General features: G+C 43.6%; 1 protein-coding gene across 2 annotated transcripts; it reads left to right on the plus strand.

The window, feature by feature from the left end:
• Positions 1–16,508: 16,508 nt before the first annotated feature.
• Positions 16,509–48,512, plus strand: LOC140484537 (uncharacterized). 2 transcript variants are annotated; one of them, XM_072582911.1, is made up of 2 exons: positions 16,509–16,632; positions 45,786–48,512. In XM_072582911.1, the coding sequence occupies exon 2, from the start codon at positions 46,118–46,120 to the stop codon at positions 48,086–48,088; it is 1,971 nt and encodes a 656-aa protein (XP_072439012.1). In that variant the 5' UTR covers positions 16,509–16,632; positions 45,786–46,117; the 3' UTR covers positions 48,089–48,512. The 2 variants fall into 2 exon arrangements, with proteins under 2 accessions (XP_072439012.1, XP_072439011.1); XM_072582910.1 differs by lacking the exon at positions 16,509–16,632 and adding an exon at positions 39,918–40,679.
• Positions 48,513–72,089: the final 23,577 nt, after the last annotated feature.

A 72,089-nucleotide genomic window follows, 5' to 3' on the forward strand; every position in this document is an offset into this window, starting at 1 on the left:
CATGAATAAAGGAAATCTACTGCAGAGCTCACACACAGGGAATTCTTACCCTCAGTAAACTCACCCATCACATTACCCAACATATCAGCAAAAGCAGGCCTCACTGCGCATGCTTTAGCCAACAAAGTGACCCGCGGATGACTGATGTCAGCACCGGACCAATGAAAGGACGGTGGGCGGATCTGGAGGACCTAGCGGGATGTTGGTCCTCCAACCAATCAAAGTAAATGAAGGGCGGAGCTAAACTAAACCATGTGATCACCATCGCGCGCGGCGCAGAGTCGCCGTAATGAATGCTCGGCAAGTTTTGGAGAGAAAGGATACAGTAACGAGAGAAAAACTGTGTTGCTATGAGCGGAGAGGTTTTACAAACAAGTTGTGCACGTCGGAAAACACAAATTTGAACGTCTCAGTTTACAGTAAATTCGGAATGGCCTCAGCGCGGCTGCAGAGCTGAGTGAGCGCCGCCATCTTTATTCGGGACAACGCGCGGAGCCGCCATCTTTGTAGGGGGCAAGGTGCAGCAAGGCGCATGTGCAGCCTTTCTCTCGTATAGAGTCACTGGGATCACAGCAGCCAATACTGCTCTGATTCACCTCTGGGCTCCCTCACTTTGTCAATATCTAGCTTCCTCAGTATCGAAACATGGGTGTATTTTTGGTCTGTTTACTCCTGTATTCTTACTTTTATAGACCCTTTGTAAATGAGTTTTTCACTGCGGCCCAGCCCCTGACCATGTACTGCTCTATTATCAGATTACTTTTTTCTTGAATATTTTTGACAGTCAAGAATTCTTTTTTCCCAATACGCAAGTGTATTTTCCTTCCATTTCTGACGATCAAATTCTGCACCATTTTCATTCCCTGTAATCCATTTTGCACTCCCTGAAACACCAACTGTGTTTTTCCTTCCACAGATACCAGTGATTAATGCCAGAGCCCTGTTGCTTGTGAAGAGGGTGATGTTTGACTTTCTTGCACAGCTGCAGTTTGTGTGGTGAAGGTGCTCCTACAATGTGGTTGGGTAAGTGGCATTATAGATTATTCATTCAGCAACAGTGATGATTTGAGAATAATGTCCAAATCAACAATAGTTTGTATTTTTATTATCATGCTTATAATTTCGCAAAAATACTGTTGAGAACTTTAGACATAAGGCCAGAGATGGAGATATTAGGTCAGGTGACTAAAAGCATTGCCAAAAAGCAGGTTTTGAGGGATGTCTTAAAGGCAGACCTGTGAGGTTTTGGCTGCGAATTTCAGACCAAGCTGCTTCAGCAACTGTAGAAACAGCCACACAGTTGAAGTGATGAATTAACAAATGGTTGGGAGTCTCAAAGAAAATGGGTTGTCGAGGTCTCAAAGTGTGTGTGGTGCAGGGAGCTACGGATGATCACAGCCAGGAATTAAATCAAGTGTGAGAATTTTAAATTGAGGGATATTGGCTAGGTGCTGGCAGGTGAGACTAGATTGGGTTGGGGTATCTGGTCGGCATGGACAGGTTGGACCGAAGGGTCTGTTTCCTTGCTGTACATCTCTATGGCAGTATGCTGTTGATTATAATTAGGAGCCTTTTGATGAATCAACAAGCAGAGATTTAGACTTTCTTGAGATTACAGGGAGGTTGAATGTGGGAAGCTGGTCCTGAGTGTGAAAATGAAGTCTGGAGATAACACACAATGGATGAGAGTTTTAGTATATGAGCTGAGATGAGGGTGGAATCAGCTAGAATTAGTGGTCTTGGAATGGGACTGAGTTATCACACTCACCTCACCTCTGGGATTCAGCTGGTTGTCAGGTTGTGAATCAGGGCGGTAACACAATCGGGAGCTGAGTGGCCCTGGTGGAGCCTAAAATGAGTGTCGCTCAGCTGGCTGTTGCTGAGCAGCTGCTGTTTGGTAGCCCTGTTGATGACATCTTCCATCACTTTACTGCTGATGGAGTGTGGACTGATAGATGGAAATTGCCTGGGTTGGATTGCCCTGTGTTTTTGTGTTGAACATCCCTGGGCAATGTTCCACATTGTCGGTAGATGCCAGTGCTGGAGCGGTACTTGGATTGGTGGGTGGCAAGTTCTGGAGCACAAGCCATCAGTATTATTGCCAGAATATTTGCAGGGCCTTTGCACTACTTAACTATTTCTTGATGTTATTCAAACTGAATCGAACAGGCCTAAAACTCACATCTGTGATGTTGGAAACCACTGGAGAAGGCTGAGATGGATCATCACACTTTACACTTCTGGCTGCAGATTGCTGCAAATGCTGTCATCTTATCTGGTGCATGGATGTGTGAGGCCCCTCCATCAATAAGGGTGAGCATATCTAAGATGCTTCCTCCAGTGAGTTGTTTAATTGCCCATCACCGTTCACAACTGGGTGTGGCAGAACTGCAGAGCTCCGATCTGTTCCATTGGATGTCGGATCACTTAGCTCTGTTGCTTGCTGCTGATGCTGTTTGAAATGCAGATGGTCCTGTTTGATTGCTTCACCAGGTTGGCACTTCATTTTTAAGTCTGCCTGGTGCTGCTCATGGTATGCCCTCCTTTCCTGTCCATTGTGATGGTTGAGAGTGGGATTTACAAACCCATGAGATTACAGATTGTGCGAGAGTACAGTTCTGCTGCTGTTGATGTCCCACAGTGCCTCAGAGATACCCAGTTTGAGATCCTACATCTCTTCGAAGTCTATCCCATTTAGAACGGTGATAGTGTCACTCAACACAATGGAGGTTTTTCTCAACCTTAAGCTAAGACTTGTGTCTCCAAAAGGAATGTGTGATGTTCGCTCGTACCGATACTGTCATGGCCAGATGGATCTGCAGCTGGTCAGTTCATAACAATGAGATCAAGTATGTTTTTCTCTCTTGTTGGTTCCCTCACCACCCGCTGCAGACTCAGTTGAGCAGCTATATCCTTTTGGACCTGGCCAGCTCAGTCAGTAATTCTGTTGCAGAGCTAGTCTCGATTGTGGACATTGAAACCCTGTACCCAGAGTATGTTTGATACCATTTTATTGCCTCAGTGCTTCCTCCAAATGTTGTTCAACATGAAGGAGAAGTGATTCATCCTCCAAGGGAGGACGGGACGTGGCAATCAGCAGGAGCCATGAGACTTCCTGGACTCCAGAGCCAATGCTGTGTACTCCCAGGGCAAATCCTCCCTGTCTGTGCCACCACCTCTGCCTGGTCTGTCCTGCCGGTGGGACAGGACATATCCAGAGATTTCAGGAGAAAGTGAAGACTGCAGATGCTGGAGATCAGAGTCAAGAGTCTGGTGCTGGAAAAGCACAGCAGGTCAGGCTGATAACGGGCTTAGGCTTGAAACGTCGATTCTCCTGCTCCTCGGATGCTGCCTGACTGCTGTGTTTTTCCAGCACCACACTCTCGATATCTTGAGATGGTGATGGTCGTGTCTGGTCATTGTTTGTAAGGGATGATTCCGTGGGTATGACTATGTCAGGCTGTTCCTTGAGAAGTCTGTGAGACAGCTCTGCACATTTTGGCACCAAAAACCATATGTTCGTGAGGAGGACGTTGCACTATCGAGAGAGCTGATTCTGTGGTTGTAATTTCTGGTGCTTTGTTAGTTGCCAACTGGTCCATCCAGTTTCATTCCTGTGTTGAGACTTTGCAGTGATTAATACAGTGAGTAGCTGGCCGGGCCGCTATCAGGTTGGCAGGATTTTTTTCGCCATTGACAATGGTTTCATGGAGATCAGGAGATTCCTAATACGTTGTTTTTTTTCTTGAATTCAGATTCCACCATCTGCCAAGATGGGATTCTAACCAGGACTTCAGTCGTTTGTTTTAATATACTGGATAAAAGCTAAATACATCAGGTTTGTTCACTCATTTTAAATATCACTAATCCTGGTTTTGTTTCTTTGTCCATCGTCCTGTCTCCTCCATCCTCCCCTCCAACAATGAGTGAGGAGCACATGGAGTTTCTCTGTCACTAAGACTGAGATAATCCGATCTGCTGCTTCTCTCCCTCCCACTAGCTCACTGAGCCAAACTGACTCACGTGGTGTTCCTGGTTTTTGTCCTAAACCTACATCTTTCTCCAGTGTCTTATCAAGCCTTATCAGAGCTCACCTTGACCCTTTACCCTAATCTCACTAAACTCACTTTCCAATTCTCTTTCCTCCACTGCCGCCTCATCACTCCCCCTCGCCAATTCATAGATATTGTTCCTTGTTCTGTCTTTTGGTCTTTTTTTGGTTATGTCCTTCTCTTCCATTTTGTGAAAAACTGATATTTGACCTCCCCGTTGTTGGAAAATCCTGCTCCATCTCCACTCTCCCTTTCCTTTCTGAATTCCTTGCATTTGGTGTCCCTCAACAATCTATCCGTGGTCTCTCCTGTATCTCACGTACATAGTGCCAGGAGGTGATATCATCCAAAAACACTGTGTTAGGTTTCACATGTATACTGACGATGCCCAGCTCTCCCTCCCCATCATCCCTCTCCATTACTCCACTGTTACTCAGTTATCAAACTGTTTGTCACATTCCCACTACTCGATTAGCTGCAATTTCAGCCAATGACACATTGTCATGGTTAAACCCATTGCCTTACCTTTACCTTTCTGCTGAGCCCCTTCCTCTCACTGGGAACTCTGAAGCAGAACGACACTCTTCACAATATTGCTGTTATATCTGACCCCAAGGTGACCTTCTGATCAGACATCTACACAATCACAAACACCAGGAATTCCAATCTCTTAAAGTTGCTTTTCTCCACCTCACCCCAGCTCCATTGCTACTGAAAACCCTTACCCACGTCTGTGTTGCCTTAAACTTGAATCCAAAACAGAACCCTTGATTCCGTGACTCAGAATCTGGTTTCAGACTCCCCTCTCAGTATTTACCCTCAGACACATCCTCTCAGTATTTATCCTGTAAAACCCCTTAAGAATCCCATCTGTCTCAATGAGATCACCTCTCTTTCTCCAAAATCCAGTGAGTAGAGTTCCAAACTTTTCAGCCTTTATTTAAAAGATAATCCCTCCAAACCAGGGATCCTCTCATTGAATCTTCCCTGAAATGCCTCCAATAAAGTGAGACATTTCCTTATCTAAAGAGACCAAAACTGCTCTCATTCCTGCAGATATGGTGGTCTCACCAGCACTTCCACACAGTACTCTCAGGTATATACTCCAAACTCTAATACTGAAAACCTTTGAAACAAAACATTCGATTCCCCTTCCTGATTCCCTGATGTAACTGTGTGGTAGCTTTCTGTGTTTCCTGAACAATTACCCCGGTCCCTTTGTGGTGCAGCTTTCTACAGTTTCCACCATTTAAATAGTACTTTGTTCTTTTATTATCTCCTCCAAAATGAGCAATTTCCCATTTTTCCCAAGTTACACCACATCTGGCAACTTGTTGCCTCCTTCTCCTGTGCATCTCTCTCTTTTCACATTGGTCAGGATGGAGACAACTTGCCCATCGTTAGGCATTAGCCTTTCACACCCATGTCTTATTGATGAGGCAGAGCGGCAGCACAGAATGAAAGAAAAGAAAGTAATTCTTGTTCCACATATCTCACTGACCCTTGGATCATTTTCTCCAATGTGTCAAAGAACTGCTGTGTTCAGTCACATGAGATCTCAAGTTGGAATCTCCTAGAAACCCACAGATTTCCCCCTGAGTTGACTGCTGATGTCCTCAAGGGTAATATGTACAGTAATCCTGGGCCACAAGGAGGGGATGCTGTGAGTTTCTAACTTAAACTGATAGTGACAGATTTTATAAACTTGTATTACGGGATATTACAGGTGGACATTCAGATGGTAATCTCAGTAAATATTCTGCTAAACTCTAATTGAATTACTGAGTATATCAGGATCTGGATATTCGCATTGTGTGTGTGTGAGTATTGTGTTCCAGATCAATCCCATTTGCTGCTTAAAAATTCTCCTTTGAATCATCGCATTCTCTCAAAAGGTCTCCCCAAACCTTCAATGTGTCCTGTAATCCTTTTATGCTGACCTGATGAGTGTAAGGTTTATTATTCGAATGTGTAATTTTTGTTTAAGGATTTCTCAGAGAGGGAGCAGAATATTCTTAAAGGGGAGAATAGCCATTTTGAGGGGAGGCTGTTGTTTATTGTTATCAATGACATAGGAATAGAAGAGTTCACATTATTGGATCATTGGAATCTCTTGTGGGGTAGAATTGACCTCCATCAGAAGGATGGATTGTACTGGCACTGGAAGGGAACAGTTGCTAGTGCTATTCAGGAGGCATTAAACCAGTGAAGGAATGTGGGTAAACCCAGAGAGAGAGTGAGGGAAGAGCTCAGTCTGACGCTGGTACAGTTCAGACGTCAAACAGTCAAGGCAGACAAGGGCAAGGCACAGAATGAGAAGTTACACTGCATTTATTTCAATGCAGGAGGCCCGATCGGTCGGGCAGAGGAGCTCAGGGTATGGTTTTCAACATCGCACTGGGATATTATAGCAATTACAGAGGCATGACTTAATGATGGATAGGACCAGCAGCTTAATGTTCCAGTGTATAGATGCTATAACAAAGATAGAAAGGGGGCAACAGAGCAGGGGGGGGGAGGTATTTTTGATAAGGGATAACATTACAGCTGGGCTTCAAGAGGGTATTCCTGGGAGTACATCGAGGCAAGTTATACAGGTGGAACTGAGACATAAGAAAGGGATGATCTCCTTATTGGGATGGTATTATTGACCCCTACCCCCCACTTCCCCAATAGTCAGCAGGGAGTTGAGAAGCAAATTTACGAAGAGATCACTTATCTGTAAGAATAGTATGGTTGGGTACAAGACTTGACTTTCTTTGTTATTCATTCACAGGATGAGGGTGTCACTGGCTGGGCCCAAAGGGCAGTAAAGAGTCAACCACATTGCTGTAGGTCTGGAGTCACATGTAGGGATGGCAGATTCCTTCCCTGAAGGATATTAGCGAATCTGATGAGGTTTTTTTTCGCAATAATCAACAATGGATTCATGGTCTTTAATAGATTCTTAATTCCAAATTTTTATTGAATTCACATTCCACTGTCTGCCGTGACGGGATCCAAACCCTGGGCCCCAGAATGTTATCTGGGTGTCTGGGTTATCCATCTAGTGATAATCTCACTAGACCATTTGGCAGGGTGAGTGACTGAGATATCCGTGGAGCAGCTCATCAGCACCAAAGATCCCATGGTCTCTGTGGAAGATAGAAAGGGCTGGAGAGGGAGATATATCCCTGGTGGTGGGGTCTGACTGTAGGTAGCGGACATAGCAGAGGTTAATGGAGATTAGTGGGTGGCAGGTGAGGACCGGGGGATTATATTCTTATTGTGGTTGGAGGGTGGGGGGAAGGCAGAGGTACAGGAAGTGGGGGATATGCGTTGGAGTGCATTGTTGATCAAGTGGGAGGGAAATGCGGTCCTTGAAAGAGGAAACCTTTCTGGGATGTTCTGGAGTGGAATTGCTTCTCTTGGGAGCAGATATGGCAGGGACAGAGGAATTGGGAGTACAGGATCACGTTTTTACAGGAATATATTCGAAGGTAATCAGGAGAGCAAAAAGGGTACTTGAAATATCTCTAGGAAATAGTTTAAGGAGAATCCAAAGAGATTCTACAAATACATTGAGGATAAAATAATAACCAGACACAGAATAGGACCCCTTAAAAATTAACAAGGCCATCTGTGGAACAACAGGAGGTGGGAGAAATACCATGCTATTCTATTCTAGAGAGTTTGGAGAAATAAATAGTGATAACTTGAAAAGTGTCTATATTACAGAGGAGGAAGTCCTGGATGTCTTAAACAGTAGCAAGGTGGATAAATCCCTGGACCTGATCAGGTTATCCCAGAAATTTGTGAAAAGCTAGGAAGGTGGTGGCAGTGCCCCTCCCTGAGGTATTTATATCATTGTTTGTGACAGGTGAGGTGCTGGAAGATGGGTGCCATTATTTAAAAAAGGTGGTAAGGAAAGGCCAGGGAACAAGAGAACAGTCAACCTACCGTCAGTGGTAGGTAAGTTGTTGGAAGAGATTCTGAGGAACAGGATTTACATGTATTTGGAAAGACAAGGATTGATTAGGGCTCGTTAACATGGCTTTGTGTGTGGGAAATTCTCTCTCTCTAACTTGATTGAGTTTCTTTGAAGATGTGACAAAAATGATTGATGAAGGCAGACTGTGGACGTTGTCTATATGGACACTGAATGGTGTTCCACATAGCAGACTGGTTAGCAAGGTTAGATAACATGAAATGTTGGGAGAACTAGCCATTTGGATACAAAACTGGTTTGAGGGTAGGAGGCAGAGGGTGGTGATGGAGGGTTGCTTTGCAGACTGGAGGCCTGTGAGCAGCATTGTCCTGCAGGAATGGATATTGGGTCCTTAAATAAATGACTTGGATGTTCATATATGAGATATGGTCAGTGGGTTTACAGAAGACACCAAAATTGGAGGTGTAGTGGACAATGAAGTAGGTTAGTTCAGAATGCAACAGAATCTTGACCAGATGGGCCATTGGAGCGAGGAATGGCAGACTGGGTTCAATTTAGACAAATGTAAGCTGTTGGATTTTGGAAAGGCAAATCAGAGCAGGACTTGTACACTTAATGGTAAAGTCCTTGGGAATGTTGCTGAACAAAGAGACCATGGAGTGCAGGTTCATTGTTCCTTGAAAGTAGAGTCGCAGGTAGGCAGACTAGTGAAGGTGGTGTTTGGTATGCTTATATTTATTGGTCAATGCATTGAGTACAGAAGCTGGGACATCAAATTGTGGTTGGACAGGACATTGATTAAGCCATTTCAGGAATTATGTTTTAAGTTTGAAATTCCCTGTTCTGGAAAGGATGTTGTAAATCTTGAAAGAGTTCAGACAAGATTTACAAAGACTTTGCTCGGGTTGGAGGATTTGGGCTACAGGGAGAGGCTGAATAGGCCAGGGTTAATTTCCCTGGAGAGTCAAAGACTGAGAGGTGACTTCATGCAGATCTATAAAATCATGAAGGGCATGGATAAGGTGAGCAGCCAGGGTCTTTTCCCCCCAGTTAGGTGGGTTCAAAACAAGATCACATGGGCTTACGTTGAGAGGGCAAAGATTAAAAACGGATCGAAGGGGCAAAGTTTTCAAGCTGTGTGTGATGTATGTGTGGAATGAGCTGCCAGATGAAGTAGTGGAGGCTGATAAAGTCACAACATTTGAAAGGCATCTGATTGGGTACGTGAATAGGAAGAGTTTCCAATGATACGGACCAATAGCTGGCAAATGGGGCTCCATTTGTTGAGGATTCCTCGTTGTCATGGACAAATTGGACCAAAGGTCTGTTTCTGTGCTGTACATCTCTATGACACTAATAACTGAAAATAAGATGTGTTCCTCTTTTGTGGAGAGCTAGTAGAAGCACAGATAATTGTCCTTGGAGCTGAGAAGGTTAAGCAGTGATTTTGACCAGGTGCGAATTTGTTTCTAGGATCTCTAATCTGCAGAGAGGGGAATTGTTAACAATGTCACAATTTTAGTAACTATTTTCAGGTAATTGGCAAATAATGTGAAAATGTGAACATTATTTTATTCAGTGAGTTCTGAGTATCTGGAACGGTCTGAATGGCAGCTGGACACAGACTCAGTAGTCATTCATAAACAGATTTGGAATTTTACTTTTTAAGGGAAGATTTGGGGGTCTATGGGCAAATGGAAAGGGAATTGGGACTGATTTGCAGCATCTCCAGGGGGAGAGGGTACATCCCAAATGGGCTGAATAGCCCGAGCCCCTGTGCTCTGATGCTGCCCCATTGACTGTGAATGTTGAAGCTCATCCCAGGGCAGAGAGAGGGAGGATCCCACCACTCACCTCACAATGGGCCCCAATGATTGATGTCAGTGCAGGCCAATAGGGGACAGAGGGCAGTATTGGAGGACCAGGTCGTACCAGTTTGTCCTCCAAACAATCTGAGTGAATGAGGGCATCCTCAAGGCTGGAACTAAAGAAAGGCACATATCACAGAGATCTGAGAAACTGGAGGACATGAGATAGGGAGCGTTCTGTGGCTGGTGAGGAATTATATAAATAAGGAAGAGTTGTGAGTCTGGATGAAGTGACAGTGATCGGGAGAGTTGAGGATGGAGGAATTTAGAGTTAGTGAGGATTAGAGTCATAATGTTATACAGCAAGGAAACAGGCCCTGTGGTCCAACCAGTAAATGCCGACCATAATTCCAAACTGACCTAATTGTACCTGCCTCCGCTTGGTCCACATCCATCCAAATATTTAAGGTCTTTTAAATATTGTAATTGTATTCACAGCTACCACTTTCTCTGGAAGTTCATTCCACGTGTGTAATTTCTTTTTTAAGAACCCTAATGTCTTTCCCCTCAAATCTTTCTCATTTCTTCTCAAAATGAATGCACCGGAGTTTTGAATCCCCCTCTTCCCCCGGCCATTCACCTTATCTACACTCTTTCTGATTTTGCAAACCTCTAATAAGGTCACCCTTCAACCTTGTGCACGCCAGTGAAAAAGATTCCCAGCCTATCCAGCCTCTCCTTAGAACACAATCACTCCATTCATGGCAACATGCTGGTAAATCTCTTCTGAACCTGCTCCAATTTAATAATATCCTTCCTATAACAGCACAACCAGAACTGGACAGAGTATTCCAGAAGAGGCCTCCCCAACGTCCTGTACATCCTCAACATAACGTCCCAACTCCTGGACTCAAAGGTCTGAACAATAAAGGTTAGTGTGCTAAGCACCTTCTTAACCACCCTGTCTACATGTAACACAAATTTCAAAGACCTACAGCCCTCGGTCTCTTTGTTCCCATATCACTACTCAAGGCTCTACTTTTATTGAGTGTAAGTCCTGCCCTCATTTGTTTTGTCAGGATGTTATATTTTGCATTTATTCCAATCAAAAAAATTTTTGAGTATAAAGGCAGTAGGAGTATAATTAAGAGGGAAATCAGGAGGCAAAAAAGGGACGTGAGATAGCTTTGGCAAATAGGGTTAAGGATAATCCGAAGGGCTTTTGTAAATACATGAGGAACAAAAGGCTAACTAGGGAGAAAATAGAGACCCTCAAAGATCAGCAAGGCAGCTATTGTGTGGAGCTGCAGGTGATGGGTGAGATAGGAAATGAGTATTTTGCATTAGTGTTTACTGTGAAGAAGTACATGGGAGATATAGAATGTGGGGAAATAAATGGTGACATCTTGAAAAATGTCCATATTACAGAGGAGGAGGTGCTGGATGAGTGGCTAAGGAGCTGATGCAGGGGAAAAGGATTCACGTTTTTTGGATCGTTGTGATCTCCTCTGGAGTAGAGTTGGCCTGCATAAGAAGGATGGATTGTACATGAATTGGAAGGGAGGGAGACTTGCCAGTGATACTCGGGAGGCATTAAACCAGTGAGGGAGTGGGTGTAAACCCAAGAAGATAGTGAGAAAAGAGGTATGTCTGAGGCTGGTACAGTTCAGAAGTCAAATAGTCAAGGCAGGCAAGGGCAAGGCACAGAATGAAGTCGAACTGAGCAGTTGCACTGCATTTACTTCAATAGAAGACGCCTGACAGGGAAAGCAGATGAGCTCTGGGTATGGTTTTGAACATGGCACTGGGGTATTATAGCAATTACAGAGGCATCACTCAGGGATGGATAGGCCTGGCAGCTTAATGTTCCAGGGTATAGATGCTATAGCAAGGATAGAAAGGGGGATAAGAGAGGAGGGGGGAGTGGCATTTTTGATTCGAAATAGCATTATGTTTTTGCTTAGGGAGGATATTCCTGGGAGTCTGGTCAGTGAAGTTATTTAGGTGGAACTGGGAAATGAGAATGGGATGATCACCTTATTGGGGTTTTCTGCATGGATTTCATCTGGGCCCTCTGGTTTCCTCCCACAGTCCAAAGATGTGCAGGTTGGGTGGATTATCCAGGCTGAATTGCCCACAGTGTTCAGAGATGTGTAGGTTGAGTGGATTATCCAGGCTGAATTGCCCATAATGTTCAGGGATGTGTAGGTTGGGTGGCTCTGGGAAATGCAATGTTACAGGGGCAGGTTTAGAGGCTTTCAGGGTCAGTATCAATGTGATGGGCTGAATGACCTGTTTCCACACTGATGGGATTCTCTGATAATTCTATTTTTAAAATAGTTACAGAACATAATATACCAGATCTAAACGTTAAGGTTCTGAATTGGACAAAGGCCAATTTTGATGGCACAAGGCAAGAACTTTCATCTGGCCCCTCAAGCCTGATCTACCAATAAGATCAGGGCTGAGCTTTTCATGGCCTCAGCTCCACATTCCTGCTCTCTCACCATAACCCTTAATTCTTTTCCTGTTCACAAATCTACCTTTTGCCTTAAAGGCATTCAAGTTGATAACGTCAAATGCTGCACTCGGCAGGGAATTCCACAGATTCACAACCCTTTAGCTGAAGAAGCTCCTCCTGAACACAGTCCTAAATCTGCTCCCCCTTATTTTGAGGTAATACTCTGTAGTTTGACCCACCCCCAGTGGAAATAGCCTCCCTGCTTCTGTCTTATCTACTCCCTTCATAATTTTATTTTTTCCTCTCCAACCTCCCATTCTTCTAAATTACAATGACTATAGAACCAGTTTTCTCAATCTCTCCACATACACCAATCCTCTCAACTCCCAACTCAAACTAGTGAGAACCTCCTCTGTACTCCCTACAGTACCAGTACATCCTTGCTAATGTAAGGGGACCAAACCTGTACACAGTACTCCAGGTGTGGCCTCCCCAGCACCCTGTACAGCTGCAGCATAACCATCCCTCCAGCAATGAAGGACAATATTCCCTTCACTGCCATAATTACCTGCTGCACCTGCAAACCAACTTCCTGTGATTCATGCACAAGAACACCCAGCTCTCTCTGCACAGCAGAATGCTGCAAGTTTTCACCATTTCGTCATCCAGTTTTCTGTTCATACGACCAAAATGGATGACCTCACATTTCCCAACATTGAACTCCATCTGCCAGACCCTTACCCACTCACGTAACTGATCTGTATCCCTGTGCAGACTTACAGTGGCCTCTGCAGACATTGCTTTACCTCATCTTTGTATCAAATGTGAACTCTGACACCGTACACTTGGTCCTCAACTCCAAAACATTTGTGTAAATTGCAAACAGTTGTAGTGCCAACACTAATCCAAACACCCGTTCATCCCCATTCATTATTTTTTGCTGGTTAACCCATCCTGTATCAATGATAATTACCCATAATGCTGTGCATCTTTACCTTATTCAGCAGCCTTTTGTGTGGCAACTTATCGGATACCTTCTGGAAATCCAGGTACACCACATCCACCGAGTGTGCCTTGTCTAACGCACTCGTCGTATCCTCAAATAATTCCAGTAAATGCGTTCTACATGACCTGTCTTTCCTGAATCCATGCTGTGTCTGCTCAATGAGACAATTTCTACCCAGATATCTCACCACTACTTCCTTGAGAGATTCAAGCATTTTCTCCATTACAGAAGTTAAGCTAACGGGTCCTTTTGAAAAATAGTGGCACCACATTTGCAGCTTCCAGTCTGTCAAATCCATCCCAGAATCCACCAAATTTTAGTGAATTTTCATGAGTCTATTTGTTATTCCCCCCCCACCCCGCCATCTCGCCATCTCCTTTAGTCCCTGGGATGCAATCCATCAGGGCCTGGAGACCCATCTACCCTTAGGCTGTTATCTTTCCCAACATTTCCTCTTTACTGGGAATGATTGCTTCTGTATCCTCATCTGCCATTGCCTCCATAGGCCTGCGACAATGAGAGTATAAAGATAGAATGTTCCTGTTAAGGCCAAGGCTGGTAGGTGTACAGAATGCCGCCTGTTGAAAGAAATTGAGGGCCTGGTCAAGAAAATGAAGTAGGCGTATGGCAGGTACAGACAGCTGTGTTTGTTTAAATCCCTAGAGGAGCATAGGGGCAGTAGGAGTATACTCGAGGTAAAGCAGGAGGGCAAAAAGGGGACATGAGATAGCTTTAGGAAATAGGTTTAAGAAGAATCAAAGGTGATTGTACAAATACACTCAGGACAAATGAGTAACCAGGCAGATAATAGGTAACCGCAAATCAAGACTGTCTGTGGAACCGCAGGAGGTGAGAGAGATTCTGTATGAACGGAGAGGTTTTACAAACAAAATGTGCACATCGGAAAACACAAATTTGAACATCACAGTCTTGTGTTTTCAGTAAACGGGGAATTGCCTCAGTGTGGCTGCAGGCATGAGTGCGCGCCGCCATCTTTCTTTGGGGCAAGAATTCACTGGACACGTGCGGAGCCACCAGCTTTGTAGGGGGCAATGTGCAGCCAGGCGCATGTGCAACCTTTCTCTGGTACAGAGTCATTGGGCAGGATTTACACAGAGCACATTCAAACTCCGAGAAATGGATGTTTATTTCTGGATTTGTTTCGTCATTCATTTAAATGATTTGGTATCGTAAGTGAGTTTGCAGGTCATACAAAATTAGAGATATTGTGGATAATGAAGAAGGTTACCTCAGATTACAATGAGATATTGATCAGATGGGGTTTAATTTAGATAAATGTGAGGTGCTGCATTTTGGAAAAGCAAATCGGCAGGACTTATACACTGAATGGCAAGGCCCTGGAGATGTTTGCGGAACAAAGAGACCTTGGACTGCAGGTTCATAGTCCTTGCAAGTCAAGGATAGGATGATGAAGAAGGTGTTTAGTATATTTTCCTTTATTGGTTCGAGCATTGAGTATAGGATGTGGGAGGTCATGTTGCTGTACAGGACATTCGTTAGGCCACTTTTGGAATAGTGTGTGCAGTTCTGGCCTGCCTCCTATCAGAAGGGTGCTGTGAAACTTGAAAGGTTTCAAAAAAGACTTATAAGGATGTTGTTAGGATTGGAGGATTTGTGCTACAGGGTGAGGCATAAAAGGCTGGGGCTGTTTTCCCTGGAGTGCCATAAGCTGAGCGGTGAAGTTATGGAGGTTTATACAATCATGAGGGGCATGAATAGGGTAAATGAACAAGGTGTTTTCCCTGGAGTGGATCATCAGTCGCCATTTCCACCACCTCCACTGAGATGCTGCCAGACACAGGTTCCTGTCCCCTCCATTAACAGCTATGCATCCTCCCAGCCAGATCGTAATCAACTCCTTTGTCTTTCCAAATGTTCTAGTCTCTCTTTGGGTTCTGTCCCTGCCTATTATTTACTCTTTAACCCCTATCTCCTGCAGTACAAAGATCTGCAGATTAGTTGAATTGGCCAAGCTAAATTTCCCATAATGCTCAGGGATGTGTAGGTTAGGTGCATTATTCGTGATAAATATACAGTAATAGGGTAGGGGAATGGGTCTGGGTGGGTGGGACGCTGTGGAACATTTGGGCTGAATGGCCTGTTTCCACACTGTCAGGATCCTAATTTTCCCAGCTCCCATCGGTTCTGAGGAAGGGCCACTGGACAGATTTCTGTTCCCAAATGCTGCCAGACCTGCTGAGCTTTCCCAGCACCTTCTGCTTGTTGTTCCTGATTGACACCATCCATACACCTTCTGGGTTTGATTGTTTTTTATTTTCTTCTTTTGTTTTAACCCCCACACTACCACCTAAGTGCGGTAGTGCTTATTTTTATTCCCCAGCACCCATGGTGTGTGTGTGTGTAGGTGCGAGACACAGTGAAAGACACAAAGTGCACAAATCTTTATTCAATTGCCACCACCAGGAAGATAGGAAACCACCAGAGTGGCCAGTGACAAGCACTGCCCTTCACATCAAAGGGCAATGCTGTGTGATCAAAACAGTGAAGGGGAGGGTAAGGACTAAATCAAAATAGAGTTGGAGGGGTAAATAATACACTCCACTCCCTGCGGCGCCCACCTCTCCCTGAACGACTCCAGGGTGTTGGTGGACACCGCGTGCTCCTTCTCCAAGGAACCTTCTGGGTTTGATTCAGACAGGGGGAGGATCCCACCACTGACCTCACAATGGGGTCCAGCTGATTGATGGCAGCTTCGGGCCAATAGGAAAAGGTGGTGGGACTGGTGGACCAAATGGAACCAGCTGGTCATCCAAACAATGGGAGTGAATGAGGGGCGTGGCCAGTGGGATGATACATCACTAGTAACTCAGCCGATGCAGTGCCACGTGACTTGGTCGTTGGTGAATGTGGGAGACGCAAACAGAGAAGGGGAGAGTGGCCTCGGAGGCAGGGAGATAATGAGTCACTTTAGACTGGGAAATTTTAATTACACTCTATGCGGTTCGTAAATCTGAATTAGAAACTCTTAATCCAGCGTTTGCGGCAGATGGGAAAATGGCTGGGGCCCTCAGGGGGTGAAAGGTCCTGGGATATGGCCGCCATCTTTACTGGGGACAAGGTATCAGTGAAGGCGCATGTGCATGTCTCCTTCATAGGATTGGGGGCGGGGGTGCGCCGTGCAACTTGAAGAGAAGCATTTACACATCAAGCACATACCAAGAAAAAAGTATGTCTTTATATTCTTCCTGCACTGACTGTGAGTTTTGTTTTGTGAATTCATTTCATCGGATATTATATCAGAATAATTGAGGCTGGGATCTCAAAAGCAAGTTTTTACAGTCAATGGAGTCATCAGGATCTGAATATCATTGGCATTTAACTGTGGAAGGAGAAAGGTTTGTCTGTTCTGTTTGTGGGAAGATATCTCCAATATTTTTGTTAAGCAGAAAGATGTACAAATTCGTGGTTTGATCACCCTTTTGGGTGTGTGCTGTGTTCTGGGCCCTGCAGCTGAGGAAGGAAATATTGGCCTGAGAGGGAGCACAGATTTATCCAAATTACACCTCGTCTCTTTCTAAGAACACTCAGATTTAGACCCAATCACCCACTTCATGATGTTAATCTGTAAACTTCATATTTTCAATTACTTGCAAACTTCCCATTAAAAATCCTTTTTGACTCAAATTCCAGTACCTTTTCAGGTGGAATGTTCCAGCTTCTGACAACTGTCTGTTCATTCAGAAACTGCTGAGGTCCATGTTGACTCTGGGGTTACAAAGGGTTGAATTGAAAGATGAGGTGCTGTCCCTGAGCTCCCATTGAGATACATTGGAACAGGACAGGAGGCTGAGGGCAGTGTAGGTGTGAGCAGACAATGAAAATGACAGGGCTGCACTGTGAGGGCTGCTGTGCTCAATGAGAGTGTTCTGGAGTTGGGTGTAAACAGAGTGAGGGGAGACAGGGAGAAGGTGAAGCTGAAACTCTGTTTTAGTTCAGGCCGTTCAGAAATTCACAGTCCCAATGGGAACAGCCAGTTTTTAGGTGATACCTGTGGAATATTTGTTAACAGTTTTTAAAGTATTTTTTCCTGAGGGCAGTTGAGAGTTAACCACATTTGCTGTGGGTCTGGAGTCACATGTAGGCCAGACCAGGTGAGGGTGACCGTTTCCTTCCCTCCAGGACATTAGTGAACCAGATGGGTTTTCTAACAATTGACAATAGTTTCATGGTCATCATTCGCCTTTCCATTCTAGATTGTATTGAATTCCGATGCTGCCATCAGCCATGTTGGGATTCTAACCCTAATCCTCGGAACATTGCACATGTCACTCATCTGGCAGGAATACCATTAAGCCATTGCCTCCCTTTTTAGCAATGTTTAAAAGAACGCTCCATCATTCTACGTGTACAATGTGAGATAAAATACTACAACGTCCATGTGTCAGCCTCTCCAAAAGGTCAATTAACAGAAATTTGTTTGGGGGCGAAATATTTCACTTTTTTGAGGGGGGCAGGGTTTATTAAACAAAAATGAATCCAGATAAAAATCGTATGCCACGCACATGTAATTTCGGAGGGGGATTGCAGAGACAGGGAGGGTTGTGGGGCCAGAGGGGGATTGTTGTCCAAACATCACTGTGGTGTACATGGACTGCAGCATTTCAGGGAGGCGGTTAACCACCACTTTCTCCAAGACAAGGAAAGGTGGCCAATAAATACTGGTCTGGGCAGCAAAGGCAACCCCCAGTGAATAAAACCAAGCAGTGACCTCTCTGAGCTGACTTGCTGTGAAGTTAAAAATTTCTCTGGAAATGGAGTGGGCAGAGAAGAGAAACAGTGACATTTCACAGCTGTCCTCAGAGAGACCTCACCATTGGAAATACTCAAAGCCGGGGATCAGCTCAGTGAGTTTCAGTCTCTTCAAATATCAATCTTAGTCGGTTTAATTTTAATAAATCTACAATAGTGAGTAAGGTGAGGATTTCTTTTTAATGCCTTACGGTCTCTTGATTAAATGTTTAAGATATGAAACGTAAGCATTAAGTTATTCTCGGGCAGTATTTTTCGAGCAGTCAGACTGTGTCTTTGTCTTGGTCTGTAGATTGTGAAGGCGGAGAGATGGCCTGTTGTAGAGTGGCGTGCTGTTCCTGTTGGATGTGGGAGATTAGGGAGAGTTTCAATGATCCTGATGATTGTCTGCAGGAAGTGTGATTGCAAATCCTATTGGATCACATGGATTGGTGGAGGAGTGATTAAAGACAGTGAGGAATTGACAGGAGCCTGGGGATGTGATAAGGGGCAGTCTCAGGATTGCAGGATACTGCAGATACAGTCAGGTAGGTGGGTTACCACCAGGAAAGCTAGGAGGGGTAGGCAGGTAGTACAGCAGTCTTCTATGGCTATCCCCATCTCAGACAAGTATACTGTTTTGGAAAATGTAGGTGGTAACAGACTTTCAGGGGAATGTAACACTGATAGCCAAGTTACTGGTACTGAGACTGGCTTCTAACATAATGTGAGGTATATCCAGTTCCACACGATCGATGGTGATAGGGGACTCTCTAGTCAGGGCCACAGTCTGCCATTTCTGCAACTGACAGTGAGATATCAGAATGGGGTGGTGCTGCCCTGGTGCCAGTGTCAAGGATGTCTCACAGAGGGAGAAGAATATTCTCAAAGGGGAAAATAACCAGTGAGAGGACATTGTACATTGGTACCAATGGCATAGGAAGGGGAAAGCATGGGGTCCTGACGAGCAGGGAGATTTGCTAGTGCCACTGGGGAGGCATTAAACCTGTGAGGGAGTCGGGGTAATCCTAAACAGATAGTGAGAAAAGAGGTGAGTCTGAGGCTGGTACTGTTCACCAGGCAGACTGTCAAGGCAGGCAAGAGCAAGTCACAGAATGAGGTGCGACGGACCAGTTACACTGCATTTATTTCATCGCAAGAGACCTGACAGGTCAGGCAGGTGGGCTCAGGGTATGGTTTTGAACATGGCACTGGGATATTACAGCAATTACAGAGGCATCACTCAGGGATGGACAGGACTAACAGTTTAATGTTCCAGGATATAGATGCTATAGCAAGGATAGAAAGGGGCCAACAGAACAGGGAGAGAGGTGTTTTTCCTTAGGGATAACATTATGGCTGGACTTCGGGAGGATATTCCTGGGAGTACCTCCAGGCAAGTTATTTGGTTGGTACTGAGAAATAAGAAAGGGATGACCATCTTACTGGGATGTATTATAGACTCTCTCCCAATAGTCAGCAGGGAATTGAGACACAATTTTACCAGGAGACCTCCATTATCTGTAAGAATAATATGGATGCAATGACAAGTGGCTTTAACTTTACCAACATGGCCTCAGAGTGCTGTAGTGTTTAAGGGCTTGGATGGAAAGGTATTTGTTCAGTGTGTACGAGAACATTTCAGATTCAGTTTGTAGGATGTACCTACTAGAGAAGGAACAAAACCTGACCTGTTTTCTTTCTTCAATCACAGGATGAGGATGTCACTGGCCCGGCCAGCATTTATTGCTGCGTTTACCCAGAGGGCAGTTAAGAGTCAACCACGTTGCTATAGATCTGGAGTCACATGCAGACCAGACCAGGTAAGGATGGCACTTTCCTTCCCTAAAGGTCGTGAGTGAACCACATTGGTTTTTCCAACAATTGACAATGGATTCCTTGTCGTCACTAGATTATTTTTTTCCAGATATTTATTGAATTCACATTCCAAAATCTGCCGTGATGGGATTCAAACCCGGGTCCCCAGAACGTTATCTGGGTCTCTGGATTAACTGTCTAGTGGTAATTTCACTCCGTCATCGCTGCCTCTTAGGAAATGAGGCAGGGTGAGTGACTGAGGTATCAGTGGGGCAGCACATCAGCACCAACGATCCCACAGTATTGTGGCTCAGTGGTTAGCGCTGCTGCCTCAGCACCAGGGACCTGGGTTTGATTCCACCCTCAGGTGACTGCCTGTGTTCAAGTTGGCACATTCTGCCCAGTATCTGTGAAGGTTTCCTTCGGGTGTTCCAGTTTCCTCCCACAGTCCAAAGATGTGTAGGTTAGTTAAACCACGTTAAATTTCCCATAGTGTCCAGATGCAGTATATGAGGTTTTGGGATGTGCAGACAAATCTCTGCCTGATGTGAAAAGATCCTTTTGGGGTCTTGGACAGAGGTCAGAGGGAGGTGTGGCCGCACGTTTTACATTTCCCATGGCGGTAAGGGAGGGTCAAGGGTGTTGAGCGTGGGTTGGTGGGAGGGTGTGGACCGAACATGGGAGGTGCAGAGGGAATGGTCTCTGCTGAACTCAAATAGGGTTGGGGGAGGGAAATATGTTTCTGGTGGTGGGGTCTGACTTTAGGTAGCAGAAATAACAGAGGTTAATGCGCTGTATCTGGAGATTAGTGGGATGGAAGCTGAAGACCGCAGGGTTACATTCTTTATTGTGGCTGGAGGGGTGGGGTAAAGGCAGAGGTGCGGGAAGTGGAGGGTATGTGTTGGAGGGCATTGTTGATCAAGTCAGAGGAAAATTACGGTCCTTGAAGTAGGCCTTTCTGGGATGTCCTGGAGTAGGATCCAAAGAGATTAAACAAATATATCACAGACAAAAGATTAACTGGACCAAAGAATAGGACCCCTTAAAGGTCAACAAGGCTGTCTATGGAACCACAGGGGGTGCGAACGATATGCAAATATTTCATGTCATTTTTTTGCTGGACAAGTATATGAAAGCTTGAGAGTTCGGAGAAATAAACAGTGATAACTTGAAAAGTGTCCATGTTACAGAGGAGGTGGTACTGGATGTCTTAAATCGCATCAAGGTGGATAAAGCCCTGGAACCTGATCAGGTGTATCCTGGAACTTTCTGGAAATCTAGGGAAGTGATTGTTGGGCCTCTCCTGAGGTATTTGTATCGTTGATAGCAACAGGTGAAGTGCCATTATTTTAAAATAAGTGGTAAGGAGAGGCCATGGAACAAGAAAACAGTGAGCCTGAAGTCAATGGCAGGCAAGTTGTTGGAAGGGATTCTGAGGGACAGGATATCCATCTATTTGGAAAGGTAAGGAATGACAGGGAGAGTCAATGTGGCTTTGTACATGCACAAGTGACAAAGAAAATTGATTAAGCCAGGCAGTGAATGTCGTTTATGTGGACATTCAACAAGGTTCCACAAAGCAGACTGGTTCGCAGGGTTAGATAACATGGAATGCAGGGAGAGCAAGTCATTACAAAACAGCCTTGAAGGAAGGAGACAGAGGATGATGATGGAGGGTTGCTTTTCGGACTGGAGGCCTGTGAGTAGAAGTATGCTGCAAGGATGGATATTGGGCCCTTAAATAAATGACTTGGATGTGAATATATGAGGTATGGTCAGTAGGTTTACAGAAGACACCAAAATTGGAGGTGTAGTGGATCGTGAAGAAGGTTAGTTCAGACTACAACAGGATCTTGATCAGATGGGCCATTGGAGCAAGGAATGGCAGACGGAGTTCAATTTAGATAAATGCGAGCTGTTGTATTTTGGGAAGGCAAATCAGGGCAGGACTTATACACTTAATGGTAAAGTCCTGGGGAACATTACTAAACAAAGGGACCTTGGAGTGCAGGTTCATAGTTCCTTGAAAGTAGAGTCACAGGTAGGCGGGGTAGTAAATGCAGCATTCTGTACACTCCCCGTTATTGGTCAATGCATTGAATGCAGCTGTTGTAACGTCATATTGTGGCTGTACAGGGCGCTGATTACAGCCCTTCTGGAATTCTGTTTTAATTTCCAATCTCCCTGTTCTTGGAATAATGTTGGGAAACTTGAAAGGTTTCAGAAAACATTTGCAGGGACTTTGCCAGGATTGGACGGTTTGAGCTATTGGGAAAGGCTGAATAGGCTGGGAAAATTTTCCCTGGAGGGTTGGAGACTGAGAGGTGATCTTATAAAATCATGAAGGGCATGGATAAGGTGAGCAGTCAGGGACTTTTTCCCAAGTTCGGTGGGTCCAGAACTAGAGGGTACAGGCTTAATGTGAAAGGGAAAAGATTTAAAAGGGATCTAAGGGGCATCTTGTTCATATTGAGGGCATTGCAAGTATTGAATGAACTGCCAGAGGGAAGGGGTGGAGGCTAGAACAATTGCAGCATTTAAAAGGCATTTGATTGGGTACATGAAGAGGAAGGATTTAGAGGGATAAGGTTGAACCACTGGCAAATGGGACTCCATTAATGCTCTCCGTTATTGGTCAATGCATTGAATACAGAAGCTGGGATGTCATATTGTGGCTGGACAGGACATTGATTAAGCCACTTCTGGAATTCTGTTTTCAGTTTGAATTTTCCTGTTCTGGGAAGAATGTTGTGAAACTTGAAAAGGTTTGGACAAGATTTATAAAAACGTTGCCAGGATTGGAGGATTTGGCCTACAGGGAGAGGCTGAATGGGCTGGGGCTATTTTCTCTGGAGAGTCAAAGACTGAGAGGTGACTTCATGGAGATTTATAAAATCACGAGGGGTGTGAATAAGGTGAGCAGCCGGGGTCCTATTTCCTCAGGTTAGGTGGGTCCAAAACTAGAGCACCTGTGTTTAAGTTGAGACGGCAAAGATTTAAAAGGGATCTAAATGGCAACGTTTTCAAGCTGAGTGTGGTGTGTGTATGGGAGAGGCTACCAGATGAAGTAGTGGAGGCTGATAAAATCACAACATTTAAAAGGCATCCAATTGGGTACATGAATAGGAAGGGTTTTGATGGATTAGTGGTGCTGGAAGAGCACAGCAGTTCAGGCAGCATCCAAGTAGCTTCGAAATCGACGTTTCGGGCAAAAGTCCTTCATCAGGAATAAAGGCAGTGAGCCTGAAGCGTGGAGAGATAAGCTAGGGGAGGGTGGGGGTGGCGAGAGAGTAGCATAGAGTACAATGGGTGAGTGGGGGAGGGGATGAAGGTAATAGGTCAAGGAGGAGAGGGTGGAGTGGATAGGTGGAAAAGAAGATAGGCAGGTAGGACAAGTCCGGGCAAGTCAAGGGGACAGGTACTGAGCTGGAAGTTTAGAACTAGGGTGAGGTGGGGGAAGGGGAAATGAAGAAACTGTTGAAGTCCACATTGATGCCCTGGGGTTGAAGTGTTCCGAGGCGGAAGATGAGGCGTTCTTCCTCCAGGCGTCAGGTGGTGAGGGAGCGGCGGTGAAGGAGGCCCACGACCTCCATGTCCTCGGCAGAGTGGGAGGGGGAGTTGAAATGTTGGGCCACGGGGCGGTTTGGTTGATTGGTGCGGGTGTCTTGGAGATGTTCCCTAAAGTGCTCTGCTAGGAGGCGCCCAGTCTCCCCAATGTAGAGGAGACCACATCGGGAGCAATGGATACAATAAATGATATTAGTGGATGTGCAAGTAAAACTTTGGATGTGGAAAGCTCCTTTAGGGCCTTGGATAGAGGTGAGGGAGGAGGTGTGGGCGCAGGTTTTACAGTTCCTGCGGTGGCAGGGGAAAGTGCCAGGATCGGAGGGTGGGTCGTAGGGGGTGTGGACCTGACCAGGTAGTCGCGGAGGGAACGGTCTTTGCGGAAGGCAGAAAGGGGTGGGGAGGGAAATATATCCCTGGTGGTGGGGTCTGTTTGGAGGTGGCGGAAATGTCGGCGGATGATTTGGTTTATGCGAAGGTTGGTAGGGTGGAAGGTGAGCACCAGGGGCATTCTGTCCTTGTTACGGTTGGAGGGGTGGGGTCTGAGGGCGGAGTTGTGGGATGTAGACGAGATGCGTTGGAGGGCATCTTTAACCACGTGGGAAGGGAAATTGCGGTCTCTAAAGAAGAGGCCAACTGGTGTGTTTTGTGGTGGAACTGGTCCTCCTGGGAGCAGATCCGGCGGAGGCGGAGGAATTGGGAATATGGGATGGCATTTTTGCAAGAGGTAGGGTGGGAAGAAGTATAATCCAGGTAGCTGTGGGAGTCAGTGGGTTTGTAAAAAAATGTCAGTGTCAAGTCGGTCGTCATTAATGGAGATGGAGATGGAGAGGTCCAGGAAGGGGAGGGAGGTGTCAGAGATGGTCCAAGTAAATTTAAGGTCAGGGTGGAATGTGTTGGTGAAGTTGATGAATTGTTCAACCTTCTCATGGGAGCACGAGGTGGCGCCAGTGCAGTCATCAATGTAGCGGAGGAAGAGGTGGGGAGTGGTGCCGGTGTAATTATGGAAGATCAACTGTTCAAAGGATTCAAAGGAGAAATTGTTAAGGTGGGAGGATTCAAAGGATCCTCCCACTTCCTCCAGACCAAAGGGGTAGCCATGGGCACACGTATGGGCCCCAGCTATGCCTGTCTCTTTGTTGGCTATTTTCCTCAGTAAGTTCTGAGCATCTGGAACAGTCTGAACAACACAGATTCAGCAGGTATTCTGAAACAGACTTGGAACTTTACTTTTTAAGGAAAGATTTGGGGGGCCGTCGGCACATGGGAGGGGACTTGGGACAGATTTGCAGCATCTCCAGAGGGAGAGAGAACAGCCCCTGTGCTCTGTGATACTGCCCTATTCACTGTGAATGATGAAGCTCATCCCAGGGCAGAGAGAGGGATGAGCCGTCCAGTCTCATCACAATGGGGCCCGGCTGATTGATGGCAGCTCCAGACCAATGGGAGGAGAGTCTGTGTGGTCTTGCAGCCAATGGGAGTGAATGAGGGGTGTGGCCAGCAAGACAACACCTGTCCATGAGCTGTGCAGGTGCAGTGTCACTGTTTGGGGTTGGGAGAGACAGCAGAGACTGGGACAGAGGCTGTGGGACCTGAATTACAAACTCCCGGTAAATTAAAACCAAAAGAACTGGGGAAGAATAAAATAAGAAAGAACAACCAGGTGGTTCTGGAAAAGCTCAGCAGGTCTGGCTGTATCTGTGATGAGAAATCAGAGTTAAAGTTTCAGACCCAGTGTCCCTTCCTCAGGACAGATGTTACTGAGGAAAAAAAGTCAGTTTATGTGCAGAAGAGAGTGTGGGGGGAGGATAAAAGGAGTAAAGGATAGGTGGGGATAGAGTGAGAAGAGCGGTTGGGTAAAGGAGTGGATAACGATCTGGCTGGGGGAGGGTGATTAGCTGTTAATGGAGACTGTTAGTGGCTAACCTTAGGTAGTGTGTAATGGCAGACTGTGAGAACGAGGCCTGGTGTGTGGGGTAGGGGGGCTAGGACACGAGGTTGTTAACTTATGGTTAGCCACTAACTGTCTCCATTGTAAGCTGTTGCCCACCTTTTATCACTCCACGATTGGAGCTGCCGAGGACACAAACCTTTGGAATATCCTCCCTAACCCCCTCGGTCCGCCTTAAAGATGTATCTAAAAATCGTTCTCTTTAATCAACATTTCCATCATTCGTGAAGCATTTTAGGAGATTTGTCAATGTGAAAGGCTCCATACAATGCAGGTAGTTGTTGTTATTGTCTGATATCAGGAGAAACAGGGATGAGCCCTCTCTCTCTCTCTCTCACCTGATGAACAACAGCAAAAGCAGGAAGCACTGAGCATGCTCCAGCCCACAATGGGCCTCGGATTATTGATGTCAGCGCAGGACCAATAAGAGTGGGGGAACAGGGGCTAGAGGTGTTAGTTGGTCCTTCAACCAATCGGAGTGAATGAGGGGCGGGGCAATACTCAACCATGTGATAAACTTCACTGACAGCACAGTGTTGTTGTGACCAAGGCATTGGAAATGTGCGAGGGTGAAGGTGAAGGGCAGGGGAAAGGAAAGACATATTGACCAGGAAGAGAAGGAAATTTTCATGGTATGGAATGAAAGGTTTGACAGAACTTAGTGCACATTGTAAAACACAAATTTGAAAATCCCAAATTCTGCACCATTTTCCCTCCCTATAATGCATTTTGCACTCCCTGAAATATCAACTGTGTGTTTCTCCCTCCACAGATACCAGTGATCAGTGCCAAAGCCCCACTGCCTGTGGAGAAGGTGATGTTTGACTTCGTTGTACAGCTGCAGTTCATGTGGTGAAGGTGCTCCCACAATGTGTTTGGGTAAGAGCTGTTATAGGTTATTCACTCAGCGACAGTGAAGAGTTGACATTGTATGTGCAAATCAACAACAGTTTGGTTTTGTTTTATCATGTTTATAATTCCACAGACATATGATTGAGAACTTGTGACATAAGGCCAAAGATGGGGATATTAGGTCAGGTGGTCAAAAGAATTGCCAAATAAGCAGGTTTTCAGGAATACCTTAAAGGAGGAAAGCAGGTCTGAGAGGGTTAGGGTGGGAATTCCAGACCGTGTTGCCTTGGCAACAGTAGAAACAGCCAGACAGGTGAAGCAATGAATAAACACATCGTTGGGAGTCTGAAAGAAAATGAGTTGTTGGGATCTCACAGGTTGTGTGGTGCAGGGAGACAGGGATGTTCACCGCCAGGAATTACATCAAGGGTGAGAATTTTAAATTGTTGCTTGTTAATAGGAGCCTTTTGATGGATCAACAAGTTTTGGTACAAGTGAGCACTTGGGCAGTAGGGTTTTAGATACTCTTGAGATTACATGTAAGTTGAATGTGGGAGGCTGGCCAGGAGTGTGTTTGGATAACGAAGTCTGGAGATAACACAGGGATGGACGAGTATTTCAGTAAATGAGCTGAGACTAGGGTGGAGTTGGTGATGTCACTAATGTAGGAATACTGCTTTTGGAGTTGGGCTGCTCCTCCTCCTCATCACTCCCCCTCCCCAATTCACAGATATTGTTCCTTGTTCTACCTGTCTGTCTTTTCTGGTTATGTCCTTCTCTCCCATTCTGCTACAAACTAATGTTTGACCCCACCGTTGTTGCAAAAACCTACTCCATCCTGACTCTCCCTTTCCTTTCTGAATTCCTTGTATTTGGTGTCCCTTAAGGATCTCTCCTTGGTCCCTCCTGTTTCTCACCTACATACTGCCAGGAGGTGACATTGTCCAAAAGCACCGTGTTAGGTTTCACATGTACACTGACAATGCCCAGCTCCCCCTCCCCATCATCCCTCTCCATTACTCAGTTATCAAACTGCTCATCACACTCCCACTACGGGATTGGCTGCAATTTCCTGCAACGGAACGTTACAATGGTTAAACCCATTGCCTTCAGTTGCTATTACAAATTCCTTTCCCTTACTGCTGAACCCCTCCCTCTCCCTGGGAACTGTCTGAGACAGAACCACACTCTTGACAATATTGCTCTCATATCTGACCCCAAGGTGATCTTCTGATCAGACATCTACACAATCACAAACACCAGGAATTCCAATCTCTTAAAATGTTGCTTGTCTCCACCTCACCCCAGCTCCAGTGCTCCTGAAACCCCTGACCCATGTCAGTGTTGCCTTAAATTTGACGAATCCAAAACAGAACCCGTGATTCTGTGACTGACCCAGAATCTAGTTCCGGACTCCCTCATGTTGGGAAACATCCTCTCAGTACTTACCCTGTCAAACTCTTTAAGAATCCTACATGTTAAAAGGAGATCCCCTCTCATTCTTCCCAAATCCAGTGAGTACAGTCCCAACCTCTTCAGCCTTTTCTTAAAAGATACTCCCTGCAAACCAGGGATCATCCCAGTCAACATTCTCTGAAATGCCTCTGATGGAATGATGTATTTCCTTAAATAAAGGGACCAAAACGTCCGTCATTACTCAAGATGTGGTCTCACTCGCACTTTATAAAGTTCCTCTCAGGTATATACTCCAAACAACTCCCTTTAAACTTACACAGATGTTAGAAATGCTCAGTAGGTCATGCAACATCTGTGAAGAAAAATCAGTTAAAGTTTTGGGTCTGGTCACCCTTCCTCAGAAATCTTAACTCTAATTTCTTTTCACAGATGCTGCTAGACCTGCTGAGCTTTTCCAGAAACTTCTGTTTCTCTTCCTGGTTTACAGCATCTTCAGTTGGTTCGGTTTTCATATCCTTTAAACTTGCCATTTCTCTTCTAGAATTTGTCATTTCCACCTTGGAAATAAGATTCACATTTGTTTGGTCTCCCCTACCCTGGGGGGGAAAAAAAAGAAACCATACCTAGTCACCCTATCATTGCTCCTCATAATTTTATAAAGTTCGATAAAGCCACCTAAAGTGTCCAGTGCTGCAGGGAAATAGCCTCAGCCTATTCAGCCTCTCCCTATTGTTCAAATGTTCCAATACTGGCAACACCCTAGTAAAACCATTCTGAACTCTTGCAAGTTTCCCAACATCTTTCCTGTAACAGGGAGACTGGAATTGAAAGCAGTCTGGGGATTCCAAAAGTGGCCAAGCCAATAAACTGTAGAAGCAAAACATGATCTCCCAACTCCTATACTCAATGCACTGCCCAATAACAGCTAGCATACCGCACACCACCTTCACCGACCTGTCTACCTTCAACCACACTTTCAAGGAACTATCAACCCACACTGCACGGTCTGTTTGTCTGTCAACACTTCCCAGGAACTTGTCATTAAGAGGTTGAGTCCTATTCTGGTAACATCTTTCTGAAATCAGGGAGACCACAATTGAATACAGTATTCTAAAACTGGCCTCCCCAATGCCCTACTCAGCCACAACGTACCCTCCTAATCCCTATACTCAGTGACAGAATCCCTACAGTGTGGAAGCAGGCCTTTCGGCCTGTGAGACCATACCAACCATCGGAACAGCATTCCACCCTAACTCTGTAACCTACCATTACCCAAAGCTAATCCAGCTAACCTGCATGTCTTTGGATTTGTGGGAGGAAATTAAGAGCACCCAGAGGAAGCCCACGCAGACACACAGGGCGAATGTGCAAACACCACCCAGACAGTGGAATCGAACCAGAGTCCACTTATTGACCAGCACATTCCATTAAAGGTCAGTGTCCCAAATGCCACATTCAGCACCTGATCTCCCTGAAACTCCACTTTCCAGGAACTATGCATTTGTTCTGAGCCCTTCAGAGGGAATTAAGGTGAGGAGGAGAAAACACGAACAGGTTTGAGTTGTGGATCTATAAAATAACTCTCCATCTTCCCCCTCTCTGTTCCCCTGTCTCCCCCCACTCTGTCTGGTTCCCCCCCCCTTTCTGTCGGTCAGTCCTATGTCGCCCCCCCACCCCGATGGTCTGTCCCCCCATCTGTCAGTCACCCTCCTGTCGGTCGCACACCCGTCTCTTTCCCCCCGCATCGGTTGCCCCCCCTTTAGTCTGTTCCCCCTCTTTGTCAGTCGTCCCCCCCAACCGTCGGTCGCTCCCTCTGTCCCCCCCGTCTGTTCCCCTCCTCTCTCATCCCGCTTTCAGTCCCCATGCATTTCTGTGCCTCCCCACTCTATCCCCACACTCTGTCCTCACCCATTTCTATCCCAACCCTCTCGATCCACCCACCCTCTCTGACCCTCCTCCCACCCGCTCTCTGCCTACCCTCCCCTCCCAGTCCCCTCGTTCTTTACTCCCCCCCCCCCCCCCCCCCCCCCACCGTATGGAAAATGTCTTGTCTATTTGCCCTGTCCATGCCCGGCCTGATTTTGAAAATCTTTCAGGTCACCGTTCAGCCTCTGACGCTCCAGGGAAAACAGCCTATCCAACCCTGGCAACATCCTGCACTTATTTTCTGACCCCTTTCAAGTTTGAGAACATCCATCTGACAGGAAGGAGACCAGAATTGCATGGAATATTACAAAAGTTGCCGAATCAATGTCCTGTACAGCCACAATATGACCTCCCAACCCCAACACTCAATGCTCTGACCAGTAAAGACAAGCAGACCAACTGTGGCCTTCACTATCCTATCTACTTGCTACTCTACTTTCAAGGAACTATGAACCTGCGCTCCAAGGACTCTTTGTTTAGCAGCACTCCCCTGGAACTTACTATTAACTGTATAACTCCTGCTAAAGTTTGCTTTTCTAAAATGCAGCAGCTCGCATTTTTCTAAACTGAACTCCTCAGCCCATTCACCCACCTGATCCAGATCCTCTTGTACTCTGAGGTAATCATTTTCACTGTCGACTACACCTCCCATTTTGGTGTCATCTGCAAACTTATTTACAATACCTCTTATGTTCACATCCAAATCATGGATATAAATGACGAAAAGTAGTGGATCCAGCACCGATCCTTGTGAGACTCCACTGGTCACAGGCCTCCAGCCTGAAAAGCACCCTCTGCCTTCTACCTTCGAGCCAGTTCTGTCCTCCATGCGATCTAACCTTGCTGACCAGTCTCCCATGAGGAACCTTGTCAAACACGTTACTGAAGTCCATGTAGATCATGTCCATGCTCTGACCTCAGTAATCGTCTTTGTTACCTATTCAAAAAAAACTGAGTCAAATTCATGAGATATGATTTCCCATGCACAAAGCTCCAGGATTTAACTCTGTACATTGGGGTCTGCGTTGCCCAGTTATAGGTGTGAATATTCTGGATGAAGTTCAAGGACGCCAGCATTTTGTCAGTGAGTCTGTATTGAGTCTTGTTAATGTCACCAACACAGGTGAGTTCCTTTTGAAAGGCAGTCCCAGTATCCTTTGCCCACCAAGAAATAGTGTAAGTGTCCTTACCTCTGGACTAGGAGGATCAGGCTCAGAGTTGAGTAACAGCATCTTTGAAGAGGCTGATTAGTAAACCTGCCCAAGCCACCAGGCCATACTGTCTCCCAGCTGTCCCTGCCTGAGCTTCCAAACAGAACCTTCCTGTAGTTTCTCTCCTGTCAGACTCTCCCATTGCTCAGTTTGTCTAGGATCCCCTCCTGCTGCTGCACTGATCCTGTCCCTCGATGACCTGTCCATCCCCCAGTGTCCTCCACATTCATTCATTGTTTACAATCCCGTTATCCCAGTCCTCCAGCCCCGCCAGCTCCAGTCGATAGAGACAGCTTCGTGGTTAGCACTGCTGCCTCACAGCACCAGGTACCCGGGTTCAATTCCAGCCATGGTGACTGTTTGTGTGGAGTTTACGCATTCTCCCCATATCTGAGCGGGTTTCCTTCGTGTGCTCCGGTTTCCTCCCACAATCCAAAGATATGCAGGGCAGGTGAATTGGCCATTCTAAATTGCCCATAGTATTATTTACATAAGTTAGGGGGAATGTGTCAGTATGGACTTGTTTGGCCGAAGGGCCTGTTTCCATACAGTAGGGATTCTGATATATTGGGCAGCAGCTACTGTCAATCACCAGGACTCTTGTATGATCGGGAGCACGTGCTGTAGGAGGGGAGACCAGTGCATGGGTGCAGTGCTGGCCAATTGTGGGAGTATGTGCAGTATAGGTCAGTGCCTGGGAAGGAGGCTGTGGGTGTGAGGGATTAATCTATTATTAGCAGCTTCATTCCTCTGGGAGCAGGACCCAGGGGAATGGCCCCTTTCTTGCTCCCCTGACATGTGATCAGACTATCAGTGGGGCAGCGTTTTGCAGAAAGTTATCAGAACTCTTTTGTGAAGATTCAGGGTTGTTATGGAAAGGGACAAGGATGGGCCTGCAGTTAGAATTCCAGTTTGGCTCATTTTAGTCAGATGGGTCTTGGCCAGAGTGTGCAGGAAGCAGTGTGTGCAGGATGGTTCTCATCAGGGGCTAGGAAACTGAATTCGAAGAGAGAGTGTGTGTGTGAGAACTGGGTGTGGAGGAAAGGAGTGGGGGGATTGGTTCGGATTTCAGTTCACAGAAGAGAGAAATTGTGAGACTGAGGTTTAAAGCTTTGGGGGAACAAGGAAACTACAGTTTAATACTACAATTGTCTTATGAATTTCCATCCTGTATTAACAGTGGTAACTTGTGTGCTCTGTTGTATGGTACTGAAAGGGTGGATTTGCGGATGAGAAATTCAGATTGAACTTCATGTTCAGATCTGATAGTTACTTGATCCGTGCCGATCGGAATATCATTGGCCTTTTCATCTGGAAGGAAAGGTGTGCATTCTGTCCGTGGGCGAATATTTCAAATCTCAATGTGACTGTAAAAGTACTGAGACACAGCCAAGTACATGTCAGCATGGTGAGTGTGGAGAGAGATTTCATTTGTTTTTGTAATTCTGGAAAATCATGGTACATTTCCCAGGAACAATTAAGCCACAACTTTGCTTTGTAGAAGGACAAGACTTTCATTAACCATGCAGCCAGAAAGACACAAGGATACCGGCACCATGCAAAACACTATGAAAACGGGATTGTTGTAAAGGAGTTCATTCTCGATCATGGATTGTAATCCATTGGCATTGTCACATCGGTTCCAGCGCCGCGGGGAAATACTGGAAATATTATGAATGTAATGTAGGTTTCAGTTATTAAACTGGAAGAAGTGCAGAACAATTTACAAGGATGTTGCCAGGGCTCAGGGGTCTGAGTTATAGGGAGAGTTTGGACAAGTGAGGATTTTATGTTTAGAGCAGAGGAAACTGAGGGGGTTCTTTTTTAGAAGTGTATAAGACCATGAGAGGCAAAGATAAGGTGAATGCACTCAGTCTTTTTCCCAGGAACTCAAGGATTGGACGGCTTGATTGGATCAGTTTAAGGTTAGAGGAGAAAGAATAAAAGGGAAGCTGAGGGGCAACTGTTTTACACAGAGGGTGGTATGTATATGGAATGAGCTGCGAGTTGAAGTGGTTCAGGCAGGAACACTCACAACAGGTAAAAGACATTTGGACAAATACATGGATAGGAAAGGGTCAGAAGCAGATGGGCCAAGTTCAGGGAAATGGGGTTAGTGTGGATGGACATTCTGGTCAGCATGGGCCAGTTTGGACCAAAGGGCCTGTCTCTACTATAGGATTCTACAATTCTAAGAGCATTTGCTATTTCTCCCCCTAACTCTGTTGGTATCCTGGGATGTATTCGATCAGGGCAATGAGACCTGTCTACCTTTAGTTCCATTAACTTACCCAGCTCTAACTCTTTCACGATAATGGTTATTATCTAGGTCCTCACCTTCCTTAGTCTCCTTATCCATTACTGCCATCCTCTTCGTATCCTCCACTGTGAAGACTGACTGCTGTGTACTCATATTCCTGAACCCTGCTGGATAGGAATAACTAGGCACAGAACTCTGAGAGGTCTTCTTTGAGTCTTTATTGATGAGACATGAGAGTAACATGGATAGTGTACATGCAGAACACCTCCAGGCAGCATCAGGTAACTCCCCGCCTGTCCGATGTACAGCTCCCATTCTTATACCTTTGTGGTTTGGGACCTTGAATAGAGACTGTCTCTCAGAATTATCTCCATGGCAACAGCAGTTAGAAAGTCGAGTTCAGTTCAGCACTTTGTGGTTAAACCACACACCCCTCCCCCACGCCCCCGTGACACCCTCAAGTATCTGACAGGCACTTCAGTTTCACTGGGGCTGTCTATCAGGATTCTGATGTGGAGGAGCCGGTGGTGGGGTGGACAAAGTTGACAACAACGCATCACCAAGTTATAATCCAACAGGATTATTTGGAAGTACAAGCTTTTGGCGTGTGCTGTGATTTTTAACTTGATCAGGATTATCTCTATGGTAACAGTTAAGTACTTCAGCAATTGCAGAGGCCATGTGTTCCCCACACAATAGGTCCCCCTCTAGCAGGGTAAACTGCTGTTCTGGCCCTGGGGATAGCTACTCATCACTTTTCTCCCCCAATCCCATCTCGCTTTCTGTTGATCTTTACAGTTTTTCTAATCTCCTTGATCTTTGCCAATTTGTATGCATTCTATTTCAGTTTGATCGACTCCCTTATTTCCTGAGCCACCCATGGCAGATTATTCCTTTTCCGACAGTCCTTCCTTTTCACTGATATATACTTTTGCTGAGCACTTCGAAAAATGGCTTTGATATTCCTCCACTGTCCGTCCACTGTCCCACCCTAAACTCTTTGCTTCCAGTCTACATTAGCCAACTCCTGCCTCATCCTATTGTCGTCTCCTTTTGTTTAAGCACTGGATCTTGGGAGTGGATCTAATCTTCCAGCTTTCCATCTGTGTTCTAAGTTCAACCAGACTTCTCAGAATTCTTTTATCAGATTACGAGGGGAGGCGATGTTTCCTGGGAGTTTTGGTTTTCATTGTCAGAGACCTTGGCTTTGTAATAAAGTACAGGATAGATATTCACAACAGAGTATTCTGGACGGTGTGAATGTACCACACAATCTAAAACCATAAATCACTGTCTCCCCTGAGTTTAAAATTGCAAAATCATTATCTCCTACACGATTCCTCACTATCTAAGCTTGGTATGCTAATCCACCTGACTATCTGTCATTTTCCGAAAATCTCCTTTGGTGAAGTTGGTGGTTTTTAGATTCAGCTTTTCAGTTATTACCGTAAGAAGATAAGCCCTGGGCACAGGAGAACCAGCCTCACCATTTAATACGGTGATGATTGAGCTCACATCGGTCTCAGCTGGATTTTCCCACCTGCTCTCTCTCACCCTTCAACTCATTGCAAATTAAACATGTGTATATCTTCATTAAATTGGCTCATTGTCCTGGCCTCCGCCGGAATTTTGAATAGGGAATTCCACAGATTCACAACACATCGAGATAAGTACATTCTTCCTCATGAGAACAGAATAGAGTCCCTATAGTGCAGAAATGGGGTATTCATCCATCGAGTCCACACCAACCCTACAATGAACATCCCATTCAGACCCACCCATTCCCTGTAACATTGCATTTCCCATGGCTAATTGTCTCACCGGCACGTGCATGGACACTGTCAGCAATTTAGAATGGGCAATCCATCTAACCTCCACATCTTTGGACTGTGTGAGGAAACTGGAGAACTGGACGAAACCATGCAAACATGGGGAGAATGTGTGAACTCCACACAGTCGTCTAAGGTCCCTGACGCTGTGAGGCAGCAGTGCTAGCCACTGAGCCACCTCTGCTTAAAACCTACTGCACCTTATTAACCTCCCTATCCCCCAATTGGCTGAATCTATGTTCCTTACGTCAGAAATCAGGTTGTCTAAGCAGATGTCTCAGTAAATCCCAGTGACAGCCCACATGTCCTGTGTGTCTGAATGGGGATCTGATACACAACATACTCCATCCCACACTTTTCATTCACGTTCCAGAGACAGGGCTCCAGTGGCTGCATGAGAACGGCAACTCCCAAATTTCGAGGCAGGGACCACATGTCTGTGGGGAAACCTGGCACTGCACACGTATAGAATGTGGGTGAGTTTTGGAGCATGTGCTTTGGGGTAACTGTTGTGGTTCTGTTCGCCGAGCTGGGAATTTGTCTTGCAAATGTTTCATCCCCTGTCTAGGTGACATCCTCAATGCTTGGGAGCCTCCTGTGAAGCGCTTCTGTGATCTTTCCTCCGGCATTTATAGTGGCCTGTCTCTGCCGCTTCCGGTTGTCAGTTCGAGCTGTCCGCTGTAGTGGCCGGTATATTGGGTCCAGGTCGATGTGTTTGTTGATAGAGTCTGTGGATGAGTGCCATACCTCTAGGAATTCCCTGGCTGTTCTCTGTTTGGCTTGTCCTATAATGGTAGTGTTGTCTCAGTCGTCTGTGTGTGTGGCTACTAAGGATAGCTGGTTGTGTCGTTTCCTGGCAAGTTGGTGTTCTTGGATACGGATCGTTAGCTGTTTTCCTGTTTGTCCGATGTAGTGTTTTGTGCGGACCTTGCATGGCCTCTATAAATGCCGAAGGAAACAGCACAGAAGCGCTTCACAGGAGGCTCCTAAGCACTGAGGATGTCACCTAGACAGGAGACGAAACGTTTGCAAGACAAATTCCCAGCTCGGCGAACAGAACCACAACAACGAGCACCCGAGCTACAAATCTTCTCCCAAACTTTGGGGTAACTACTGGAAAACTCTGATTGTCTGGAGGAGGAACGTATTTGCTTGTAGTATTGATCTGTTGGAGGGTCAAAGTGTCACCACACCCACATGGGACCAAGTTCCATTCCCAACTTGTCATAACACAGGAATCGACCAATGAGAAACAAAGAAGGATGTGACCCATTCTCCCAGACTGAAGGTTCCTCTTCTGTCCAGGATCTGTCACCTCCCTTTCTGTTTCCTTTTGTTTTATTCTGCTGTTACATTATTGACTTGCAGCAACTGAAGGGAAAGGAAATGAACCCAGAAAGGGTGCAGAGTCTAACCAGGGACGGGAAGTGGTGGCATAGACCTGTTTATCAACAACTCCATGAGAATGGGGAGGGTGTACATTAGGGGGTAGCAGAGTCAGAATGGTGGGAGAGAGTAAGTGGGCTGGAGGGTTACAGCTTTGGGGGAAGAAAGGGAAACAGGTATTCCAGAGAAACTAGAATAGTCTGTTCTGAATTTCTAATCTGTACATATTCCTTTACACAGGGTGCTTGATGGTGAAGATTTGCAGACTGAACTCTCAACATCATTTGCCGATCATGATAAAGTTAATCAGAATTTGAAGAACCAAAGATGGAGAACCATTCGGCCAAAATCCTGCAACACTCTCCTCCCGGCATTGTCGGTCTCTCTGCACCAAATGGACTGTGAATTGTACAAGACAGCAGCTCACTACCATCTTCTCAAGGGTAACTAGAGATGGGGAATAAATGCTGGCTGAGCCAGTGATGCCCATATCCTGGAAACGGTTTCTATCTCTAGTTGCTGAAACCCAATTGCTGTTACTTCAGGATGAAGAGGGATACTGAGTGCATCCTCCAGGAGGCAGCACCATCACATTACCCCCTGCCTACACCCACACAGTAACACAGCAACGTCACTGGGACAAAAGGTAGTGAAACCAAAAGAGGACTTAGATATAGTTCTTCGAGGTAAAGTCATGAAAGGGGATTGGAACACAGCAGGAACAGGAGACTGAGCTGGATGGTCAGCTGTTTCCCATTGAATGGTGGAGCAGGATTGAAAGGCTGAATGGCCTCCTGCTGCTATCTCCCAGGTATGTATATAACCATGGAGCCTGGGTAGGAAGGAGTGGGCAGGGATTCTCCAGGAGATTGCACTTCCACATCAGTTTTCAGTGAGGGATGGTTTGATGGATTTTATTTAACGTTTGTCTTTAACACAAGGTTTGTAAATTTGGTTTTAAAATATTGTAGCTATTTATTCCACAATAAATAAAACTAAAAGAAATTAAACTAGCAGTTTTTAAAAATTTCAAACGCCCTGTAAAACAAAATCCTGTCTATTCCCAGACACCATCTCTTTCCAGTTACTCAAACTCCCAGGGAAATATTCCCTCCCTGTCTGAACCTTTGGTTTGATTTAACTGCTTTTCAGTTCCCCTTCTGTGAGCTGTGAAGTGTTCTTTTTTCCCCCCATTTCTCCTACCCAGACATGTTATCACACAAGCTGAGCAACCTTCCCACGTTCATCATTACACCATTTTGGGTTTTTGTTAATATATAATCACCAGCAGTAAACCACCCGTGTAACCAATTGAATATTTACAAACAAAGACCTTTACGGGTAAAGCAAACCATTACAGATGACTGATTGGGAAGGGACCAAATCAAAGTAGCGTTAGGGGTGAGGGGGCAGCAGTGGAGATAAAGCACTGTATCCCCTGCGATGCTCACCTCTATCTAAAGGCATCAAGAGCATTGATACATACCACATGCTCCTCTCCAAGGACACCCTGCTTTATCCTCAATCATAGAATGGAATCCTAACAGTGTGGCAGGAGAGAATTGGCCCATCAAACCCCACCAATCATCCAAAGAGCATCCCACCTGGAGCATTCCACCCCTGTAACACTGCATTTCCCATGGCTGATCCACTGAGTCTGCACAATTATGGAGACTGTGGACAAGTCCACACCGACCCGCCGAAGCGCAACCCACCCATACCCCTACATTTACCTAACACTACGGGCACCCACAGAAACACAAAAGGCAGCATGTGTACCTGAGTTGACTGAACCTGCACTTAGGAAAATGTGACAACAATCACAACTAGTTAGAATTACAGAATCCCTTAGGCGCACAAAGAGACTATTCGGTCCATCGAGTCTGCAATCATCTGCTGTCCCACCCTACCTCCATAACCCCACATTGAGCATGGCTAACCCAACCCACTAACCTACACACTACTGGCCATGTTAGCACGGCCAATCCATCAAACTGGCACATCTGTGGGAGAGTCACATATTATGTCTAAGTGCTCAGGATTGTGGATGAAGGCTCACAAATACTTGACTCTGACGCAAATCCTCTTTTTGTTTCAAAATAAAACCTGGGGGAAACTGCAGCCAGAAAGATTTCCGTTTATCTCATGAGGAAGAGAATTCAAAACTAGTGCCCCTGACCCAGGGGGCGCAGTGAAGTCAGAGGTCTGGGGACCATCAGAAATGTAACAAGTTGTGAGCAAGGTGGGAGTGAGACAAGGACAAAAAGATAGTCTGTCACACGGGGGAAGGCAGGAGAGATTAAATTACAGAAATGGTTGTCCCTCAAGGCCATGGGGAATGGAGTTAGGGCTGGGAAAGAAACCAGGAAACAAGGTGAGCAGGTGTCAAAGAAATACATTGAAAAAACAGATTATAACAACATAGAGGGCAGAGTACACAGTCTGAAATTGTTGCTCTCATTGGTGAGTACAGAACGCTGTAAAGCCTGGGTCATTCTATTCTAGCCAACACATGCAGGATCGGCCAAGTGGCCTCGATCTGTGCTGTAACTTTCTGATAAATTTATTCTGACATTTGGAATTCAGGTCGGGTGATGTTCATAAATTCTCAAATTGGACTTGAGTTTAATATTCTGGAGAAATGTTAAATCAATCACAATGATCCCATTCTGCAGACTTTAGTCCGCAGCCCTGCATGTTCCAGCATCTCAGTTACATCCATGTCCTTTTGTTCTAATGTGATGCTGGTTACTGCCTCTGCCACCCCATCAATGAGTTCCTGCTCCCCACCATCTCTGAGTGAAATGAATTCTCCCCTCCCCTTCTTTCTGGGAATTAGTTTCAATCTAAATCCTCCAGTTTCTGACCTCTCAGTTAATGAATAGCTCCTTCCTAGACACTCGATCTGGATTCCTCAGCATTTTATCACTTCAATTAAATCTCAGCTCATCCTCCTCGGAAATCATCCCCAGCCTATCCAACCTTTCCTCAGAGCAGAAATTTTCCAATTGTGGAAACATTCTGATCAATCTCCTCTGTACCCTCTCTGGTGTGATCACATTTACCCTGGAATAAGGGGATCAGAAGTGTGTGCAGTACTTTAACCGCAGTCAAACGACTGTTCCTGACATTTCCCATGTCACCTCCGTGTTCTTGTGGTTGTCACTCACACAAGAAGTGTCCTGGTTTTCCCACATGGAACTGGATGTGCACTCCATGGGGCTGGGATTCCCTACCATGTGTTTATTTGTTAACTAATCCGAAATTAACTTCAGATTAAAACAACATTATAAACTACCTACCAATCAACTTCTTCCATTATACTCAAGCCACCTTACTTTTTAAAATCTCTTTAAAATTATTACTATCTAAACACAACAGGCTTTAAGTTGCTGATCAAGTATTCAGATGTCTCCACTGTTACAATCACTTGAAGATTATCTTTACCTTCAGCTACATTTGCTGAATTGAACACTGATTGTAAATATATGAATATCAAACGGACTTGAGTTTTATGGTAATTAATCCAGTCTGACATTCTTGTTGGTTAATATCTTGAAGAGAACTGTCCTCAGAATTCCAGCTGTGCTCTGACTTCATTCACAACTGGATTTGGTTGGACTGCAGATCTTAGATCTGTTCTGTTTGTAGGGGGTAGTGTAATTTTTAAACGGTTAGCTGCCTTTTAGTCTTTTCTACCTCATAGTAAACACAAGCAGACACTCGAAACTGTTGCCGGACCTCCCCCACGTTTATATGAATGAAACAGTTGTAACAGCTTTCCTCGATAGTTGAGAGGCCGCCCTTAACCACAGTTGTACAACATCATCCATATAAGGGAAGAACGGGAAGCTCAAACACTGATTGGCCAAGTGAATGATAAAAGAATCCCAGGCACCAGAACCCAAAAAAGGAAAACAGTGCGGAATCCGAGCACTCGTTGGTCAAGGCAGCAGGAGTAAACCCAGCCCACATATACATGTATATAATGTGTGGAGATTACTATGCTTGTGTGTGTGTACCTTTGGGAACAGCACCCGACTTTGCAAAGTTGAATGAAAAGTTTTGGACAGACTCCTCCGTGTCTTTGTTCCTGGGAAGGGAAATGAAAAGTGCCGTAGATGGGGCTGGATAGCTACCTATCTCGCACAATTGGGGGCTCCTCCGGGATGAAATAATTATTGCCGGGGGGGGGCAGTCTCTTCGGCTCACGGATCAAGCCTGATTACAACAAAGACGCGTCTAGTATATATTTATACTTCTCACTGATCGGCTTGGTCCGTTGGCCGTCGGCCAAGGGACGATGTGACCCGGCTCATTTAAAAATAATTTTGAATCCTGGAAAAGGAACACACGGACGAGTGCTGGGACGACCGGTTAGTGACTATACACGGGGGTACACACATTAAAAAAGGCCAGACAACTCCGTGCACGGATCAAGGTAAGAGATTCTTTTGTTCTTCCTTGTTGGCCGCGTGGTTTTGACGGTCATCTGTGAAAACGCTTTGGGCGTTTAAGACCAGGACTGAAGATAAACCACGGGAAGTTGTGGTTTTGACGGTCATCTGTGAAAACGCTTTGGGCGTTTAAGACCAGGACTGAAGATAAACCACGGGAAATTGTGGTTTTGACGGTCATCTGTGAAAACGCTTTGGGCGTTTAAGACCAGGACCGAAGATAAACCATGGGAAATCAGACTTCTAGATCTACTAAGGAAAAGTCAGGGAAGACTGCAAATGGGAAAGAAATACCCCCCGATAGTCCATTAGGTCGGAAGTTAAGTCTATGGACGGACAGTAGTAGAACGAAGGACTTAAAGAAAGAGACCATGATAAAATATTGTTGTTTTATATGGACCAAAGAACCTATCCGCGCCCCCTCGGTAGTTTGGCCCGAGTATGGGTCTGATGAAGACTGGGTGTGTCAAATCCTAAATGTATATGTTAACAGAAAACAACCGTTTGACCCAGAGGAGAGCAAATATGCCGCCGCCTGGTTGGCGGGAGACGGCGAGAGTCCCACGCGTCTCTATCCTCTGACTCCCCAAACAGACCCGAGGAAGCCCCAGAAGTCTTGGGACATCCTCACCGACGGTTTGCCACCGTCTTCCCCGCCCCCATATATACCACCCGCGCACGACCAGGCGTCCAGCGCGGACCTCCCTCCTGCGATGGATAATTCCGAGTCCCAGCAGGCTACGACCAGTGAGGAAGGGACTGCTGGGGGGGGTACAGGAGGGGGCACAGAACTCACCCCAGGCACTAGGAAATCAGTCCGACTCGAGATGCGGAGAGGTCGAGAAGAGGGATTGAGAGCTGGGAGGAGTGATAATATTGAACAGCTGAACCCCTTACGAGAGGTGCCGTTTGGGAACGAACGGACCGGGTTTGTAGTACAACCTTTAAATTCTGGGGATATCCGGCATCTCCGTAATGAACTACCCCGTCTACTGGACGACCCCGTCAGTGTGGGAATACAACTGGACCAATTTCTGGGGCCCAGTATATACACATGGGCTGAACTGCAGGCCATGATGAGAATACTATTTAATTACGATGAAATTGTTATGATCCGGAATAGTGCAATGGCCATTTGGGATAGGGAGCATCAGGACGGCCCTCAGCGTGGAGAGCAGAAGTACCCCTTAGAGGACCCCCGGTGGGATCATAACGACGCGGGGGGAAGGGCCAATATGACAGACCTCAGAAGCCTTATAATCAGGGGGATCCAAACCTGCGTGCCCAAACAGCGGAATTTAGCAAAAGCATTTGAAGTTGGACAGAAAAAGGATGAATCCCCGAGTGAGTTTTTAGACCGTTTGCGGGAGTCCATGCGAAAGTATTCAGGTTTAGACCCCGATGGGGAAATAGGCAAGAGCATGCTTAAGGTGCACTTTGTGACTAAGTCATGGCCTGACATTCAGAAGAAATTACAGAAAGTGGAGGATTGGGCTGAAAAGGATGTTGCAGAATTATTACGGGAAGCACAGAAGGTGTACGTTCAGAGGGATGTAATAAGGGAGAAACATAAGACAAAAATGATGGTGGCAGCCGTACGGGAAGCTTGTAAGTCCACCGGAATGGGGGAGGGAGATTCTGGGGTGGAAAGAGGAACGTCGAAGAAAAGTTGGAGAGGGAGAGAAGCGAGACGGGGCAGAAGTGAGAGAGGAGGATCTTATGGAATTGAGCGCCCTCAGAAGGCCGGATGTTACCATTGCGGGAAACTGGGACACTTCAAAAGGGATTGTCCCGAGTTTAAAAGGGAAAGAGAAGGGATGTATGAAATGGAGTGTGAACAAATGGATTAGGGAAGTCAGGGGAGGATCGGAACACGGGCCTACCAAGAACCCCTGGTAAATTTACGGGTGGGCCCATTTAGACAAGATGTTACCTTCTTAGTTGACACAGGCGCTGGCAGGTCCTCAATTCCCCTCCATCCGAGGGGGGTTGGCTTCCAAGCTAAAACATTAAACATTTCAGGAGTTAAGGGTGGGGTTTTTAGTGCGAGAATATTCGAACCACAACCCTTGCGGCTGGAGGAGGAGGAACTCCAGGTTGAACTCCTTCACCTCCCCCATCTTCCCTATGGGTTGTTGGGACGGGATTTGATAGTCCGTTTCGGATTGCGAATAGAAGTGGGAGAAGAGGAAGAATTAGCCGTTACCATGTCATACCTTAGTGAGTCCCGATTGACAGAGATAGACCCTAGGGTTTGGGTCGCCAAAGGGAACCGGGGGGGACTCGCAATTCGACCTGTGGAGGTAAAATTAAAGCCCCAGAGCCCCGACGTCAGAGTGCGCCAATACCCCATCTCTTGGGAAGGGAGGCAGGGCCTGAAGACAGTTATGGAAGACCTAATAAAAGATGGATTGGTAGAGCCCTGTATGTCACGATACAATTCCCCAATCCTGCCGGTCCGGAAGTCGGATGGGAGCTACCGAATGGTCCAAGACCTAAGGGAGGTAAATAAAATTGTCCAAGTACGGCACCCTGTGGTACCGAACCCATACACTATTCTGGGGCGAATTCCCCCGGACCACGGCTGGTTTAGTGTTATAGACTTAAAGGATGCCTTCTGGGCGTGTCCCCTGGACAAGGACAGTAGGGATCTTTTTGCTTTTGAATGGGAGGATCCTGATACTGGCAGAAAACAACAGTACAGGTGGACCGTACTCCCCCAAGGATTCACTGAGTCCCCGACTCTGTTCGGGCAGATTCTGGAACAATTATTGGAGGGACTAACCTTGTCCCCGTCCCTTAAGCTTATACAATACGTGGACGATCTCCTTTTATCCGGACCGGCGGAGGAGGACGTCCTACTTGGGACTAATGCCCTGTTAAATTACCTAGCTGAGAAGGGGTTAAGAGTGAGTCAGAAGAAGCTCCAATATGTTGAGAAAGAGGTTAAGTACCTGGGACACTTGATAAGCCAGGGACAGAAACGAATAAGTCCGGAAAGAGTGCGGGCAATAATCGAACTAGGCCTCCCAACGACCAAGAGGGAGTTGCGGAAGTTCTTGGGACTCTTAGGCTATTGTCGGTTATGGATAGACGACTATGCCCCCCTTACTAAAGACTTGTACCTAAAACTCATTGAGGAGGCACCCAACAGAATAAAATGGGAGGAGGAGGAGAAAAAATTAATTGAAATCCTAAAAGGAAAATTGATGGCCGCACCTGTTTTAAGCTTGCCGGATTTTAGTAAGACATTTCGCCTCTTTGTGAACTCCAGAAAGGGAACCGCTCTTGGAGTATTGACCCAGGACTGGGGGGGTAAAAGGAAGCCCGTGGCTTTCCTGTCAAAAATTCTGGATCCAGTCTCCCGAGGGTGGCCGGAGTGTGTCCAAGCGGTGGCAGCCACGGCAAAGCTGGTAGAGGAAAGCAGGAAGTTGACTTTTGGGGCCCCCTTGACAGTCACTACTCCCCACCAGGTTCGAACTATTCTGAATCAGAAGGCCGGGAGGTGGCTGAACGACTCGAGAATTCTGAAATATGAAGCCATATTGTTAGACCGAGAAGACCTCCGAATAGAAGTCGGGGGCTGCCAGAACCCGGCGGACTTCCTTTGGAAAGGGGAGGGCGAGGAGGAACTGGAACACTGCTGTTCAGACATAATAGAGTACCAGAGTAAAGTGAGGGAAGATCTGAGGGATACCCCCTTACATGCAGGTAGGCGGTGGTACATTGATGGGTCCTCTCGAGTGATAGATGGGAAGAGACACAACGGTTATGCAGTCATTAGTGAGACTGGTTGGGAATTAGTGGAAAGTGGACGGCTACCGAATGCCTGGTCCGCACAAACGTGCGAATTGTACGCCTTGCACCGAGCTCTGAGGAATTTAAAGGGAATAGCCGGGACAATCTACACTGACTCTAAGTATGCCTTTGGGGTAGTACACACCTTTGGGAAGATCTGGAAAGAAAGGGGAATGATAAATAGTAGAGGAAAGGAGTTGGTCCATGAGGAACTAGTAGCCATGATCTTGGAGGATTTGTTGCTGCCACAAGAGATTGCTGTAGTACATGTGAAAGGACACCAGAAAGACGATAAAATAGAGACCCTGGGGAATCAATTGGCAGATGAACAGGCAAAATTGGCTGGGATGGGGAAGGAAGTAATAAACTGCCTGGTAAGGATTCCACAGATATCCGAAATTACCGAAGTGCCCACGTTTACTGACAAAGAAGAAACTCTTCTCGCGTCTCTGGGGGGTACAAAGGATAGGGAAGGCAAGTGGACCTTACCCGATGGCCGCCAGCTACTAAATCGACCGTTGACGCGGGACATTATTGCCCGTTTACACCAAGGGGGTCACTGGGGCGCCCAGGCACTGTGTGATGCCTTCCTGCGCCGATATGCTCACCCTGGTCTGTACACGGTAGCCAAGCAGGTCACAGGAGATTGCATAACGTGTCGAAAGATTAACAAAAGGGGGCTGCGGCAGCATGCAAGACAAGGGGGTAGGAGTCCGGCCTATAGGCCGTTTGAGTATATCCAGGTAGATTACACTGAGCTCCCCCCCATAGGTCGACTGAAGTATCTATTAGTAGTGGTAGATCACCTGACAGGATGGGTGGAAGCTTTCCCCACTACCACGGCAACGGCAACTCAGGTTAGCAAGATTCTACTCGAGCAAATCATCCCACGATTTGGGCTACCCCGCGCTATTGACTCTGACCAGGGGAGCCACTTCACCTCGACCATCCTCCAGAATGTAGTGCAAGCAATGGGGATTGACTGGGATTTGCACACCCCCTGGCATCCCTCCTCCTCGGGCAAGGTCGAAAGAATGAACCAGACCATCAAAAAGCAGCTAACCAAGCTCACTAGTGAAATCGGCCTGCCTTGGACCAAATGCCTACCCCTTGCCCTGTTGCAAATTCGCACCCAGCCAAGGCGGGATTTGGGCGTCTCCCCTTTCGAAATGTTATTTGGCCTCCCGTTCCATGGGCCGAAGGGGGAACCTCCTGTATTTGAGTCTCGGGATATGTTTGTGCAAAAATATGTGGTGGCTCTGGGGTCTGCTCTATCTCGTTTACGCCAACAGGGACTTTTGGCACAGACGCCGCCCCTCGAGTTTGCGGTGCACACCGTCAAGCCGGGTCAGTGGGTCCTGATTAAAAGCTGGAAGCAACGTACCCTCGAACCAACTTGGGATGGTCCCTTCCTGGTACTTTTGACGACCGAAACGGCTGTCCGTACGGCCGAAAAGGGCTGGACACATTACACTCGAGTCAAGGGACCAGTGCCACAACCGACGGAGGACGAACGAACCTCTCTGACAAAGGCATCTAAGGAACAGAGACCCTGAGAACGAACTAATCGGACTTTGGCGAGTCTAAAGGAACTGTGCCCTCGGGCTACGGGTGTCGCGACAAAATGCGGTCAATCGTATTGTTAACTTGCTATGCCATTATCCTTGGGCTGGGTCTTTGTGTGCGTGTTACCCAATTTGGCCTCTGGTTAAAACAAGCAGAGGACCGTCAGTGGTTCACCATCTCCGTGCTTGCCAACCAATCAACACAGACACTTAGCTTAGACCTATGTGAGTTGGTGCCCTGTAGGACTAAAAGTCAACTGAATCAAACTAAGCAGAATCTAGAGAGAGAGAGGGGATTCCAGGGTCAGACGTTAGTATTACAATTGCATGGTAGGGAAGGCCTAAGTAGGCCTCCAGCCCCCGGGGTCCAGGCTATGGTGTCAGTTGTCCGTGATCCCATCACCCCTGGACGGGATTGTGGGCAGAATCAGTGCAATCCGCTCTATCTGACCATAAAGAACTTGGAAAAGAACGAGGCGAGACTTAATAGAACAATATTGGGTATTAGAGTTGAGGGCCAGGCAGGATGGGGGGGAAAGCAGCTGTGCTGTACGTATATCACGGTCATTGAAGCTGAGTCTGGGGGCTCATCCACCACTGATAAGCAGGAAAAGATTAGAATAATTGAGACAACGGATTTGGAAAAGACCTTTGAAATAGAAACGGGATACGGGGAGGCGAATGCCTGGATGGAATGGGTCAAATATACTGTGAGGAGCATAAAAAAGAGTGATTGCTACGCATGCACGAGTGCCCGCCCTAACCCTCAGGTGGTCCCATTCCCGCTGGGATGGGAGAAACACCCACGAGCCATGGACTGCATGATAAGGCTGTACCAGGACCGAGAGGCCTGGAACGACCCCACTTGTCGACCCTTGAGTTTGAAGTTTCCCCCCGTCAGGTCTGAGGGGGCGCCCCGCCCGCCATCATTCTCAGGGGTAACGGGTACGCACCAGGCCTGCGTCTCTCGGACGGGACTACAGTGGGACGACGATGTGGGGACATTTGACAAGTGCAGCGGATCAATCCGGCTGGTCAATGAAACTACCGGGGGCGGGAATTACTCCCACATTCATGTACCTAGGGCAGACCTCTGGTGGTACTGTGGTGGGAGGGTTCTGCGACCGACTCTGCCCCAAAAATGGACGGGCACTTGTGCGATCGTTCAATTGGCCATCCCATTCACCCTGGTATTCGAAAAACAAGAGCGACCCCGTTCTAGTGGAAGAACGGAGAGAGCTTTGGAGACCTCTTTCGATGATAACATATATTTAGATGCCATAGGGGTCCCCAGGGGTGTTCCTGACGAATACAAGGCTAGGAACCAGATAGCGGCGGGTTTTGAGTCGTCACTGTTCTGGTGGGTGACCATCAATAAGAATGTGGATTGGATTAATTATATTTACTACAATCAGCAGAGGTTCATTAATTATACCCGGGATGCAGTGAAAGGAATAGCAGAACAACTGGACGCCACTAGTAGGATGGCGTGGGAAAATAGGTTGGCCTTAGACATGATGTTGGCAGAGAAGGGGGGTGTTTGTGTCATGATAGGCACTCAGTGCTGCACTTTCATCCCAAACAACACAGCCCCTGATGGGTCCATCACCCGCGCCCTGGATGGACTCACCACATTGGCGGACGAACTGGCCGAAAACTCGGGCATTGACTCTGGCCTCACGGACTGGTTGGAAGCTTGGTTCGGTAAATGGACGGGGGTGGTCGTTCCCTTTCTTGTCTCATGTATAGTGGTGGCAGGGGTACTCACTGCCCTTGGGTGTTGCGTTATTCCCTGTGTCCGGGGATTAACTCAACGACTGATCGAAACCGCCCTTACTAAGAAAGATGTTCCCTATGGGCAGGTTGAACGAATAAATCTCGAGATGGAACAACGTGAATCCCTCTTGGGCGGGGGTAGTATTAGAGAAGGGCAGTTTGATGAACAAGCTCGGGAGTTATTAAATGCCCTGGAGAAGAAACTTACGGTTGAAAAATTACAGGCCGTAAGAAAAGACACGGGGGATTTGTAGGGGGTAGTGTAATTTTTAAACGGTTAGCTGCCTTTTAGTCTTTTCTACCTCATAGTAAACACAAGCAGACACTCGAAACTGTTGCCGGACCTCCCCCACGTTTATATGAATGAAACAGTTGTAACAGCTTTCCTCGATAGTTGAGAGGCCGCCCTTAACCACAGTTGTACAACATCATCCATATAAGGGAAGAACGGGAAGCTCAAACACTGATTGGCCAAGTGAATGATAAAAGAATCCCAGGCACCAGAACCCAAAAAAGGAAAACAGTGCGGAATCCGAGCACTCGTTGGTCAAGGCAGCAGGAGTAAACCCAGCCCACATATACATGTATATAATGTGTGGAGATTACTATGCTTGTGTGTGTGTACCTTTGGGAACAGCACCCGACTTTGCAAAGTTGAATGAAAAGTTTTGGACAGACTCCTCCGTGTCTTTGTTCCTGGGAAGGGAAATGAAAAGTGCCGTAGATGGGGCTGGATAGCTACCTATCTCGCACATGTTGTTTCCCGGATTGCTTCACTCTGTCTATCACTTGCTGCTTATGCTGTTAGGCACACAAGTAGTCCTCTTTGGTAACTTCATCAGGTTAACACCTCATTTTTAGGTTTTCATGCGGCTGTTACACTCATGCTCTCCTGAATTCTCTCAGTTGATGGAGGATTGATCCTCTGGTTTGATGGTAAGAGGCAAGTTGGGGAAGATGCGGGGCCGTGATTCTGTAAGTTTTGTTGGAAAACAATTCTACTGCTGTTGGTGGAAGGAAAGAGCTAAACTCTTACACTGTTGGCCCCATATACTACATGCAGTATCATGAACACTGATAGGCCAAGACATGAAATACGAGCAGCACTGTACAATGATGCAGGATCACAACTGCAGTAAGGGGAGTTTAAGATCCAAATTGACATAGGAGTTGGGAAAGAAGCAGCTGATCAGATTGTCTCATTCATAGTCACAAAGAGACTCTGTGAGATTATTGTACTCTTGGGGGTGAGGATGGAGGATGTTGGGGAGATGGAGAGCCCTTCAAAAGAAACTAATCTGCCGAAGAGTTGTGAGATAGATTTGATTGCCATGCATTTAACAGAAAGCTAATTGAAACTGTTTTTATCCCCAAAAGATAACAAGACTGATGGTGCTTCCAATCATCACCAGAAACAAACTCCAGAATACATGGTTCGGAGATGGATGTCAATAGCCAATCAACATCCAACTCCTGCAATCATTGAGCAAACATATGTGTGATTACCCAGTTCTGATGAACCAGAAAATCACTGCTCACTCTGTGCAAAGGGACAGCGATATGGGGAAGTATTGGCCGAGTGGTATTGTCGTGAGACAGTTAATCTAAAACCCCAGATAGTGTTCTGGAGACCTGGGTACAAAGCCTGTTGCAGCAGATGGGGGAATTTCAATTCAATAAAAAAAACTTGTGAATTTAGAGTCTAATGATGACCATTAATCGATTGTCAGAAAAACCCATCTGGTTCAGTAATGCCCTTTCAGGAAGGAAGCTGCCATCCTTACCTGGTCTGGCCAACATTGTGACCTCAGACTCACAGCAATGAGGCTGACTCTTACCTGCCCTCTGGGTAATTAGGGATGGGCAGTAAATGCTGCCGGGCCAGCGACACCCTCATCCTGTGAATGAATAAAGGAAAATAAAAGTCTCTACCCAGTGTGAATCTGTACATGTTCAACAATGTTGTGAACATTTCCAAAGCTAAGGTCTCTATGTGCACAACTTTATGAGTTGCCAAAACCATTGTTCATTACTTGGCGTAAAAAAGAAAAAAAAAATCCTTCAACTGTGGCTATCAGTAAATTGACTGGTGTCTCAGCGGGATGGATTAGTGGTGCTGGAAGAGCACAGCAGTTCAGGCAGCATCCATGGATTTCGCTGCTCGTTGGATGTTGCCTGAACTGCTGTGCTCTTCCAGCACCACTAATCCAGTATTTGGTTTTCAGCATCTGCAATCATTGTTTTTACCTCAGCAGGATGGATGCCTGAGTGAATCCCTTCCCCCTCTCTCTCTCACTCACACACACATACACACACACACACAGAGCAGGTGAACAGCTTCTCCCCAGTCTGACTGGTTTGGCCAGTTTCCAGGTGGGATGGTTAAACAATTCCCTTCTGGCATTCCCCACATTTCCAGAGTCGATCTCTAGTGTTTTGCCATTTCAGATAAATGCTAGCAGACTGTTATACACACCGTTACACACCTCCCCCCCCAAAAGAACCCAGTATAACGCAGTAAACGTTATCTCCTGCTGCGGAGGGACAGCCTGTCTTGGTCTGAGTAGGAACACTGAGCAGATTTACCTAAATGAAAATTTAATCAGTGACCAAAGCAAGTTAAGCAAGTCCAAATAAAATGCATTATAGCACAGAAAGAGGCCCATCAAATCCAAGCTGGCTCTCTGTAGCAGAATCCCATATTCTCATTCCCCATACGTACCCCAAACTCTGCAAGTTTATTTCCCTCAGAACTGATCTAATTGTTTTTATCAATCATGGATCTTCTCTACTTGCATCATCATAATAGGCAACATGTTCTGCATATTTCCAACCAATACAGTCAGCAGAGACACTTACTCATCTCCCACTGTCTCAAAACCTTACATCTGGTCTTGTGCCATCACCTATCAAATACAGATATTTTAGTCTGCTATATCTAGGTCTGTTATAATCTTATACAGCTCTATCAAGAATATATTTAACTTAAAATAGCAATCTCTTCAAATCAATCTAGTGACTGCATTTTCCTCATCAGTGAACCACTCCAGTAAGTCTGTACTCCACACCCTGAAGATCACTCATATCCTTCCTTCTGGATGTCTGTTTTGTTCCACAAATCCAGACGACACAAATTTTTTGTACAACAGCAGTAGCTTTATTATCGGACAGCTGGCAAGAGTTTCAAAGCATCTCTAAAGTAGCCTAGTGTCTACTTGTACAGACTCATCTTCACGAATCTCTGCCTTACCCACAGAGACAGTATATTTAATAAGAATTAGACAAAAGCATATCAGTCACATGGGCGATTGTCATTACATAGTTTAAAGCTGGTAATTATGAATTTACAAAGCTTGATGAATGCCAATGTCCTGTGATAATGTGTGATGGATTACAGAAACTGATTATCGTATTGTCCATGATTATGTGTTGACAGGAAGAGATTAAGGCAGAAGGGTTCTTCCTTCAGTAAATGGGGGATTCACTTACCTATGCTCATATGCAGGGGAAGTAAGACAATGGGAGAAGGAGGCAGTTTAATAGGGTTGTGCCCAGGGCTCTCAGTCTTGTCTGGAAAGGGCAAATTGCTCTATCTGGGGTTATGGTGGAATCCACATGTGTGGCTCCAAGAGGTTCTGTTTCAAAGATACGATCTGCCTCACCCCTACTGAGATGTTCAGTCTGTATTGGAAGAGTACAGGCCTTGTATTCTTACAGTACGGCAGTAAGACCTTTGGCAGGAGAATGTTTAACCCTTGAGTCGCCAATGCATCCTGAAAGAGAAGCAAAGTCTGGAACAGGCCCCTCTGTGGTATTTTAACTTCCTCATCCTGACCAGGAATCTGTTGACCACAATTGGATGCAATGATTGACTGTGACTTAACTAGAACTTTGTCAACGGTCAGCATCTTTTCCACGAGTATGTTATCATTCCCTCTGTTAATGAAGCCCAGCATCCTATACATTTACTCAAAACACTTTATGTTCTCTCTCCTTTAAGGATTTGTACACATTGTCCCGCATTCCTGCTGTCCTGCTCTCTATGTCTGTGCCATTCAAATATATATTCCCTTTCTACATTGCTTCTCTCAAAATGCATCAACTTACTGTGTGTTCTAAAGAAGACATATTATACTCAAAATATTATCTCTCGCACCACACATTCTCTCTCTCTCTCCCCCCCCCCCTGCAAAACAGAACAGGACAGCACCGGAATAATTGGCCCACCATGTCTGTGTGGATCATGATGCCATTCCAAACTGGTTCCATCTGCCTGTACATGATCCATATCCCTGCCAACCCATGCCTGTTTATCTGTCTGTCCAAATGCCTCTTAAACATTGTGATTGTTTCTGCTTTTACCATCTCTCAGGCAAGTACATCCTAGTCACTGACCACCTTCTGCATAAGAAACTTGTCTGACACAACTCCCTTTTAACTTGCACAGATGTTGTTGGAAATGCTCAGCAGGTCATGCAGCATCTGTGAAGAAAAATCAGTTAATGTTTCGGGTCCGGTCCTCCTTCCTCAGAAATGTTAACTAATTTCTCTTCACAGATGCTGCTAGAACTGCTGAGCTTTTTCAGAAACTTCTGTATTTCTTTCTGGTTTACACCATCTGCTGTTCTTTCAGTTTTCATTTCCTTTAAACTTGCCCCCTCTCCCCTTAAATCTATGGCCTGTGGAATTGGTAATTTCCACTTGGAAAAAGATTCAGATTATTCACTCTGTCTATGCATCTCGGATCACTCCACAGCCACTGACTTTCCAAAGACAACAATCCAAGATTTTCCAACTTCTCCCAATCCAGGAAACATCCTGGTAAACCCATTTCCACCCTCTCCAAAGCCTCCACATCCTCCTTATAATGCGGTGCTCAACACAGCACACAATACCCCAAAGGTGGCCTAATGACAGTTTTATATTCACTCCCCTGACAGAAGAAGGCGAGCCTGCCATCCACCTCCTTCACCACATTCAGGGAGCTGTGAACTTGCACCTGAAGATCCCTCTGGCTATCAATGCTGCTCAGGGCCCTTCCTTTTAGTGTATACATTGCTCTTACAATGAGCTGCCCAAAACACATCACGTCACACTTGTCTGAATTAAAATCTATCTGCAATTTCTCCGCATAACCTTCCAACTGATCTCGTCCTTGATGTTTCCTTTGACAACATTCTTCACGATTCACAACTTCTTCACTTGGTGCCATCTACAAACTTGCTAATTAAATCGTTTACATTTTCAGGCTAATCATTTATATGTATTACAAAGGACAGATGTCCCAGCTCTGACCCTTGTGGAACAGAGGCACTGGTCACAGACCTCCAGCCGGCAACATACGCCTGCACAACTGTTACTGGGAGAAATATCAAAGAGGAGCCTTGAGTTCTGTGCTGAGCAGCACGACCAATGTTTATTCAGAGCTCCTTACGAATGCAGGGTGGAAGAGTTCCCTCTCTGGAATTCTGTGACTCCCCCAGCCAAGTCCAGCATTTGGATGTGTTTCTTTCATACGTTCCCCTAATATTTCCCCCTGACCCGATCTCCTGGGTTCGGGATGTCAGCTCGGATGTTTATGAGCTCCCTTTCCCAGTCTCTGATTCTCTGTCCGTCTGCAACTTCCCCTCTCAGCTCATGCAGTTGCTTTGTCAGTTCTTGCACAAATTGTTTCACCCTATCCTTGCCATTGTACATCTCCTGCCCTCCCACTACCATACCCTCTGGCAGCTGCATAGTCCAAATTCAAAGGGGGATTGCTCAGTTCCCTTTGCTGGAGTTGACGTCAGTTTCATTAGGATTGTGGGGAGTACACTAACCCATCCCGGCCTGTCTCTGTCAGGGCCTCAGTCAGACTAGCTTTCAGTGTCTGCTTCATTCCTTCTACTGTCCCTGAGCTCTGGGGGTGGGATGTGAGATGGGATTTCTGCTCCGTACCAAACAGGCCACAGAGCTGCTTAACTTAGTTTCCTGGAACATGTGTCCCTTGGTCAGAATCTGCAAGGGAATGTTTCCACCCACTGAGTAAACCTGTTTATTAAGACCCAGCAGGATTTCCTTCCCTGGGATTGGGATGGGGGTGTATGTAAAATCCATCTGTAATTGTTCCCGTGAGCCCCTGGGTCCCTGCGGCTGTCTCCATTTTATCCTGATTGTTTTCCCTGGCTCACACCGTGTACAGACTACACCCCTTCGGCAAAACCTTCTTGTTCCAGAACACCCCTGTAGTTGATCATCCGATATTGCATTTTATCCTGCTCACTATGGGCCAGTCCATGATATGTTTTTAATAATGTTTGTCTTATACAGTGGCACTGCTGGATCATCCTATGTCCTATTACTGCCCCACCCTTTTCCCATTCCTGTTTCTCCTGCTATGGGACTGTTTCGGGAAATGTCTTTAAACTTTCCTTTCTCACTTCTGTAGCTACTGCCACTGCATCCTCCTCAAATGTCTGCACTGTTTCAGTAAGTATGCTCACCCATGCTCACTATCCCGTTGGTGTGGGGTTTCTACTTTCCTGTGAGCTCTAATCTTCATTATTGCTGCTTCACTGGGAAAGTTAGCTGCTTCCACTAACTCTCTGACCTGTTCTTCATGCTCAATGTGGCCCCCAGTCAGGGTGATATACCTTCACCCAGCCCAGTCATGAACTATACCAAAGGCATGCTGACTGTGTGCATTTTGCCTCCCTCACCCCTGGTTAATGTCCACGCTTCTGCCAGGGCTCGTGATGGTTCTCTATTTCTGGATAATTCCTCACAAAATTCCCACAATAATTAAACAATCCTAAAGTTTGCCTGATCCCTTTACGGTGTGTGGGTAGATAATTTTATAATCATAGTTTTTGTTCCCGCTGGGACTGTTCCCTCTCTCTTCCTGATTTGATCTCCCCAATATGATGTCCCAGTTCCGTCTCTCCCTACCTTCCCAGTTGCACTCTCTGTGTGTTAATTTTAAGCCTGGCTTGTCTAACCTGATCCAATACTCTGTCTAATATCTGGATATGTTCTTTCTCACTGCTTGAGGTGATGAGGTGTTGGTAAGATCAGTGTGACTCAATCCATCAAACACACACCGGTGAGATATACTGGAATATTGCGGGATCCATGAGGTAATAGTATCCTGGTGGACTGTTCTCCTCAGTCAGTAAACACCACTCTCTTTTGCCATTCAATGTCCACAGGTATGGACCCAGACTATTTCCAGCTTCTGTCAATCTATCACTGTCACAATTACTGCCTCCTCAGCCCCAGCTTTGATGAGATCCCGTTTGTGTGGGGAGTGAGAGGGCCCTCGATCTCAACAGGGTCGATAGAAAACAACCCACTTTCCTGTTTGAGTTACGCACACCACTGAGTGGGTCCGAGCTATAACTCACCAGATTCTCTGACTGTCCCATTCTCCCTGCAATGTAGCTACTCTGGAGAGGTTGTCTCTCCTTTTCTTTCTGTCCCAATCCTGCCCGGAGCATCCCCATGTTTAAATTCGGGTGTTGATGTGAATAGTTGCCATTTTAGTAAAACTAGGAGCAATTCCCAGAATGGTCCCTTCTTGAGTGTCACACCTCCATATCTGAATACATTTTATCATACTCCCGGTCTACATCGGGGCAGGTTTGCTTCGTCCAGCTTCCCAGGTTCCCTCTCCGACTGCTCTCATTTTAGTAATTGAGGGGGTGAGGGGTAAATCCTTATCGGTAACTGACAAAGGTGCTCCGGTGTTAGAATCATGCAAGTGTTGGCCCCTTAACAGCACATCAATGAATATTCATGGGCTATGCATATACCTACATGAACACAGGCCACTCACAATATGAACACCTATCTCCCACTCTGTGCCTACATTCCTTGTCTATGTGCCCTTTCCTGCTTCCCTTGTAACATTATGGGTCTGATTACCCTCCCTGTACTGCAGCTATTCCCCTGTGTTTCTGTGTTTGCCTCAGCTCTCATGGCCCAATTCAGAATGTGGTTAGAATTATCTCCCACTGGGAGTCCCATGTATATAATTACAGTTAAATAGGGTCCCATGTCATCTTTTAAATACATCAAACCGATTTCATCATCACAGATTGGGGTTTGGTAATTCCCCGTGGTCCTTACACACCTCAGGCTTCCTCTCTGTGTGATCCTCGATATTACCCTTGGTTCCCTGAGTCACCAAGGTTATTTTAGCCCATTCAGTCTGTCCCCTCCCCAGTGTGTCCCTGCAATATCTAAATGCCTGGTGCCATGGATCAGCTGTACTCTGGGGGGAACCGGCTCGCACCCCATTCTCTCATTGCAGGTACAGTTTCTGCTGTACATTTCAGGGCATCTTGGGCCGAGGGAGGGTCCGTACGTCACCTTCGGTGAGACTGTGTACCTCTACTAATTCATCCATATTGTCCCAATAAGGCCTATTATTACCATTTCTCTATCAGGCTGGGTGTTCATTCACCAACATCTGTTATTCAGCGGGTAAACGGTTCAGGTTTGGTTTCTTTCAGTTCCCTTTGTTGCTCCCTACTGTCTAAGTTGAGCTTGAATGCCCAGCGATGCCATAGACAGGGCCTTCTGGACCTTATAGGGCGGTGGGTCATCCCACCCATTGTCGTCCCTCTGTCCATACGTGGGCGCTTTGTCATCTAACCCGTTCCAGTCAGTGTCACCATCCTCACTGCCTTCTGAGGAGAGCGAGTCACTAGGTACCTCCCCCACTGTAACTACCACCTGCCCCTTTGGCTTTAAGGCCTCACGTCTGAGAGCCACCACCTTCACTTGTTCCTGTTTCCCATAATAATGTAACACATCCTGTCATTCCTGGAATAAAACAGAGCAAAATGTGAATTTGGTTTTACTTGAAATATTAATAATTTGACATTCACTTTACATACCTATAGAGGTGAAAATTCTACTTTGATTATTTAAGTGAATTTAACGTGATTATACAATGAAAATAACAGATAATCAACGACAATGAATGAACTGAATAATATGTGATATTTTGTACAAGTTCTTGCAATGAAAATTCAATTTTATTTAATGTTTGTCACCCATTACACCATGGGCATTCTTATTAGGGAATAAAGTAATAGAAGGATATCAGAGAAAATAAATAGACTTTAATTTTAGCTTCACTGCAATAATGAACCAAAACAATATTTGGAAATATGATTGAACTACATAACAAAGTTTCCAGTGTCATTATTGACATGAAAACTATTTTAGTTTGAAACTTGTTTTCCTCTAAGAATAATTGGAAATGAATTGTGATTTGGAATACACCATTTAAAATATATTTTGAAGAGAATAATCAGATACATTTTTTGGAGGAAATTAGGAATGGAAATAAATATATATTCATTGATATTAATAGTTTTAAAATGTTGAGAAGTTGACTGGGATTATTTTAATTGAGAGAGGCTACATGATTATAAAGACTAATTCGCCATTTTCATTGCAGTGTTGGTTTCACTAGAATCTGTTGTGGTCTAAACTCTTGTTGTGTGCAATGGTCTGTCACTAATAGCTTAATTAACCTGCGAGTTCCTAATCAGGTTTCCTTTGTCTGTAAGTCAGTCTGTAAGTGAGCCACACACCTCCTTTTGTGAGGGGAAATAAGTGGCAGTTCACACTGAGAATGGTTTCTTGCACACACCATCAGCAGAGAAGGGTTTTTCCTAAAGATTTCCAATCTCTATCTACAAATCTGATTTGTCAGTTTGTGGAGGATTCAGCCCCTTTGTTCTGAGCTGTTTTTATACAAGCAGTTGGTTCATTCTGGCTTTGCCAAGAATGTTGTTTACTCTTCCCTTTTACTGTGATTCTGCAGGTTCACATATTCTGTGAGTCAATAATGTTCAGTAACTGAACATTGATTGATTTTGTCTCTAACAAAGCAGTGGCCTTGTTTTCAGCTAAGTATTCACTTTCCATTTCCTGGTTGTGTTGAATGTTCCAGAACCAGACTCTGAGCGATGTTTTCATTCACTTGTGTTGGATTCACTGCCAGCCACATGGTCAGTCAGTTTCAGCAGTTTGAAATCAGTAATCATCTAGAATTATGAGTCTATTGATGAAATTATTCTCGATTGTCAGGAAACATCCAACTCGCTCACTGATGTCCTTTAGGGAATGAAGCTGCCATCCTTACCTGATCTAGTCTACATGTGACCCCTGACCCACAGCAATGTGGTTGACTCTTACCTGCCCTCTGGGTAATAAATGCTGCCCATATCCAGTGGCACCTACATCCAGTGAATGAATTTTCAACAAAGCTCTTAGTCCTGTGTCATGTGAGAAAGAATCAGAAGGTGAAGTTTCAGCCCCTCAAGTCCACTCCATCATTCAATAAGGCCAGGCCTGATCTGTTAGTGATTTATATTCCATCTTCCCCCAACGTCCCTTAACAAGAACCTATCAACCTGTTTCTTAAAATACTCAGTGAGCCCACCTTCTGGGGCAGAGAGTTCCAAAGTTGCACAGCCCTCTGAGAGGAAATAAATCTCATCTCTGTCCTGAAAGGGTGAATCTAATTTTAAAGCAGTTCTCTCGAGTTCATGTATGACCCACAAGAGGAAACATCCTTTCCACGTCCTCCTTGACAAACCATTCAGGATCTTAGACACTTCAGTCATGTCTCCCCTCACTCTCCCAAAGTCCAGCTGTAACAAATCCAGCCTGTCCAACCGATCCACATTTTATTACTGTCACACCGGGTTGAAATGTTGTGTTGTGTTTATTATGCAGTGAATGTGTTGTTCCACTGTGTGGGGTCTAAGAGTCAACGTGAGCCATACTAGCTTTCCTGTCTCACTGTGTTACATATATCTTACATCACTGTGGTGATCCAATCCCTCCCTACCTCATATAACCAAAGAGAATGGCAGAGAGAGATCAAGAAAAGTTGTTAGAAAATTTGTTGTTGCCGAAAAGGGACTTGGTCTGTTTGTAGAGATTGCATTGTAATTGAAGTAACCAGTTAATGAAAAGTTACTGACAAAATATTTTAAGTGGAGTTGCTGCTGGTGATGGAAATGCTGCTGGTTGGTATAAGAGAGGGCTGGGGGGAATACTGTACTGAGGAGAAAGTGGAGCAAGGTAACCTTTTATCTTTGTCAATAAGAAGAGGCAGAGATTGCAGCTAGGACCGCGTTGAAGCTGTTTTGATCTTGCAGACATTATTTTAATATTTATTTGATGTAATTTCGTTGTCACTGTCTGGGCCCAGTATTTATTGCCCGTCCCTAGTTACCCTTCAGAAATTGGTACTGAGCTGTCTTCTTGAACCGCTGCAGTCAACCTGCTGTGGGTTGACCCACAATACCATTGGGGTGGGGATTTCCAGGACATTCACCCACCGACAGTGAAGGAATGGCAATATATTCCAAAGTCAGGGTGGGTTAGTACCTTGGGTGGAAACTTGAAGGTACTTGTATTTCCATCTAGCTGCTGCCTTTGTCCTTCGAGATGGAAGTGGCCATCAGTTCCGTGAGTGTTGTTAGGGCGGCACCAATCCAGGCAAGTGGGGAGTATTCCATCACACTCTGGACTTGTGCCTGGTAGCTGTTGGGCAGGCTTTCAGGAGCCAGGAGTTGAATTACTCTTGTAGCCACTGTGTTTGTTTGGTGAGACCAATTCAGTTTCTGATCAATGATTATCCCCAGGATAGTGTTGATAGTGGGTGTTCAGTGATGGTAACAGCATTGAATGTCATGTGATGGTGGTTAGGCCATTTCTTATACGTGATGGTCACAGCCTGCATTTGTGTGGCATGTATGTTACTTACCCCTTGTCAGCCCAAACCTGGATATTGTCCAGATCTTGTTGTTTTTGGGGTTGGACTGCTTCAGTACCTGAGGAGTTAATTGTTTATCAACGTTCAATAATTACAAAATTATGCCAATTCCTTTTTCTATCAAATGTCATGGACTGTATCTTGTAGTCACTCTGATATGAACTTTCGTTATCTCCTTATTTTCTTCCTAATTCAGACACAAATGTTTGAACATCGATCAGGATAAAATTAAATAATTTAAAAACATACGTTTCTACATGTAAACTTATTGAATGAAATACATTACTTCTGTATTGTCTGCATTTTGAGCAAAAGTCATTTCTTTTCAATAATTACTGTATGGCTCATTTATTGTCCTCAATCCATCAATCCAGCTGTTATATTTTAGTCTTTAATTTACCGATCTTAATGATATCTAATCAACATCAGAGCAAAGTGCTTTTAAAATGTTGAGTCAACTTATTTGTTCTGATTACAACATTTATTATGAATTCATTATCCTTATAATAATTACAGAATAATTTGTTTGTCTTTTTAACATGTATAGTCAGATCCATATTTTAATTTAATCCATTGTTTCATTTAATCCATTGTAACAATACTATTGTTTTCAGGTCAAGTATCCCACAATGGAACCAATGATTTTGCATCCAACATGCTTTGAAAACTGACTTTTGCTCATTTGAATAATCACATTAATCTCAGCCTTATAAGTTCAGAGAACTGTAATTACTTTTCACTGCAATGATTGCTGTTCATGTCTACACATTGCAGTCACATAGCAACATTAAATATCTCCTTCTTTGAAGTGCACTGATATATTTTCAAAAATCTATGTGTTGCTAATATGTAACTATTGTTCAGTTCAGTAAGGGGTATAAATGTGCAATAATAGCTCAGTACGTGAACTGATGTGAATATATTGCAGTGTACAAACTCGCAATCATTGTGCAAATCAATTTTTATTTTAACCATGGAAACACAGTTGAATTAATTCAATTATATTTCACTTTAATGCTCACATTCATTGTATTTCTAATCACAATAAGAGTGAACTATTTCATGTGACACAATTATTTAAAATCCATGTCACTTTTTTATGGACACAAAATAGAATTAATACCCGTTTTGCTTTGCTTTACCCATCACAGTCAAGTTTGAATTGTAGAAAGTTAGACTGATAGAGCACGGAAACAGGCCATTCAGCCCAACTTGGCATTCCGGCCAGTTTTCCGAAACTAAACTAGTCCCATTTTCCTGTGTTTGTCCCATATCCCTCTGGATGTTTTCTATCCATGTAACTGTCCGAAAGTCTTTTAGATGTTAATTGTACCAGCCGCTGCCTTTCCTGTCACATCTCATCTCAATATGCCAAACACACGTTGTGAAAAGAGTTGCCCCTCAGATCCCTTTTAAAACTTTCCCCCTCACCTTAATAACATTCATACTGTAATCAGTGACCTGAAGCAAATAAATTCAAGATATTGTGACCATTATAATCAACAACAGATACAAGTTGAGAAAATGTTGGATTGAAAAGTAATTCAATTGACACTTAGATATTTTCTAATCAACTCTGAGGTGCTTTGACACATTCTGTGTTTAAGGTAGGAATTGAACGCCTGCCTCATGGTCTATTAGTACAGACATTACCAGAACCCTCCATAATGTACCCATGCAGGAAGGGCAGGACTATAATCACATACTTACTGTGGTTACTCACAGGGAAAACTGCTCAGATATTTATCGTGATAATTAGACACTTCCAGTGTGTAATGGATAAAAAGAATTCCTAATTTCTAATAATGATCGAACGAAGTGACAATGATCTTAAATAGATATAAGTCTCATGATAATCAAATAATTCAATATGTTTGAAGTGGTTATTCATATACATAAATTAACATTGACCTGCTTTGTAACGCACATGAATTGGAAATAAAGCATTCGCCATTCAACGTGACTACTCAGCGAAAGACAACTTTCCTCAGTTTCACGAAATTGTGATTTCTAAGAATTCAAGATTTATTGTAAAAGAATAGATCAAACATTTGTTAATTCAGGTTTGTGTACACAAGAAACACATGAAATTTAAATAATGTTTAATGTGAAAAATAGTACTTTTGTGATAATCAGAAATATCGAAATGTTAGCATTGAAGTGAAAAACAATCAGTACAAGAACGCAAAAAACTGTGGATGCTGGAACTCAGAAACAAAATCAGTAATTGCTGGAAAATAACTCAGCAGGTCTGGCAGCATCTGTGGGAAGCATTCAGTGTTAATACTTTGGGTCCAGTGACCCTTCCTCAAAATGTATTTTTGCTCACAGCTAATTCAATCCAACTAAGCTTCCATACTGAAAATTATTTTGCTCAGATTAAGAGATTGTAGAGTGCAATATTGTTTGTCAGTTGATGTATTGAGCCATTATTCTCCATCGACAGCTGGATATATTGCATTTAAACAATGCTTACCAGTTACACATTAGCAATAATTAGTTTTAAAATGGCTGAAACCAAATTTAAGGTTGATAAGAAAATCCTTATTGCAATGTAATTGTGCAGTATATCTGAAAAAACTGAAATATTGAAGTGAAAAATAATTAGCCATCTCTTAATTGATAAGGCTGATTAATAATCCTTCCATTAATATGAGAATTCAAATGAAAGAGAATGAGATAGTTACTATGAGTGTTGGGTGAGAAAACTCTGGTTGATTGCAGGTGTGTTGACCTGAAAAGAATGTTAATATTTCATTGTGATACTGGTTCTAGGAAATAATGGATTCAACTAAAATGTGAATCTCATGATGGTGTGAGAATTGAAATGACAATCAAATAATAATTAATGTCAGAACTCAACACTTAAAAGGATTCAATATATTCAAAGCAGTTTGTACTGGATATTCATTAAGATCAGTAAACTGAGAATTAAAATATTGGGTTAATGTAAAACAAAAATCACAACTTCAGAGATTATTCATCAGAATTGTTTTGTCATTGAAAAAAACACATTTATTCAAGACATTTCCCTCATTTTCTGTCTTTTTTCCACAGGGATCTGTACTGGAACCCTTCTGGTTACGATACAAATATATAGAAGTGATATGAATTAAAACCTAATTGGGTGAGTTAATAAGCTTGCAGATGATACAAAGTTCAGTGCAGTTGTGAATAATGTAGAAGGTAGTCAAAGAATGCAGCAGGAAAAAGATAAACTGCAGCTATGGGCAGAGAAATTAAAGGTAAAGCTTAATCCATACAAGTGTGAGGTGTCTCTCTTTGGGAGCTCAAATATTAAGGAAAAGTAGATAGTTAATGGCAGGACCCTGAACAGCTTTGTTGTTCAAAGGGATGTTGGCGTTCAAGACCATGGCTCCCTGAAAGTGTCCATGCAAGTAGATAGGGTGTTAAGGAAGGCAATGGCATGCTGGCCTTTATTGGTCAGGGAACTGGTTACAAGAGTCAGGATATCATTTTGCATCTTTGTAAGACTTTGGTTAAGGCATACTTAAAGTATTGTATTCACTTCTGTTCGCCACATTTCAGGAAGGGTATGGAGGCTTTGGAGATGGCACAGAGGGCATAAACCAGGATGCTGCCTGGATTTGGAGAGGCTGTTTTTTTGTGGAGTGACGGTGGCTGAGGGGAAGAATTGATTGAAGTCTATGCAATCATGAGATACATAGGTAGGGTTGTCAGTCAGGAAGTTTCTTCCCAGAGTTGAAACGTCAAAACTATGAGGCAGGCATTTAAGGGGGCGGGGGGGGGGAGTGAAGGGGAAGTTCAGGGGGCATGTGAGGGGCAATTATTTTTTACACAGGGAGTGGTAGGTGTCTAGAATGAACTTCAACGGTTGGTGGTGGAGGCAGATACATTAGGGCTATTTAATGTTCATTTAGATAATTTGGACGGATATGGACCAAGGATAGGCAGAAGGGATGAGTTTTTTTGCATTATATTCAGCACAACATTACGGGCCAAAGGACCCATTCCTGTGCTGCACAGATCTTTCAGAGAAAACTATGCCTCACTCATATGACATTTAATCTAATCAATATTTAGCCACTGGTGTCAGAAATAGAAAGAAAATAAGTTGAGAACGAACTTGACTATAACCTAAAGATAGAGTCAATGACATTTACAGAGGTAATTTTTTAGATTAGATTAGATTAAATTACTTACAGTGTGGAAACAGGCCCTTCGGCCCAACAAGTCCACACTGCCCCGCTGAAGCGCAACCCACCCATACCCCTACATCTATCCCTTACCGAACACTCCGGACAATTTTGATTTTTTGTGAATTAAAGAATTAAAAATCAACTTTGGAGATGTGTTGAAAATGTTTGCAGATACTGATGTGCTGAGCCAAAATTACCCTTTTTAAACTGAAGATTGGACTAGAAACCTGTTAGAAAACTTGAAAATATTCAGTAAGGTGTGATGAACATCATAATTTAATCCATTGATTATCACTGCCAAGACTACAATAAAAAAAAATTTCAGCTCTACACCAAAAAGCATCGATTTTCCATCCAATGCTCATTGGAAATATTGGAATACTACTCATTTCAACAATCAAAGTAATCGCTGCCTCATCGATTAAGAGATATCTAATAACATTTCACCAATAATTACTGTTTATTTCGACACATTGCTCGTTCAAATGGCAATGTGAAGTTTCTCTTTAATATTCAGTTCACTGACAGCATATTAATAATTTAGTTATTGCTAATATCTAACCATTGATCAATCCAGTCAGGGATAGAAAAGTGGAAATATGGCTCAGTACATCAACTGATGGAAAGATATTGCAGTGTTCACTCTGCCAATTATTGTGAATATCGATGTATATTTTGATTTGATTTGATTATATTTTTCTTCAACACAAAGATTTATTCTAATTCTGATCACAGTAAGATTTAAATATTTTAAAGTTAAAATATTATTTAAATTTGTGACATTTTTTGTGAACAAAAAATAGAATTTACAGGTGTTTGCTCTTTTCTTTATCAATCAGAATACATTTGGAATTGTTGCAAGTTATACATTTGTGGAAGGAAGAGAAGATGTCTGCAGCTGAATAGTCACAGTGAATGACCTTTTCTTCCGATTCCGTCCGACTGCTAAACATTCTCATTATCTTTTTCTTTATAAGAAAAACTGCTTTAAACGTATTCAGCAGTTGTATTTTTTATGAATTTACAATAAGATCATGATATGTCGATTTATCTTTCTTCCAATTATTCTGATATTAATTTGTAAGTAAGAGCATATGTGCTTAGTACCATTATTATAGTGAATTACTATTTCATTCTCAGTCCATTACACAGAAACAGTCTATTAATTCCCAGCCCAATTATCGGAATGAACATTGGGTTAGTTTTCATTTGAGTAATCCCAATTGATTATAATCCCACCCTTCCTTGTTGGGATGATAATGAAAGGCACTTGTGTAGCTCTCGTAGTGTCTCTCCTAAGAGACCAGATAACCAGATGCAGAGCCATAGCCTTGAAAGCTAGTGCTTCCAAATAAACCTGTTGGACTATAACCTGGTGTCATGTGATTTTTATCTGTGTCCACCCGAGTGCAATACCGCGATCTCCAAATTATTGTTGCACAAAAGAATTCTCATAATTTTTTAAAGAAAATATGACTTTAATTAAGATCTTTAGCACACGATTATTAATCCCTTCCTATATTCGTAAAATATAATTGTAATTGAAAAGAAATGCTCACTGAACACGGGACACACAGCTACACAAATGTCTTCCTGGTCATCGAATTACTGCTCCAGAGAAAAACCTGAGTAAGTATCATATTGTTTCTGAGAACAAGAACTACAATAAACATTTGGTGAGTAGTTCCATCCAATAAATGCACTTGATTTCTTCCATTTCACTTCAGTAATTGCACACGAAATATTTCACTAAAACCAATAACAATGCTTTATTACAAATGAATGAGGACGCTAACGTCAGCATACATAGCAGATTTCCAATCCAGCTGAAGTATCGCAAAATAAAATAATGGTATTTTGGCTTAGTACAACCAGTAGGTGAAAACACTTTGAGCTTGCACATTAAAAATCTTTATCTGCTTATTCAGAGAAAATAATGAAAGATGGCACTGTAGATTTATTTTGACTTTCACTCACGAAAATATTCATGTGAATTGTTTCTCATTTTATTCCTAGTTCTGATACAAATGTCGAAATATTTACGATAATAAAACTTTAGGAATAATAAGTGTACTTTGCAAGAACGACATGAAGATGTTCAAGGTCCTTGAATTCCTGTTGAGTAGAATACCCTTCATAATGGTCTTATTGTCTCGCCCCGATGTTTTTTGTGACTGGTGACAGATGCGTTTTCAAATCATGTGCACTGCAGAAGGATTTTTTAATTTTCAATTTGTTATGAGCAAAAAAAACTGCTTTGAACATGTTGATTTACTTTTTTTTTGTCCAAAGTTATTTATCAATGTACAATCATCACAAAATTATGGAAGTTCCCTGTATCTTACGTTCACTGTCATATGCACTTTCACTATCTACTTATTAACTTCCTACTTCTGACAGGAATGTCGAAACATTGGTCATGATCAAAAGTATATAAATTAAAAGTACGTCTCAAGAAGCAAACCAATGGATGGTAACATGTCATTCTTGTAATCCTGCATGTTTGACCCAAAAATAAATTCTGCTGAATAAGAACTGAATTGCTCATTTTTGTGAATCCATAAAGCTAGCCATTATATTGTATTCCTCAGTTTATCGATCTTAATGATCCAATCTTATCCAATAATCATCACAGCATAGTGCTTTTAGATATTAAATCAATTTATTTTTTCAGATTATTATATTATTTTTCCAGTAATTGCCATTACGATAATTGCACAATTATTGGAGTTAATCTTTCTAACAAATATAGTGAGAATCGCATTTTAATTGCATCAGTTGATTCTGAGTACGAACCCTACAATATAAAAATCAATTTACTGTTCAGCTGAACGATTCCATAATGGAACCAATGACTTCCCATTCGATGCCTCATTGTAAATATTTGATGATTGCTCATTTGAATGATCACGGTAATCTCAGCCTGAAGCGTTCAGAAAACTGTAATTACTTTTCATTAGAATAATTCCTGGTCGTTTCTCCACATTGTTCAGTGAAATAATCAACTAAGATTTCTCAGTATTCTTAAATTAACTGATAGAATTTTGACAATCCAATTGCTTCTATTATCTAATCATTGTTCAATATAGTTCAGGGTATATCTGTGGAATTATGGCTCATGCATGAAATAATGTAAAGATTTGCTGTGTGTGTTGTAAATATCAATTTTTATTTTAACCCTAGCAAAAGTTGAATTGATTTAATTATGTTTCGCTTACATGTTAACATTTACTGTATTTATAAACACGATACAAGTTAATCATTTTTCATGGAACAAAATCATTTAAAATTCTTGTGACGTTTTGAAGTACAACAAAAGGAGCTAACATCTCTATTGTTTCATGAAATAGTCACAGTACATTTTGAACTTTGGGAATTTGAACATTTTGGGAAAGAAGGGAAGTTGTCTTCAGATGAATAGTCGTATTGTGTGACTAATTCATTTATTTTCCTATTCATTTATGTTGCAAAAGCATTTTAATTTTCTTTTTATTCTGTGAAAACTTGCTTTGAACATATGGAACTATTTTATTGATTTTTGTTCATCAGTTTACAATGATCAAATGATTAGGCATTTTTTCCTCTCATGGATCTTCATGAGATTCATATTTAATTAAAGTCATTATAGCTTTGTTACAACTTTACTGTAAATTACTAATTCATTTTGTCAGTTCATTACACACAGGAAATATGTAATTAATTCCCATACAAATTATTACAATAAACATCTGATTCGTTTTCATTTGTGTTGCCACAGTAAGCATGTGACTATGGTCCTACCCTTCCGGGGTGGGGACGTTATGAAGGGTCGTGTGGAGCTCTGACAGTGTCTCTATGACAAGATCAGGAGGAATGATTTCAATTCCCACATTCAGCAGAGACGTGTCAGAGCAGCTCCAAATATTCATGAGAAAATACCTGAGCATAGATTGAACTGCTTTTCAAAACAACATGAAATATACTTCAATCTGCTGTGCATTTTAATCATCACCATATCTACTACTTATTTTCTTCAGGTCACTAATAAAACGTATCATACCTGCTAGTTCAACATTCCTTGAAAAAGTAATTGAGAATGTTGCAATCTTAAAGTTGGAAGAGTCTAAGAAATGATACGCACTGATTTTTTTTTCTCTGTTTGAAAGAACCTAATTCAGACATTTCAAGCACATAAATCCTTATTCTCCAGTATTATAAAGATGAAAAAATAAACAGTCAAAATACCTCTTCAGCTAAATCACCAAATGCAACTTCATATTATTCATTGGTCAGTTGATCACCTACAATTGTAACTAAATATTGCAATTCATCTAAATATTGTTATGTGCTTTGAACACATTAAATTTCTTATTACTTTTCATTCTTGAATTGTCATGAATTTGTTTTATTTTCCATCCAACTATTCATAATTCATAAGATTGATATGCTTTCAAAATATCGACGTGTTCATTTGAACATTTAATTTGTCTCTCTCTCACTTATCTCACTTCATGCATGATAGCTTCAATGCATTTTGCTAATTAACTCTACGAAACCTAAAAATGTTGTTGACTTTACTTCTTCTGTACACAAGAAAACAATGTAGGTACACCCATTTGTTCTTTAGCTCAAATAACACTAAATTTTAAATTATTGGAAAGGCTATACTGGGGGAAAAAGAACGATTCTTCATCTCAAATATCACATTAAATGACACTTTTCAAATCAATACAAAATGATTTGTATTTTAATTTCATTATAAAGAAAAAAACACCTGCTTTGGAAATGTTAGAATCTGTTTCTTTTACTTCCAGCATTAGTTGTCAATGAACAATAATCACATAATTATCAGTCATTTTGTGCAAAATAATTTTCTGTACCAAATGTCATTTACTTAACCTTTTGTTCACAATAGTACTCACTTTCCCAGTCTAATTATTTTCTTCCTTATTCTGACATAGATGTCTAAACATTTATCACGATAAAAATTTAAAAAATAAAAATAACTCAACAACAAAAACTCAACAAAATTGAACTGTGTCAATTGTTGCTGAGTATCTTTTATAATTATTAAAGCGACTTTTTATATATTAATTTTCTGTTTATCAATCTTAATTATGACACAATCGATGTCAGAGCAAAGTGCTTTCAAAATATTAAGTTAATTTATCTATCAATATTCTAGAAACAATTAACAATTACAATAATTAAACAGCACATTGTGCTTGTTACGAAGTCTAAGTTAATGTGTTATTAATATTTTCCATATTTCTTATTGTGAATGCTACAATATAAAAACCTGTTTAGTCGGGCCAATACACCCAGAAAAGACCAATAACTGCCCTTGCGACATCCTTTGTAAATATCTGACTTTCGTTCATTTGAAAGATCACAGTCATTGATATTCAGAGAACACCAGTTACTTTACAGTGCAATATTTCTCTTCATTTTTGCACATTACTCAGTGAAATAGTAAGATGAGATACCTCATTATTCTTAAATCCATTAATAGTAGTTTTAAAATCAATGTGTTGCTAATATCAAATAATTGTTCAATTTGGCAAAGGATGTAAATGTGGAATTATGGTTCCATGTAATAACTATTGCAAGGACTTAGCAATGTAGAATCTCTCAATCATTGTGAATATTGCTTTTCATTTTAAACTTGGAAACACTTCTGAAATGATTCGAATGTAATTCAGTTCAATGTTAACATTTATTTTGCTTCTAATCACAATAATAGTTGAATATTTTTCTTGTGCACAATTATTTAAATTCCGATGAATTTTTTTGAAGTACACAAAGAAAGGATTGACATATTTCTTGTTTCATTAAACACTCACGGGAAATGGTGACTTCTTAGAAATCAGACATTTTCAGAAACAATGAAAGTTGTCTTCAGCTGAATAGTCCCATTGACTGACCAATTCATCATTTTGTTCCAATTTACGTGTAGAACAAAAATAATACATTGCATTTCATAACATGAGAAACTATTATGAACATGTAGAATGATTGTATTCATTTTTATTTATCAATTTACAGTAATCACACAAATCTGTCAAGTTGTCATGCCACAAACTATCATAAAATCATATTTAATTAAGACATCTGTTAACTCCCATCATTATTGTAAATTACTATTTAATTTTAAGTACATTACACAGGATCCATCCATTTAATTCCAATCCAATTATCACAATAAACATCTGATTATTTTTCACTTGAGTGACCACAGTGAGCATGTGATTATAGACCTGCCCAGCCTGGTTGGGAACATTATGAAGGAATGTTGTGCAGCTCTGATAGTGTCTCTGTTACCAGACCAGGAGGTACAGTTTGAATTCCCACCTTGCACAGAGTTGTGCCAGAGCAGCTCTGAATGTTGATAAGAAAATACCTAAGAATCAATTGAATTGCCTTTCAATTTAATATTAGATATGCTTCCATCTGTTGTTCATTCCAATAATCACAGTATTTGCTATTTATTTTCTTCAGGTCACTAATAACAGAATGTATCTAATTCCACTCAATCAATATTCGTTGAAAAATATTTGAGAATGTTGCAGTCATACAGATGAAATATACAAAGTAATAATATTAATTTATTTTCTTTTGTTATGAAGAGCTGAGTTCAAACAGTACATAGAACTTGATGCTCCAGTGCTATAAAAATGAGGAGAAAAAATACATTTCTTATTCAGTCAAATAAACAAATGCCAATTCCTTTTATTTATCAATTTTTAATTATTGATGTTTATGAATTGTGTGAAATTTGTTTTTCGTTTTCCACTCACCTATTTATATTGAATGTGAGATTGAACTGCTGTGAAAATATCCAAGTGCATTCATTTGAAATTTGACTTTGCATATTTATCACTGTGGGATATATGTAAAGCAGTGTTACTTCTGCAATCATAATTGTTTATTCAAGGTAAATGAACTCACACCAGTGTATAATTGTTTCAGCCAAGAACTGAGTTAACAAGAATGAAAACTATGTGAAGGAAATATATTATTGCTTTTGTATTAGCTAAAATGTGCATACAAGAATGAAATGTGTCTGCAAATAACGGTAGCTTTTATAGACAAATAGTTTAGGTGCTGTGAGGGGAGGGGTGTAGGTTAAGCTAGATATGCTTGTACAAACAGTTACAAGCATCTGTTTCCCGCTTCAGAAGGAACAAAATAACACCATCAAAAGGTCACAAGGCTCGTTGTAAATAAAGAATAAAAAGAAATTATGCTTTGGTTAGCACAGAAACAGATGGCAGTGAAGAAGGATAAATAACAATAAGACCACAGAGGGAGGTGGTCAAACGGCCTTGTGAGGCCAGAGATAAACATTTTGTCAGGGACGAGGCTGGATGAGTTCAGAGATAAACAGCCGGTTTAGATTAGAAATAGTTGTAAACAGGGGAGGAGCAATGGGAGGAGGGAAGAGAAATGAATTACATAAATATTGTGTACTCGTTAAATTCAGTGTGTGTGTGTGCCTTGTGGACAGTGGACACCACACCCCTCTTGCAACAGCGTAATAAACGATATTACTGATTCAGGTCTTGTTCCAAACTGAAGTTATTGAAGTGACTGAACTTCATTTCTCACAATCACTTATCTCATTTATTGCATGATGTCTGAAGTGTGTTTTGCTCAGCAATTCTATCAACTAATTAAAAAGTCTAATCTTAAATAAGATCCTTAGCACCCAATTATCAATCTATTCCTAATTCATGTAAATATCTCATTTTTCTTGAATTCAATGTTCACACAAAACAGTGCACATAAAGCGACACAAAGATATTCATCATCAGCTGATTACTGTTCCTGAGACTAATGAAAACAGTAAACATTTGTTTACTCGTCCATGCAGTAAGTGCATTTGATATCTTATCTTTCAGTTCAGTCGTTTATGAAAATTTTTGTTGTTTAAACTAATAATTCTAATTTATCATGGATATTGACTGTAATACAATAACACTGGAAACATTTTTAAAAAAATATTCTAACAATCTTTAAGCTCCTCTTCTGTTGTGTGTGTGCAAGAGACAATTCAAATTATAACCATTTTTGTTGCAAATTCAACAAACGCTACATTTTGAATTTATGAACTTCTTAGTTTTGCAAAAAGGTTAGTCTTCACTGTATGTCATATTAAAAGACTGCTTTTTCCAATCATGCATGCTACAAAATGATTATTGCTTTCATTGCATTGTAAGAAAAGAAGTGTTGAATTTTTTGTTGTTTCAATTCCAACATTATTCATCATTGTACAATAATGACACAATTATTACAATCGCTTTATATACCACC

Source organism: Chiloscyllium punctatum, chromosome 13, assembly GCF_047496795.1.
Source record: "Chiloscyllium punctatum isolate Juve2018m chromosome 13, sChiPun1.3, whole genome shotgun sequence".
NCBI lineage: Eukaryota > Metazoa > Chordata > Chondrichthyes > Orectolobiformes > Hemiscylliidae > Chiloscyllium > Chiloscyllium punctatum.

Excerpts from the sequence above, each read along its gene's own strand:
- LOC140484537 (XM_072582911.1), top strand. The coding sequence starts at position 46,118 with ATGCGGTCAATCGTATTGTTAACTTGCTATGCCATTATCCTTGGGCTG.